The sequence below is a fragment of the Heterodontus francisci genome, chromosome 5 (genome assembly GCF_036365525.1).
Source record: "Heterodontus francisci isolate sHetFra1 chromosome 5, sHetFra1.hap1, whole genome shotgun sequence".
In the NCBI taxonomy this organism is placed as follows: Eukaryota; Metazoa; Chordata; class Chondrichthyes; order Heterodontiformes; family Heterodontidae; genus Heterodontus; species Heterodontus francisci.
Genome location: NC_090375.1, coordinates 196,234,999 through 196,307,087, shown reverse-complemented (window position 1 = coordinate 196,307,087; position 72,089 = coordinate 196,234,999). Strand labels below are relative to the sequence as shown.

Sequence of the window (72,089 nt, the reverse complement as noted above, 5' to 3'; positions counted from 1 at the left end):
TTTCTCTTTATTTACTGTATGAAAACCATCCATAATTTTGAACACCTCGATTAAATCATCTCTTAGCCTTTTCTGCTCAAAGAAGAACAGTTTCTCCAGTCGATCCATGTAACTGCAATCCCTCATCCCTGCTACCATTCTAATTCAACTTTAGATTTGATGAAATGCATGAAAATAACAAGAAGAGACTGGGCTTAAGTTTGAAAAACTTCTAAGGTGAGCAATAACATTTGCAATGGGAATGTCAACCCAAAACAGTAGCTCTTTCATCTGTGAGTAATGGAGGTGGCTGTTCAGCTTCACAAAACATTTTTTTGCATATTGTGAAGTATAGTGTTGTCACCTGCACAAAAGGAAGAGGCTGCCTGGGTTTTGTACAGTGGGCCATAAATATGACACCGGTGTTATAAACAGCCTCAGAGTACAGCTATCCTACAGCTGCAGCTCGAAGGCAGAAGTTATATGATCATAAATTTTGAATGCCATGCTATTGTTTTGTCTTATAGCAAAAAGACAAACAGCCACTGATAAAAGGTCGAAGGTCAAGAGTGAATTTGACCTATTATTGTAAACATGTAATCTTCTGAAAAGTTCACTCATGGAACAGTGGTCCATCAACTCCTCTAAAAGACAGACTTACATTTCTATAGTGCCTTTCATGACCACAGGGCATCTCAAAGCACTTTACAGCCAATGAAGTACTTTTGAAGTGTTGTAGTGTAGGAAACATGGCAGCCAATTTGTGAATAGCAAGCTCCCACAAACAGCAAAGTGATAATGATCAGATAATCAGTTTGGGTGATGTTGACTGAAGGATAAATATTGGCCAGGACACTGCAGAGAACTCCCCCCTGCTCTTCTTTGAAATAATGCTATGGGATCTTTAATTTCACCTGAGAGAGTAGACGGGACCTGAGTTTAGCATCTCATCTGAAAGACAGCACCTCCGACAGTGCAACACTCCCTCAGTACCGCACTGGAACCTGGATTATGGGCTCATTTCTCTGGAGTTGGGCTTAAACCTGGACCCTTATGACTCAGAGATTAGAGTGATACCCACTAAGCCACGGCTAAAGAGGAATGCAGTCCTGATCAAAGCAATGTACATCCAAGGAATCGAGTCCTACCTCAGCACAGTGTCTCAAGATGCATAGAATTACAATCAACAATTCTATATTTGCCCTGACTTGATCTCCATCCCTCCCCACCTTCTAATCAGCTCAACTCTTCCTGCACCTTGACATACTTTGATGTCTGGGATTGTGTAAGAAGAACATTAGAGGGAACGGAATGAGGAAAGGCTCTTCATCCCATCCAGCTTGTTCTTTCTATAGACTAGATACATTCTCCCCCGTCATGGACTCTGCCCCTCTAATTTAATTTCTTTCAGACAGCAGTTCAGAGGCAACCACTTTACTGTGGGTCTGGAGTCACCGATAGGCCAGACTGGATAAGGACAGCAGATTTCCTTCCCTAAAGGTAATTAATAAACAATCTGTTAGTCTCACAGTCGTCATTACTAATCCTAGCTCATTTGTGCCAGATTCAAATTCTCAACCTACCACAGTGGGATTTGATCTCACGTTTCCTGGATTATTAATCCGGCAACATATCCACTATGCTACCATACCCTCACTATAGCACCATTAATGCTGGTCAGGGAAAGCACACCATTACAGTCACTAGTTGCAAATGTTTTATTGTAAAATGGCCCAAAATTTTAAATAGACATATTTGTCTAAGTCAGTTATCTGAGCTATCACTTAGATCTTTAAAATCAGTGCAAACCCCTGTCAGTATTCAACTGGAGGCTCAGTAAAAATGCAGCTGGATGTGAACGTTATCTAGCTTGCTGAGAGAACGTTTGAAGTTGAAATAAGATAAGCTCAAACAGCCATTTGAAACCAGGGACAAACCAAGAGCATGGCAACTGTGTTACCTAATGCTTCCTTAACCCAGTGTGTACTGACTAACACTTTGCTACTTTCCAGATATGCAGCCTTTCTATTGAGTAATAGGCACATGTATGGCCATATTTCAGTCAATATGGAATGCAGCCAACATCTGCACTATAAAGGTACAGGGTAAGTACTACCTAGAGCGAGAAAGCTCACCTTCTCCTCCAATCTTCAACTGTGCTACCATCAACCTTTTGGGAGTCACCCTTGACCAGAATATTAACTGGACCAGTCAGAGCAACTCCATGACTACAAGAACAGGGCAGCAATTAGGTACACTGCAACGAGCGTCTCATTTCCTGACCTCTTAAATCCCCTCCAATAGCAGCAGCACTCAGGCTAGAAGTGGGATGGAATATTTTCCACTCACTTGGATGGGTACAGCTGTAACTACACTCAAGAAGCTCAACACCGTCTGCTTGGTTGGTAATCCTGCCATGGGATTCAAAACTCATCCTCTCTGACCCATCGTGGCTACAGTGTGTACCATCTACAAGGTGCACTGCAGCAACTCACTAAGGCTTCTTCAATAGCATCTCCCTCCCTCAAGAGCATGAGCTGAATTGTAAGGGGCCATTTCGGATTTTACTGTCGGTGGCCGACATGGAGGGAAGACTTCATACATTCACGAGGCGAGAAGCTAATTAAAGTACTTAATGTCCAAATACTTTTTTTTTTAGAATTAGAACATTACAGCGCAGTACAGGCCCTTCGGCCCTCGATGTTGCGCCGACCTGTGAAACCATCTGACCTACACTATTCCATTTTCATCCATATGTCTATCCAATGACCACTTAAATGCCCTTAAAGTTGGCGAGTCTACTACTGCTGCAGGCAGGGCGTTCCACGCCCCTACTACTCTCTGAGTAAAGAAACTACCTCTGACATCTGTCCTATATCTATCACCCCTCAACTTAAAGCTATGTCCCCTCGTGTTTGCCATCACCATCCGAGGAAAAAGACTCTCACTATCCACCCTATCAAACCCACTGATTATCTTATATGTCTCTGTTAAGTCATCTCTCCTCCTCCTTCTGTCCAACGAAAACAACCTCAAGTCCCTCAGCCTTTCCTCGTAAGACCTTCCCTCCATACCAGGCAACATCCTAGTAAATCTCCTCTGACCCTTTCCATAGCTTCCACATCCTTCCTATAATGTGGTGACCAGAACTGCACGCAATACTCCAGGTGCAGTCTGACCAGAGTTTTGTACAGCTGCAGCATGACCTCGTGGCTCCGAAACTCGATCCCCCTACTAATAAAAGCTAACACACCATATGCCTTCTTAACAGCCCTATTAACCTGGGTAGCAACCTTCAGGAATTTATGCACCTGGACACCAAGATCTCTCTGTTCATCTACACTACCAAGAATCTTCCCATTAGCCCAGTACTCTGCATTCCTGTTACTCCTTCCAAAGTGAATCACCTCGCACTTTTCCGCATTAAACTCCATTTGCCATCTCTCAGCCCAGCTCTGCAGCCTATCTATGTCCCTCTGTACCCTACAACATCCTTCGGCACTATCCACAACTCCACCGACCTTAGTGTCATCCGCAAATTTACTAACCTACCCTTCTACACCCTCTTCCAGGTCATTTATAAAAATGACAAACAGCAGTGGCCCCAAAACAGATCCTTGCGGTACACCACTAGTAACTAAGCTCCAGGATGAACATTTGCCATCAACCACCACCCTCTGTCTTCTTTCAGCTAGCCAATTTCTGATCCAAAGCTCTAAATCACCTTCAACCCCATACTTCCGTATTTTCTGCAATAGCCTACCGTGGGGAACCTTATCAAACGCCTTACTGAAATCCATATACACCACATCCACTGCTTTACCCTCATCCACCTGTTTGGTCACCTTCTCGAAAAACTCAATAAGATTCGTGAGGCACGACCTACCCGTCACAAAACCGTGCTGACTATCTCTAATGAACTTATTCTTTTCAAGATGATTATAAATCCTGTCTCTTATAACCTTTTCCAACATTTTACCCACAACCGAAGTAAGGCTCACAGGTCTATAATTACCAGGGCTGTCTCTACTCCCCTTCTTGAACAAGGGGACAACATTTGCTATCCTCCAGTCTTCCGGCACTACTCCTGTCGACAATGACGACATAAAGATCAAGGACAAAGGCTCTGCAATCTCCCCCCTAGCTTCCCAGAGAATCCTAGGGTAAATCCCATCTGGCCCAGGCGACTTATCTATTTTCACACTTTCCAAAATTGATAACACCTCCTCCTTGTGAACCTCAATCCCATCTAGCCGAGTAGCCTGAATCTCAGTATTCTCCTCGACAACATTTTCCTTCTCTGCTGTAAATATTGACGCAAAATAGTCATTTAACACTTCCCCTATCTCCTCTGATTCCACACACAACTTCCCACTACTATCCTTGATTGGCCCTAATCTAACTCTAGTCATTCTTTTATTCCTGATATATCTATAGAAAGCCTTAGGGTTTTCCCTGATCCTATCCGCCAATGACTTCTCGTGTCCTCTCCTTGCTCTTCTTAGCTCTCCCTTTAGATCCTTCCTGGCTAGCTTGTAGCTCTCAAGCGCCCTAACTGAGCCTTCACGTCTCATCCTAACATAAGTCTTCTTCTTCCTCTTGACAAGCGCTTCAACTTCTTTAGTAAACCATGGCTCCCTCGCTCAACAACTTCCTCCCTGCCTCACAGGTACATACTTATCAAGGACACGCAGTAGCTGCTCCTTGAATAAGCTCCACATTTTGATTGTTCCCATCCCCTGCAGTTTCCTTCCCCATCCTACGCATCCTAAATCTTGCCTAATCGCATCATAATTTCCTTTCCCCCAGCTATAATTTTTGCCCTGCGGTATATACCTGTCCCTGCCCATCGCTAAGGTAAACCTAACCGAATTGTGATCACTATCACCAAAGTGCTCACCTACATCTAAATCTAACACCTGGCCGGGTTCATTACCCAGTACCAAATCCAATGTGGCATCGCCCCTGGTTGGCCTGTCTACATACTGTGTCAGAAAACCCTCCTGCACACACTGGACAAAAACTGACCCATCTAAAGTACTCGAACTATAGTATTTCCAGTCGATATTTGGAAAGTTAAAGTCCCCCATAACAACTACCCTGTTACTCTTGCCCCAGTCGAGAATCATCTTCGCTATCCTTTCCTCTACATCTCTGGAACTATTTGGAGGTCTATAAAAGACTCCCAACAGGGTGACCTCACCTCTCCTGTTTCTAACCTCGGCCCATACTACCTCAGTAGACGAGTCCTCAAACGTCCTTTCTGTCGCTGTAATACTCTCCTTGATTAACAATGCCACACCTCCCCCTCTTTTACCATCTTCTCTGTTCTTACTGAAACATCTAAATCCCGGAACCTGCAACATCCATTCCTGTCCCTGCTCTACCCATGTCTCCGAAATGGCCACTACGTCGAGATCCCAGGTACCAACCCATGCTGCAAGCTCACCCACCTTATTCCGGACGCTCCTGGCGTTGAAGTAGACACACTTTAAACCAGGTTCTTGCTTGCCAGTGCCCTCTTGCGTCCTTGTAACCTTATCCCTGACCTCACTACTCTCAACATCCTGTACACTGGCACTACAATTTAGGTTCCCATTCCCCTGCTGAATTAGTTTAAACCCCCCCTGAAGAGCACTAGCAAATCTCCCCCCCAGGATATTGGTACCCCTCTGGTTCAGGTGAAGACCATCCTGTTTGTAGAGGTCCCACCTACCCCAGAAAGAGCCCCAATTATCCAGGAAACCAAAACCCTCCCTCCTGCACCATCCTCTGCAATTTTATTCAGTGTTTTGAATTTTTCTGATGGTGCAAGGGAACCACAGGGCTTCAGGGCTTCGCCTGGTAAAAGGAGGCAACAAGGAGGCGGGAGCTCATTGTTGGCTTCACTGGAAGCCATCAGGTGAGGCAGCACACTTGGCAGGCAGGGTGGAAGAGGGGGCATTGGGAAACCCTGTCAGGAGAGAGGCCAAGGTGTAAGCTCTGCAGGGGTACAAATACCTGACTACCTTCAGGGCAGTGCCACCTCATCAAAGGTCACAGTTAAGGGGAGGGGGGAGGGTCTGTTTGGCCTGAAGGCATTGCACTCAGGGAGAGGCAACCTCTCATTGGCTTCAATCACCCTGGCTTTGAGGTCCCCGTCATGGAGGAGGAGGAGCATAGAGGGAGGGAGGGGCATGAACCGGCAAGAGCACCTCCGCCATCTGGGGGCACACAGGAGACCCAGCCTCGGGCATGGGAGGCTAGAGAAGGATGCAAAGGGGCACGCCAGATGGCTCCAGTGCGCATAATAAGCTACCATCCAGAGAGGGTCGGCCTGCTGAGGATCAACTACCTGCAGATGTCCAAGAGGCAGGGTCTCCGAAGACTGCACCTCTCCAGGAAGGCCGTCAATGATCTATATGTTATGATGCAGGATGAGCTGAGGCCCATGGGACTTGATGGGCACCCGATGCCAGTAGTGCTGAAGGTCACCATGGCGCTGAATTCTGTGCCATCAAATCATTCCAGGGATCCACTAGAGATATGTGTGGAATCTCCCAGTCTGTGGCAAATCATTGCATCAAGGAGATCACCAATGTCATATTCAGAAGGGCCGGTGACTATGTGTGCTATTACACTAATCCAAACAATCAAGCTGAGAGGGCTTCCCCCAGGTACGGGGGTAATCAACTGTACGCATGTAACCATCAAGCTTCCCACACACCAGCCTGCTGCCTTCATTGACTAGAAGGGTTTTCACTCCCTCAATGGTCTGCCACCACTGCAAACAGATCCTACAGGTATGTGCACAATTCCCGGGAACCAGCCATAGCACTTACATACTTTGCGAGTGCCAGGTGCCAGAGCTTTTCCGTGCCCTGTATGCCTTCAGAGATGGATCCCTGGAGACAAGGGCTACCAACTGAGGACATGGCTACTGAAGCCTTTGAGGAACCCATGCACGGATGCAGAGGAGATGTACAACACCTGCCATGGGTCAACCCAAGCAACCATCAAGAAGGCCATTACTCTCCTGAAGATGAGCTTCAGGTGCCTAGATCAATCTGGTGGAGCCATTCAGTATCCATCAGTGAGGGTGTCACGTTTCATGGTGGTTTGCTGTGCACTGCACAGCCTGGCGCTGCAGAGAGGGGAGGTCAGTGAAGATATTGTTACTCCAATGTGCTTTGTTGAATGATAATTTTCTTTATTCAACTGACTAAAGATCTGATATTTTTTTCAAGACATTTTTAAGAAGATGAGCTAAAAGGATGAGTTTGCTGGCAGCTTGAGATGGCTATCTAATTTGCAACACTGTATCCTACACTGCAAAGCTTGCGAGGAGCGAGTCGAAATGTCTGCTCATGCCCCAGCAAGAACCAAGACCCAGGAAGTTTAAAGGAACTACCTGTTCTTTTTAGCAAGAGAAAAATACTGCTCTTTGCTATATTTGAATGACTGTCATGTGACGAGTCCCACCCCCAGTTATGGTTTCAAGCTTGTGTCTTTCCGCTGCAGAGAAATGAGAAGCAACTCCTGAGAGGGGAGGTGGTGGTGTAGTGGTAATGTCACTAGACTAATAACCCAGAGCCCCAGGCTAATGCTCTGGAGACTTGGGTTTGAATCCCACCACAGCAGATGGTGAAATTTGAATTCAATTAATAAATCTGTTATTAAAAGCTGGTCTAATGGTGACCATGAAACCATTGGCGATTGTTGTAAAACCCATCTGGTTCACTAATGTCCTTTAGTGAAGGAAATGTGCTGTCATAGAATAGAATATAAAGCTGTTCATAGAAAGTTTAAGGCACAGAAAGAGGCCACTTGACCAATCATGTCTGTGCCGGCCAAAAACGATCCACCTATTCTCATCCTACCTTCCAGCATTTGGTCTGTAGCCCTACAGATTAGGGCACTTGAGGTGCATATCCAGATTCCTTTTGAATGCGTTCAGGGTTTCTGCTTCAACTACCCCTTCAGGCAGTGAGTTCCAGACCCCCCACTACACTCTGGGTGAAAATTTTTTTCCTCATCTTTCCTCCAATCTTTCTACCAATCACTTTAAATCTATGCCCCCTCGTCACTGACCTCTCTGCTAAGGTGAGTAGACCTTCCACCTCCACTCTGTCCAGGCTCCTCAAACTTTTGCACATTTCAATCAGATCTCCCCTCAGCCTCTTCTGTTCCAAGGAGAACAACCCCAGTCTAGCCAATCTTTCCTCACAGCTGTATTTTTCCAGTCCTGGCAACATCCTCGTAAATCTTCTCTGTACCCTCTCTTGTTCAATTATGTCCTTACCTGGTCTGGCCTACCCCACACCCACAGAAATGTTGTTGACTCTTAAAATGCCCTCTGAAATGGTCGAGCAAGCCATTTAGTTGTATCAAACCACAACATTTGTCCATGACAGTATTGGCAGGAGTGACCATCACACAATCCTTGTCGAGATGAAGTCCCATCTTCACACTGAGGGTACCCACCATCATGTTGTGTGGCACAACACTGTGCTTAATGGGATAAACTTCAAACAGAACTAGCAACTCAAAACTGGGCATCCATGAGGCGCTGTGGGCCATCAGCAGTAGCAGAACTGTATTCAACCACAACCTCTAACCTCCTGGTCTGGCATATCCTCCACTCTACCATTACCATCAAGCCAACACTGGTTCAATGAAGATTGCAGGAGGGCATGCCAGGAACAGCACCAGGCGTGCCTAAAAATGAGGTGTCAACCTGGTGAAGCTACAACACAGGACTACTTGCATGCTAAACAGTGAAAGCAGCATGCAATAGATAGGGTTAAGCAATCCTACAATCAACGGATCAGATCTTAGTTCTGCAGTCCTGCCACATCCAGTTGTGAATGGTGGTGGACAATTAAGCAACTGACAGGAAGAGGAGGCTCCTCAAATATTCCCATCCTCTATGATGGGGGAGCCCAGCACATCAGTGCAAAAGACAAGGCTGAAGCATTTGCAACAATCTTCAGCCAGAAGTGCTGAGTTGATGATCCATCTCAGCCTCCTCCTGAAGTCCCCAGCATCACAGATGCCAGTCTTCAGCCAATTCGATTCACTACACGTGATATCAAGAAATGGCTGAAGGCACTGGATACTGCGAAGGCTATGGGCCCTGACAACATTCCAGCAATAGTACTAAAGACTTGTACTGCAGAACTAGCCATGCCCCTAGCCAAGCTGTTCCAGTACAGCTACAACCCTGGCATCTACCCAACAATGTGGAACATTGCCCAGGTATGTTGTGCGCACAAAAAGCAGAACATATCCAACCCAGCCAACTACCGGCCTATCAGTCTACTCCCAATCATCAGTAAGTTGATGGAAGGGGTTGTCGGCACTTACGCAGCAGTAACCTGCTCACTGGCTCTCAGTTTGGGTTCCACCAGGGCCACTCAGCTCCTGACCTCATTACAGCCTTGGTCCAAACACAGACAAACGAGCTGAACTCCAGAGGTGAGGTAAGAGTGACTGCCCTTGACATCAAGGCAGCATTTGACCGATTATGGCATCAGGGAGCCCTAGCAAAACTGGAGTCAATGGGAATCAGGAGGAAAACTCTCCACTGATTGGAGTCATACCTAGCACAAAGGAAGATGGTTGTAGTTGTTGGAAGTCAATCATCTCAGCTCCAGGACATCACTGCAGGAGTTCCTCAGGGTAGTGTCCTAGGCCCAACCATCTTCAGCTGCTTCATTAATGACTTTCCCTCCATCGTAAGGTCAGAAGTGGGGATATTCGCTGATAATTGCACAATATTAAGCACCATTCGTGACTCCTCAGTTACTGAAGCAGCCCATGTCCAGATGCAGCAAGACCTGGACGATATCCAGGCTTGGGCTGATAAGTGGCAATACATTCGCAACACACAAGTGCCAGGCAATGACCATCTCAAATAAGACAGAATCTAACCATCTCCCTATGACGTTCAATGGCATTACCATCGCTGAATCCCTCACTATCAACTTGCTGGGAGTCACCAATGACCAGAAACTGAACTGTACCAGCTACATAAATACTGTGGCTACAAGAGCAGGTCAGAGACTGGGAATTCTGCAGCGAGTAAACTCACTAATGCCTGTCCACCATCAACAAGGCACAAGTCAGGAGTGTGATGGAATACTCTCCACTTGCCTGGATGGGTGCAGCTCCAACAACACTCAAGAAGCTCAACACCATCCAGGACAAAGCAGCCCGTTTGATTGGCACCCCATCCACAAACATTTACTCCCTCCACCACCGACGCACAGTGGTAGCAGTATGTACCATCTACAAGATGCACTGCAGCAATTCACCAAGACTCCTTCGACAGTACCTTCCAAACCTGCGACTTCTACCACCTGGATGGGCAAGGGCAGCAGATGCATGGGAACACCACCACCTGCAAATTCCCCTCCAAGTCATTCACCATCCTGACTTGGAACTATATTGCTGTTCCTTTACTCTCACAGGGTCAAAATCCTAGAACTCCCTTCCTAACAGCACTGTGGGTGTACCTACACCCCAAGGACTGCAGTGGTTCAAATGACCCCATAGCCCTCGAGTGAGGCGAGTAAACCTGTAGTCATACTTAGGGATACAGGGGCCACCCAATTCCTCTGCTGGGAAAAGGCATAACCTTGCCCTCAGAGAGTGCATTGATTGACAAAGTATTAGTGAATGGTATCGGAGGAAAGTATATGCTCATACCTTTATACCAGGTGCACCTGGAGTGCGACGTTGTTTCAGGACAGCTAACCGTGGGGTGTGTCCTTAATTTACCTGTGGATGGGGTCGACCTGCTCCTGGGCAATGATCTGGGGCGGGGGGGTGGGGGTGATGGTGGTAGCTTCCCCAGTGATTTTAGAGAGACTGAAAGAGGTCAGGGAGACAGAGCAGTTACAGGACAAGGTCCCTGGCATTTTTCCTGACTGTGTGGTGACCCAGTCCATGGCCAAACAAGCTCCGTCAGAGGAGGCTGAACTGGCACTGCAGACAGATGACCCTACTGTCTAGTTGTATGAAACCTTCTTTGGGAAGTTAGAGGACCCAGAGGACGGGTTAAACAGGTTTTCCTTGGTCGAGGCTCAGTAAGCCAACCCAGGGTTAAAAAAATTAGCACAGGCTGCCCAACTAAAACTGAAGCAGAGGGTGTCCCAGAGTGCTACTATTTAAAGAATGAGGTGCTGATGAGGAAGTGGAGACCTCATCGTAGACCTGCAGATGAAGAGTGGGCAGTGGTAGTGGTGCCACTGAGATTCCAATGGATGGGCATGTCGGTATCAGAAAAACCCAAGCCCACATCAGACAGCATTTTCTCTGGTCACCACTCAACAAGGATGTGGTGGAGTTCTGTAAGACTTGCCACATGTGCCAGATTGTGGGGTAGCCTCAACCTGCAATAAAACCTGCATTCCTAATTCTCATACTGGCTTTTGGGGAACTACTCAGCAGAATGCTGGTAGATTGTGTGGGATCCCTGCCAAAAACAAAAGGGGGCTACCAGTATCTTCTCACCATTATGGATGTTGTGATCCAATTTCCAGAGGCTATCCCCCTAATAAATATTTCTGTCAATGTAGTGGTGGAGGGGCTAACCCAATTCTTCAGCCGATATGGGCTGCCTGCTAAGATCCAGTCGGATCAGGGCACAGATTTTATGCCCATTATTTTTCAAAAAGTCATGGGTAATCTGGGCATAACCCAGTTAAAATCCTCAGCCTACCACCCACAGTCACAAGAGGCTTTGGAGCAGTACCACCAGACCCTAAAGACAATGATCAGGGAAGACTACTATGAGTACCCCACGACTGGAACAAACGACTGGGATTTCTTCTGCTGGTAACGGAGACTCACCCAATGAGTCCATTGGCTTTAGTCCTTTTGAATTAGTTTATGGACATGAACATAGGAACATCGGAGTAGGAGTAGGCCATTCAGCCCATCGAGCTTGCTCCGCCATTCAATACAATCATGGATGATCATCCACTTCAGTACCTTTTTCTCACGCTATCCTCATATCCTTTAATGTCATTGGTATTTCGAAATCTTTCAACCCCTACTATAAACATACCCAATGACTGAGCTTCCACAGCCCTCTGGGGTAGAGAATTCCAAAGATTCACAACCCTCTGAGTAAAGAAATTTCTCCTCATCTCTGTCCTAATTGGCTTCCCCCTTGTTTTGAAATTGTGTCCCCTGGTTTTAGATTCCCCAACCAGGGGAAACATCTTACCTACATTTACCCTGCCTATCCCTTTAAGTATTTTGTAGGTTTCAATGAGATTACCTCTCATTCTTCAAAACTCTAGAGAATACAGGCCCAGTTTCCCCAATCTCTCTTCATAGGACAATCCCGCCATCCCGGGAACAAGTCTGGTGAACCTTCATTGCACTCCCTCTATGGCAATAATATCCTTCCTAAGGTAAGGGGACCAAAACTGCACACAATACTCCACGTGCAGTCTAACCAAGGTTCTATACAATTGAAGCAAGACTTCACTACTCCTGTACTCAAATACTCTTGCGATAAAGGCTAACATACCATTAGCCTTCCTAATTGCTTGCTGCACCTGCATGTTAGCTTTCAGTGACTTATTGACAAGGACACTGAAGTCCCTTTGTACATCTACACTTTCTAATCTCTTACCATTTGAGAAATATCCTGCACATCTGTTCCACCTACCAAAATGGATAATCTCACATTTTTCCATCTGCCATGTTCTTGCCCATTTACTAAGTCTGTCCAAATCCCCTTGAAGCCTCTTTGCATCTTCCCCACAACACATGAAGTGAGAGGTCCTCTAAAACTAATCAAGAACTTTTTGGGACTCAAGGACGAATCTTCCTTGTTAGATTACACCTCCACGTTCTGAGAACGGCTCACGAGAGCCTGCGCGGTGGCTCTGGAACGCCTAAAATGCTCCCAGACAACTATGAAAAGGCAGGCAGATAAACATGCCAAGGCCCGAACATTTCAGGCCGGAGACCATCTGTTAGTTCTATGACCAATACAGGGAGAACTGTTGAAAGCCCGGTTCAGTGGCCCATACAGTGTAATAAAGAGAAATAGCCAGGTGAATTATATAATTGCCACCCCAGATCATAGGAAAAAGCAAAGGCTGTGCCACATCAATATGTTAAGATGGCATCACAGTCAGGAAGGAGACAAACAAGCACAAGCCTGTCAGGCAGTTAGGAAAGAGGAGGGCGAAAGGGACAGTGAGGACGAGTTAGAGGGAGGGCTGGAGGATTCCCAAATCGAACCCCCTACTGTCTGGTTAGCTAACACTGAAATGTTAGGGAAATTAGATACCATATTCTCCTATTTAAACACAGAACAGAGAGGAGATTTAACAAGGTATGTGTGTGTGAGTGAAAGTTGAAGTGCTGTTTATTATTTTTATTAGTTTGGTTTAAGTACAATAAAGTTAACCTCTTTCTTTGTTAAACTGAAGAAAATCTGTCCGATTGGTTCTTGTAATGATCATAGAAAATAAGTAATCAAACACCTACTGAATTGGCCAGTACATGCACTTTAAGGAAGAATTAAACCTGTTGTGGTCAAACAAGGAGAGGGAAAAGAGGGAAGCCCTTTGACCTCTCCTCACTTGAGATTCTTCCTCTAATAATGAGGATGTGGAGGAGGATGCTGCCCAGGCAGTCCCAGATGAAGGGCTGCAGGCACAGCAGGAAAGGTGACATGAGATACACGCAAGGGCAGCATGAGACATCCATATACATTCACGGTTCATTTGAGCATTACCACCTTCTGGATCTGCACCAATAAGGTCTTACCTTTAAGCAGCCCTGTTGTCACCTCCTTCCTTCTGCACTGCAGCACCCAGGTGCACATCGCACAGTAGCAAGGCTGAAGCATTGAGCACTCGGGGGTTGGTCCCTCACTTCCAGCCACTTGGGAGGAAGGGTTTAATGAAGTCCCAAAAAGCATCAATAATAGAAAGGAGATGTAGTGACTTAACACATTATTTTATTCTGTCTCACAACCAATGCATGAATACCCATTTCTACTGCATCTTCACCTGTGATTCTCTTAGTGGATCTTGGTGCTCTTCTTAAATCATTTTCGGGATCTTCTATATGGTGTTCCCCCTGCGCTGTCAGTTGATGTGGAGGTAGGCTGCTGACCTAGCTGCGTTCTGGCTTGGGAAAATGTTGGCGTCGTCCTCTGGAGGGTCCCCGGCACGCTGAGAGCATCCTGCAAAGGTGCAGGAAACCCCTCTGCCATTGGAGGTGCTGGTGTCACTGGTAGAGGCACTTTAGAGCTACTATCCACACCAGGAGCACACTGGGAGGAGCCTCCACATGCACAAGCTACTTCTCCCCACTTATAAGGCACACGGACCTCCCTGCTGACCTGAGAGGAACATGGACCTGGTGGAGAGTTCAGATGCCTTGTCCTCCTCTCTCTTTGTCAACACTGTATGGAGCTCATGGACAATGTGATCGTGTGTGGGTCTGCGCGCATTTCCAGCAGCCACTGATTGACCTGCTGGGTCTGGCTATTCATGAAAGTCACAAATTTCTCAATGGAGGAAGAAGATGTGCACCCGTTAGAGACAGTGCAGCACCCAAGGCCTGGATGGACCCCTCCATTGTCTGTGCTTGGGTAGACATAGCCTCTGGCATCTCTGCCAGATGCCGTGTCATGAAGGTGCTTCCATTTTTAAATATTTTTTGAGGACTTGTGTTTTCGAATTGTGGAGATGGATTCATTTGAGACTGAAGGGACTGCATGGATGTTTTTTATTAAAGGGTCACTGGAAGGACTGTGTTTAAAAACAACATTTACTGGATGACACATGGCTTCTGCTAAGTAAACAGCAGGTGCCTTCTGACTATGGGAGTTGTTTAAAAGAGAAGTGACATGTCAAGATTTATGGTGCTCCAGAGTGGGTTTCATTTTTGAATACTGTTTTGAGTCAGTTTAGAGGTCAGCCTGCTAAAAGAGAAGACCAGTTCATCTTTTTTTCACCTCTTTGAGAATCAAGTTTACAAAATAGAGAAACTGAAGCAGCACTTCTCCTGAGAAACTTCTGGAGGACTTCCTCTCAACATCCCCTGCTTTTGAAAAGATCCCAGTGATCTGTCCACGTGTACTCGGATGCCAGACTGCATGCCATCCGGAACATAACATATCTTATCCTTTTTCTTCAAAATTAACAAGTACTTTGGCCAAAGCATCTTTATTTTTCCGGTGTGTGTATGTTTGTGCTGAGTATTTAGAAGGGAATATATACTTACGGTCATATTTCAAACTGTGTATTAAAGCTTTGCATCTTTATTGACGATGTCTTGTTTTATAATAAATTAATACTTTTGTTGTTTATTAAGGAAGCCTGGTGGGTGGATTTTATTCTGAAACTAAAATAGATAGAGTATATAATTGGCCGCATTGGTAACTGGGTACACATTTAAATATATGTTGAGACCTGTGGAGAAGTGGAACTAGAGAAAGACAGTGCACTCCTCCCACTTTGGTCATAACATATAATTGGGGGCTCTGTGCAGGATAACCCAAAGCAGACGACATGCAAGTGTAAGTGGGGTAATAATAACTGAAAAGGGGAAAAGGAAAACACCAGGTTTCTTGTCCATTAAAGTTTCCACTACCGGAATGGCTTTGTCAGTTGCTACGACCTTTCTGGGGAGGGAGGACTTATCCCTGAGTGATTTGCAAATCTTAACCAAGGCTAGGCTAAAGGAACTGGCAGCAAAGTTGCGGTTAGAGTTAAAACCAGGAGCTAAGAAAGCAGACATAATTGAAGTAATAGCGCAGTATTTCATATTGGAAGAAGGAAAAAGCAATCCAGATAATAATTCAGTTGAATTAGCTAGGATTCAGTTACAGATGAAGCAGCTTGAACAGGAACGAGAATTGGAAACGAAAAAACTTGAGCTTGAGCAGGAAAAAGAAATGAGAAAACTTGAACTACAATTTCAAAAGGAAAGAAAAGAGAGACAGGAGAGAGGAAAAGAGAGAGAGAAAGATAAAAGGAAAAAGAAAGAGTATATGAATTTAAAAAGCTAGAACTGAAAAAAGCACGGTGGCCTTGACCTCGATGAAAATTCTGGTGAGGAAAGAAATGAATCCAGCCCAGGACCCAGTGGAGAGCTGTTTAAATTTGTACAAGCTGTCCTGAAGTTTGAGGAAAGGGACTTAGAGGCATTTTTCATTTCTTTTGAAAAGATAGCTAGTCAAATGAAGTGGCCGAAGGAAAGCTGGACACTGCCTATGCAAAACAGATTGATTGGCAGGGCTCATGAAGTTTATGCCATGCTTTTTGAGGAGTTTTCTGCAGATAATGAGATGGCAAAAAAGGCTATTCTCACTGCTGATGAGTTAGTCCTTGAAGCGTGCAGGCAGAAATTTCGGAACCTCCGGAAATAGCTTGGACAGACTTATGTAGAATTTGAGAGGGTAAAGCAAATTAATTTTGATGTTGGATGTGGGCACTAAAGGTAGAAGCCACATATGAGACCCTTAGGGAAATAATTCTCCTGGAAGAATTTAAAAATTCTCTCCCTCCGTTAGTAAGAACCCTTGTAGAGAACCCAGAAGGTTTCAACAGCCAGACGGGTAGCTGAGATCACTGATGATTACGGAATTGTTTACAAGTCCAACCCTTTGTCCATCACCCCCACAAACCAGAGAAGGATAGAAGGTGGGAGGGTGAAAGGAAGGCAAGTAGCCGGGGACAAGAAGGGATAGCTGGGAATGCCCCGGGATCTCCTCCTCAGATCAGAAAGGAAGATGCTGAGGGTAGAAGTGAGGTCCAAAAGCCTAAGTGTTCTAAGTGTCTTCATTGCCACAAGGTGGGGGCACCTTTGAGCAGAATGCTGGAAGTTACAGGGTAAACCCATGGGACTTATTGGGGTAGACAAAGCCAATGCAGAGAAAGGGGCCCTGACCAAGAGTATGACAGATCAGGCTGTAGCTCTAACTGCAGCTGTAAGGCCAAGTACAAAAACCTCTGAGTGCGGGGGACGTGAACAAGATACCTGAGAGTTATAGGGAATTCCTGTCAAAAGAAAAAGTAACTCCTTATCCCTCAAGTGAGGCAGGTAAACCTATAGTTATACTTAGGGATACAGGAGCCACCCAAACTCTTTTGCTGGGGAAAGGCATAACATTTCCACCAGAGAGTGCACTGAATGCCAAGGTTTTAGTGAATGGTATCGGCGGGGAGTATATACCTGTACTTTTTATCAGGTGCACCTGGAGTGTGACCTAATGTCTGGTAACTGTAGGAGTTATCCATAGCTTGCCTGTAGACAGAGTTGACCTACTCCTGGGGTATGATTTGGCCAGAGTGAAGGTAGTAGCTTCTCTAGTAGTCACAGAAAGACCAAATGAAGTCAAGGAGACAGAGCAGTTGTAGGAAAAGGTTCCAGGAATTTTTCCTTCATGTGTAGTGACCCGAGTAATGGCTAAACAAGTTCCATTGTCGGAGGTCAGATTGGCACCACAGACAGATAGTCAAATATCTGAAACTTTCATTGGGGATTTGGATAATCCAAAGGAAATATTCAGTAAGTCTTCTCTGATCAAGGCTCAGCAAGCCGATCCAGAGTTAAATAAAGTAGCACAATCGGCTCTAACAGAAGGGGAGTTCCAGAAGGCTACTATATTAAAAATGGGATTCTGATGAGGTAATGGAGACTTCCTCACAGATCTGCAGACGGAAAATGGATGGTAGTTCACCAGATAGTCGTACCGCCCAAGTAGCATCGGGAAATATTAAGGATAGCCTATGAAATTCCTACAGCGGGACATGTGGGGATCCGGAGGACCCAATCGCGTGTAGTTCGACATTTTTACTGGCCAGGTCTTTACAAGGACGTGGGACAATTTTGTGAAGCATGCCATACATGCCAATTTGTGGGAAAACTGCAACCTGACATAAAACTGGCACCTCTAATTCACATTCCAATTTTGGGAAACCACTTAGTAGAGTGTTGGTAGACTGTGTGGGACCTCTACCAAAAACAAAAGTGGGACATCAATATATACTCAGTATAATGGATATGGCTACTCGGTTCCCAGAGGCCATTCCCTTGAGAACAATTTCTGCTAAGCTAGTGGTAGAGAAGGTAACCCAGTTCTTCACTAGATATGGATTACCAATTGAGATTCAGTCGGATCAAGGTTCCAATTTTATGTCTAAACTTTCAGGAAGTTATGGGTAATTTGGGTATAACACAGTTAAAGTCTTCAGCATACCACCCACTGACACAGAGGCTTTAGAATGGTAACCATCAGACCCTCAAAACAATGATCAGGGCATACTGTCATGAATATCCCCATGATTGGGATAAATGGTTGGAATTTCTTTTGTTTGCCACGAGGGATTCACCTAATGAGTCTACCAGTTTTAGTCCTTTTGAATTAGTTTATGGACGTGAGATAAGAGGTCCTCTAAATCCAATTAAAGAAAGGTTTTTAGAACAGAGGGACAAATCTTCTGTGTTAGGTTATGTATCCATCTTCCAGGAGTGGCTCTCGAGAGCCTGCAAAGTGGCACAGGAACACATAAAAGCTTCCCAAACAACCATGAAGATATGGGCGGGAAAGCATACCAAAACCCAAACATTTCAAACTGGGGATGAGGTGTTAGTATTACTGCCTTTACAGGGTGAAATGTTGGAAGCACAGTTCAGTGGACCATATAGACTAGTCAAAAGGATTGGTAAAGTAAATTATTTGATTGACACCCCAGATTGCCAGAAAAAGAATCATATCAATATGTTGAAACAATATCACCGCCGGAAGATGGATAAGCAAGAACAGGTATGTCAGGTAGTAGGGATGGCACCTGGGCAGTCAGCTCCCTAGGGAGCTCCTCACTGTCTACATCTATCCGTGGCCATTTGCTGCCACCCATTGCTCTTTCTCCCCACTAAATCCTTTCTTCTGTTGTTTAACTTCCCCTGATTCTAACAGTGGGTGCATTTTTAGCCCAAACTTCAAGTTAACTGTGAGATTAAACAACCTTTGTCTGCTGGTACAAACCCCATCCCCCGACCTTACTTTGTGAGCTCTGTTAAACATCTGGATAAGACCTGGATGTGGTTTTTCTTGCAATTCTGTCTTCAAATTCCTGGCTTCATTGGACATCGAGATCCTGCTTCTCTGCTGGACTATATTGGAAAAATATAAGACTCTGCTTCTGTCTATAAGCTGCTGCCTTTTTCTGTTTTTCTGATCTGTGAGCTGTGGAAAATACCCTGAAAAATCTACATCCAGATTTTCTTTGAAACTTAGCTTCAAATTTCTGGACTGATCTCAACATCAAGAAGACACTTTTGCTCTGAACTACACTGGTTATAACGTAAAACCCAACTTTGTCTCTGAATTGTTGCTCTGTTGTGATACTTAAAATAACACTGATCAATTTACTGCCCTTCCCCCAGCACTGCTGTGATCGAGAAACTTCAGTCTCCTGCTGAGCCTGTGACTAGCCACTGGTTATACTGGTTTTTCTGCTTCAGCTTTTTTCTCCCCAAAAATATAATTTATTTACAAAAATCTGTAAAACAAAATTACAAAACAGTTAAAAACAGCACCAAGTTGACATCCCAGAAAGTGCAAAGGAACCCAGTTTTCTTCAATACAGGAATGAGTTGCCTCACAACCCTTCCATTCCATTTTACATGAACATTTTACAGCAAACCCATATTTGGTGTATACAGCCCAAGGGGTTTCCCATGGGTCCAGCCCCTCGGTTCACTATGGTGGGAGGACCTTACACAGTGGTCTTTCCCCATTGAGCCTTTGCAGCGGCTGCCCCAAGCTTTAGTGCGTCCCTCAGCACGTAGTCCTAGACCTTGGAATGTGCCAGTCTGCAACACTAGGTCATGGACAACTCTTTGTGCTGGAAGACCAGTAAGTTTCGGGCAGACTAAAGAGCGTCTTTCACCAAATTGATGGTCCTCCAGCAGCAGTTGATGTTTATCTCGGTGTGCGTCCCTGGGAACAGCCCACAGAGCACAGACTCCTGTGTTACAGAGCTGCTTGGGATGAACCTCAACAAAAACCACTGCATCTCTTTCCACACCTGCTTTGCAAAGGCACATTCCAGAAGGAGGTGGGCAACAGTCTCTTCCTCACCACAGCCACCTAGAGGGCAGCCTGCAGAGACTGTGAGATTCCGGGCGTGCAGGAAGGATCTGATGGGAGGGCCCGTCTCGCCATCAGCCAAGCTACGTCTTGGTGCTTGTTTGAAAGTTCTGGTGATGAGGCATTCTGCCAAATGACTTTGGCAGTCTGCTCGGGGAACCGTCCAACAGGATCCACCATCTCCTTTTCCCGTAGGGCCTTCAGGACATTCCGTGCAGACCACTGCCTGATGGATTGGTGGTCAAAGGTGTTTTTCTGCACAAACATTTCCACGAAGGTTAGGTGGTACGGCACGGTCCAACTATATGGAGCGTTCAGCAGCAGTGTGCCCAGACCCATCCTTCGCAACACCGGGGACAGATAGAACCTCAGCATGTAGTGACATTTGGTGTTTGCGTACTGGGGCTCTACACACAGCTTGATACAGCCGCACACGAAGGTGGTCAGCAGGATGAGGGTGACGTTGAGTAAGTTTTTTCTGCCCTTATCCAGAGGTTTGAACATTGTGTCCCTTGTGTGCTTCAGCCTATTCCTGCCAGCTGCATGAGGGGTCCTGGGGAGGCCTTGTCACAGGATCCCTTGGAACAGTCTTTCAGCTACCCTTCAAGAACATCCTGATGCAGGTTCACACAGCCTGCATCCGGGCTCGACGGTTGGACATACTGGCCATGTGCATGTATTAGTCCTGGTCTGGATTGTGGAGCCTGCTCTACAATTGTCTTGGCCATCCCTGCCATTAGACAAAAATCTTGCTTCGCTCGGACCATGTGATAGTCAGTGTGCAACGGCCACCCCACGTTTTAAGAACCCACACACAGACATCTTCCACCTCCTCAAAATGAACCTCAGGACCTGGAATATCTGGATTGGGCTATTCGATCACCTAAGGACTCACACCCTGGAGTGGAAGAAAGTAATCCTTGTTCTCGAGGGACTGCCTAAGAAGAAGAAGACAGTGAAGGATGAAAAGGATAGTGAAGATGAGGCAGAAGGAGGCCTAGACAATTCTCATATTGAACCCCCTAATACTATGCTTTCATATTTAGATGCAGAACAACGAGAAGACCTAACAAGGCTACTGTCATGCTAGGCCCCCACCTGCCAAGAATGAGGCACATTAATTTTGTCATGAACATTGATTTTAAAACTGTTACTGGAATGAAGAAAGGACTTGTTAAACAGATCAGCCATGGCTGGAAAAGACATTTGCATATCAACAGATGGTGATTGGATGGACAAAGCAGCCGTTCCCTGACACATTCAACCTACAATGGACTTTTGATCACTAGACGTTGAAGGTGGGGGAGCTCGCATTCCAGGTCCCTTCCCCTGTCAGCATTCCGAAGGGATCATTCCCTTCGTGACACCTTGGTCCACTCCTCCATTACCCCCACCACCTCGTCCCCTTCCCATGGCACCTTCCCTGCAATCGCAGGACGTGTAATACCTGCCCATTTACCTCCTCTCTCCTCACTATCCCAGGCTCCAAACACTCCTTTCAGGTGAAGCAGCGATTTACTTGTACTTCTTTCAATTTAGTATACTGTATTCGCTGTGCACAATGTGGTCTCCTCTACATTGGGGAGACCAAGCACAGACTGGGTGAGCGCATTGCGGAACACCTCCGCTCAGTCCGCAAGCATGACCCCGAGCTTCCGGTTGCTTGCCATTTCAACATTCCCCACTGCTCTCATGCTCACATGTCTGTCCTGGGATTGCTGCAGTGTTCCAGTGAACATCAACGCAAGCTCGAGGAACAGCATCTCATTTACCGATTAGACACACTACAACCTGCCGGACTGAACATTGAGTTCAATAATTTCAGAGCATGACGGGCTCCCCATTTTACTTTTATTTTTAGTTTTTTTTCTTTTTCCTTTTTTATTTTTTGTGTTGATTTTATTTTGTTTCATCTTAGTTTGTTCAGTTTGCTTACCCACTGTTTTTTTTCATGTTTGTACTTGTGGCTGTTCAATTTTCAGTCCGTTAACACCCTATCTGTGCTAATGCTTTGGCTTTCAACACACCATTAACATATTGTTTGCCTTTGCTCCATGACCTTCTGGTCAGCTATTCTGTGACCTCGTTTATCTACAACTTTTCCTTTGTTATCTCTTGCCCCACCCCCGCTTTACTTGCTTATAACCTTTTACATCTCTAATATTTGCCAGTTCTGAAGAAGGGTCACTGACCTGAAATGTTAAGCCTGCTTCTCTCTCCACAGATGCTGCCAGACCTGCTGAGTATTTCCAGAATTTCTTGTTTTTATTTCGCATTCCAGGTTGACTGCTAAGATGGCCGAATACACAAACAGACATAGTCAAACCAGCTAGTCACATGACTAACCTGCTGGGCAACCTGAGTCTTTTGAATTTGTACAAACAGTTTGGGCAGAAAGCAGAATGCTCCTGGACTGAGAAGATCTCTCCTGGCTGGCTCGCCACAGCCTCTCCTATCTGCCTGCTCCCATCTCTTTCTCACAAGCCTCTGAATCCACTGAAGACATATGAACCCCAAGAGAGAAAAGTCTCCTACAGCGAACAAGGTTTAAGAAGAATACAGGGCCCTAACGAAAAGCAAGATCTACCTACAATCAAGCTCTCTACAGTGAGCTTGAAGAACCGTAACAAAGACTCTTCAGATATTGCCTCACACTTTTCCACTTTACTTTTCTTCTACTCTTTTCTGTCACTATTTGCATGTGTATATCGCGTATGCATGCTAGCGTGGGTGTGTTGTGTATCCATAGGCGTCTTTCTTCTTTAAACGTAAGAAAGCCTGTTTGTGTTGGTTTCTTTGCCTTATAATTGGAAAGCGGCGAACAAGGATTCACCAAGGGGAGCGAGAAAACATGTTGTGTTTAAAATTAAACCCTGTTACAGTAAGGCCAGGTGAGAGGGACTCCTAGACACCTTTATCACCTGGTTGTAACACTACTCACAACATTTAAAGGAGTCTGTAGGGATAAACCAGGATGTACTACTTTAGCCACATATGATGTGGATGTAGGGGAATCCTCTCCAATAAAACAGCATCCTTATCACTTAAGTCCAGAGAAACAGGCCCAGGTGAAAGCAGAAATCCAATACATGCTGGAAAGTCACCTAATTGAACCCAGTCAAAGCAGCTGGAGTTCCTTAGTGGTGTATGAGCCTAAACCTGATGGATCAACTAGATTTTGTATGGACTACAAAAAGGTTAATGCTGTAACAAAGGCAGACTCCTACCCAATTCCTCGCTTGGAAGACTGTATTAACAGAGTGGGCAGTGCCACATTTCTTACCAAAATAGATTTGTTAAAGGAATACTGGCAAGTTCCTTTAACACCCCGAGCTAAAGAAATATCAGCCTTTGTCACACCAGACAGTCTTTTCCAATGTTGAGTGATGCCATTCAGTCTAAAAAATGTCCAAGCAACTTTTCAGAGACAAATGAACCAAGTGGTAGCCAATGCTCCTAACTGTGTGGTTTACCTTGATGATGTGCTGGTATACAGTGACACTTTGAAGGACCACTTGGAACAACTGGAAGCTCTATTTAGAAAAAAACAGTCGGCTGATTTGGTAATAAACTTTGCCAAGAGTGAATTTGCAAAAGTGCGGGTAACCTACCTAGGGCATATAGTAGGGCAAGGACAAGTGTTGCCAAGAACAGCAAATGTAGAAGCATTGATGGAGCTCCCCGCTTCTAAGACTAAATAAGAAATCATGAGGTTTTTGGGGATGTGTGGTTTCTACCGCAAGTTTGTACCAAATTTTAGCACTGTAGCAGCTCTACTGACGGATTTGCTACAAAAAATGAAAGGCAAGGTGGTGTGTTCAGGAGAGTGCCAAGCATCTTTTGAAAGTCTGAAAGCCATTTTGATCAATGAGCCGGTGTTCGCTGCCCCAAATTTCACTAAGCTCTTCAAGGTAGCAATTGATGCTAGTGACCTGGGTGTCAGTGCAGTCCTGTTACAAGATGATGAATTGGGCATAGAAAGGCCAATAGGATACTTTTCCAAAAAGCTAAATCAACACCAAAAGAGATACTCAACAGTGGAAAAAGAAACTCTGGGGTTACTACTAGCTCTTAAACATTTTGATGTATATGTCCGCCACGACGACTGAGAGATACTGGTATATACTGATCATAACCCCTTAGCCTTTGTGGAAAAATTCAAAAACTAGAATGTCAGACTATTTCGATGGAGTTTACTATTGCTGCCCTATCACTTAAAGATTATCCACATTAAGAACATAAGAAATAGGAGCAGGAGTAGACCATTCAGCCCCTCAAGCTTGCCCCACCATTCAATAAGATCATGGCTGATCTGTCCCAGGCCTCAACTCCTCTTTCGGGCCTGCTCTGCATACCCCTCAACTCCCTGAGATTTCAAACATCTATGTACCTCCTCCTTATATACATTTAGCGACGTAGCCTCCACAACTCTCTGAGGTAGAAAATTCCAGAGATTCACCACCAACTGAGAGAAGAAATTCCTTCGCATCTCAGTTTTAAATGTGTGACCCCTTATTCTATAACTATGTCCCCTAGTTCGAGATTTCCCCACCAGTGGAAACATATTCTCAACATCTACCCTGTCAAGCCCCCTTAAAATCTTATATGTTTCTATAAAATCACCTCTCATTCTTCTAAACTCCAATGAATAAAGGCCTAACCTGTTTACTCTAGTGAACCTTTTCTGAACTGCCTCCAATGTGAGTATATCCTTCCTTAAATATGGGGACCAAAACTGTACGCAGTACTCCAGGTGTGGCCTCACCAACACCCTGTACAGTTGTAACAAGACTTCCCTATTTTTAAACTCTAGTCCCCGAGCAATAAAGACCAAAATTGCATTTGCCTTCCTCATTACTTGCTGCACCTGCATGCTAACCTTTTGTGTTTCATGCACAAGAACACCCAGATCCCTCTGTACTGCAGTATTTTGTAGTCTTTCTCCAACTAAATAATAATTTGCCTTTTTATTCTTCCTACCAAAGTGGATGACCTCACACTTTCCCACAGAGAACTCCATCTGCCAAATTTTTGCCCACTCACTTAACCTATCTATATCCCTTTGCAGATTCTTTGTGTCCTCATCACAACATGCCTTCCCACCTATTTTTGTATCATCAGTAAATTTGGTTTCACTACACTCTGTCCCTTCCTCCAAGTCATTGATATAGATGGTAAATAGTTGAGGCCCTAGGACCGATCCCTGTGGCACCCCAATAGTTACGGCTTTCCAACCTGAAAAAGACCCATTAATCCTGACTCTCTGCCTTCTGTGTGTTAGCCAATCTTCAATCCATGCCAACACATTATATCCAATAACCTGAGTTCTTATTTTGTGCAATAACCTTTTATGTGGCACCTTATCATACGCCTTCTGAAAATCCAAATACACTACATCTACCGGTTCCCCTTTATCCACTCTGCTTGTTATATCTTCAAAGAACTCTAACAAATTTGTCAAACATGATTTCCCTTTCATAAAACCATGTTGACTCTGTTTGATTGAAAAATAATGTAATTGCTGATGCTTTGTCTAGAATTTAACTTTGCTTTGAGTTATCTGAGTGCAAAGATGGCACAAAGCAGAACTGTATGAGTAACAGGTAAAGAGTGAATGAGAATGAGTGTGTAAATGTGTTTTAATAATTTTCATTTGTTTTTCCCACACTTTGCAAAGAAGCACATGCAAAAATGGTGTTTCATTCCTCTAACAATGGAAGGGTTATGAAAGTGCTACCATTTTAAAATATTTTTTGAGGACTTGTGTTTTTGAATTCTGGAGATGGATTCATTTGAGACTGAAGGGATTCCAAGGATGTTTTTTTGAAAGGAACACTGGAAGGACTCTACTTAAAAACAACATTTGCTGGATGTCACATGTCTTCGGCTAAGTAAACAATGGGCACCTTCTGACTATGTGAGTTATTTACAGGAGAAGTGACATCAAGATTTGAATACTGTTTTGACCCAGTTTGGAGGTCAGCCTGCTAAAAGAGAAGACCAGTTCATCTTTTCTCCAACTCTTTGAGAAACCCTGAGACTCAAGTGTACGAAATAGAGAAACTGAAGCAGCACTTCTCCTGAGAAGCTTCTGGGAGACTTCCTCTCAACATCCCCTGAACGAACTGCCTCTGAAAAGATCTCAGTGACCTGTCCACGTGTACTCGGATGCTAGACTGTATGCCATCTGGAACATAACATATCTTATCCTTTTTCTTCAAGAATTAACAAGTACTTTGGCCAAAGCATCGTTATTTTTCCTTTAACTGGTGTGTGTGTGTGTGTGTGTGTGCTGGGTATTTAGAAGGGAGTATATATATTTACGCTCATATTTCAAATTGTGGATTAAAGCTTTGCATCTTTATTGACTAAGTCTTCTTTCATAATAAATTAATACTTTTGTTGTTTATTAAAGAAACCTGGTGGGTGGATTTTATTCTGAAACTAAAATAGATAGAGTATATAATTGACCGTATCGGTAACTGGGTAAACATTTAAATATATGTTGTGACCTGTGGAGAAGTGGAGCTAGAGAAAGACAGTGCACTCCTCCCACCTTGGTCGGAACAGTTGCTTGACGTCTCACATCAGCTGCAGCATTTCCCTTGTTAACGCCAACAGCAGAGGCACGTCATCATCCTGGGGCTCAGAACGGGCCTGGTCTCCCACAGTCCTCTGACTGCCAGTGGCCTGGGCTCTCACAGCCTCCGTCGGGTACCCACGCGCATCAGCGATATGCTCACCAGGTTGTGTGCCCGAATCTAAACGCGTGCGACTACTCATTGATGAAAGAGTATCTGTGGTGTGGAGGGTGTGGGGGAATGATGTGACGGTGGACCCTCTGAGGCTCCCACCTCCTCCTCAGTGATGGTTGCCTGTCCCCCAGTCTCTCCAGCTGTTCTCTCTTGTCGTTCCTCTTGACCTGCATATGAAAACAGAGACATTGAAGGGTTAGGGTCTGCCCATTGCAACATTCTAACCACCCCTCCTGTGCTTCTTCATTGATGCAATGGTGATCAGAGTGCAGCATGGCTTTTAGTACCAGATACATTCTTTTGCCCCAGGAGACACTCACTCACTCTCTTGGGTAGAAGCCCCTGTTTCTCCATTAGCAATGGAGTGGCCGCCTTGTGCCCTGCCAGTTCCATGGCCTCCTCCTCCATGCGGATGAGGACATGGAGGTATGGCACTCCACCGCTGGTCTTTTCATGCTCCTTTCTATTGTGGCTGTCTTCTCCTGCAGACACAATGATGAACAAAGTTAGTCGTCCAGTGGGAAAAAGCCCCAGACCTCTGATGGTGATAGTCCAGCGTATCATGATGGGGGCAGGCAAATGCCTCCTGCATGCGGCCACTCTCGAGGGACTATGCAGGGGAATGCATTGACAGACCGGCACCTCTCACTGAGGTGCAGCCAGGCAGCATTTCCTACTCCCTAACCCCATTGCCATGGCTGTGTGGTCATTCCCTCTGCTCCAAATGCAGTCTCTTGTTCTGACACAAGCTAGGCCCAAAGGTTTGTAAATGCATGGAGTACACACACCTTGACAGACCAGATCAGGCCATTGACCCTTTTCCGGCACTGGATCCAGGTCCTGGGGGTGATCCCATGGCTGCTGGCCTCCTCCACTACCTTGGTCAGGTGGGCTGCTGGCCTCCTCCTATCCATGGGGAACAGGAACCCTTTCCCTTGCAGGTTGGAGCAGAATCTGGAGGGAGGCATTGCTGACCCAGGGGCCACCTGGGGTCTCCCGTCAGCTATATTGCCTGCAGATCCTTGGCAGTCCTGAATGGAAGGGCTGTGAAACAGCAAGCAACAGTCAGGCAGGGGGCTGGGGAAGAGCAGGGAACAGTCAGGTAGGGGGCTGGGGAACAGCAGGGAACAGCCAGGCAGGGGGCTGGGGAACAGTAGGGAACAGTCAGGCAGGGGGCTGTGGAACAGCAGGGGTCAGGCAGGGGGCTGCGGAACAGCAGGCAACAGCCAGGCAGGGGGCTGGGGAACAGCAGGGAACAGCCAGGCAGGGGGCTGAGGAACAGCAGTCAACAGCCAGGTAGGGGGCTCTGGAACAGCAGGGAACAGTCATGCAGGGGGCTGGGGAACAGCAGGGAACAGCCAGGTCAGGGGCTCGGGAACAGCAGGGAACAGCCAGGCACGGGGCTGGGGAACAGCAGGGAACAGCCAGGTAGGGGGCTGGGGAACAGCAGGGAACAGTCAGGCAGGGGGCTGGGGAACAGCAGGGAACAGTCAGGCAGGGGGCTGGGGAACAGCAGGGAACAGCCAGGTAGGGGGCTGGGGAACAGCAGGGAACAGTCAGGCAGGGGGCTGGGGAACAGCAGGGAACAGCCAGGCAGGGGGCTGGAGAACAGCAGGCAACAGTCAGGCAGGGGGCTGGGGAACAGCAAGGAACAGCCAGGTAGGGGGCTGGGGAACAGCAGGGAACAGCCAGGTAGGGGGCTGGGGAACAGCAGGGAACAGCCAGGCAGGGGGCTCTGGGACAGCAGGGAACTGCTAGGCAGGGGGCTGGGGAACAGCAGGGAACAGCCAGGCAGGGGGCTGGGGAACAGCAGGGAACAGCCAGGCAGGGGGCTGTGGAACAGCAGGGAACAGCCAGGCAGGGGGCTGGGGAACAGCAGGGAACAGTCAGGCAGGGGGCTGGGGAACAGCAGGGAACAGTCAGGCAGGGGGCTGGGGAACAGATGGGAACAGCCAGGTAGGGGGCTGGGGAACAGCAGGGAACAGCCAGGCACGGGTCTGGGGAACAGCAGGGAACAGCCAGGTAGGGGGTTGGGAACAGGGGGGAACAGTCAGGCAGGGGGCTGGGGAACAGCAGGCAACAGACAGGCAGGGAGCTGGGGAACAGCAGGCAACAGCCGTTAGGGGGCTGGGGAACAGCAGGGAACAGTCAGGCAGGGGGCTGGGGAACAGCAGGCAACAGTCAGGCAGGGGGCTGGGGAACAGCATGCAACAGCCAATAGGGGGCTCTGGAACAGCAGGGAACAGTCAGGCAGGGGGCTGGGGAACAGCAGGCAACAGCCAGGTAGGGGGCTGGGGAACAGCAGGGAACAGCCAGGCACTGGGCTGGGGAACAGCAGGGAACAGCCAGGTAGGGGGCTGGGGAACAGCAGGCAACAGCCAGGTAGGGGGCTGGGGAACAGCAGGGAACAGCCAGGCAGGGGGCTGGGGAACAGCAGGGAACAGCCAGGTAGGGGGCTGGGGAACAGCAGGGAACAGCCAGGCAGGGGGCTCTGGAACAGCAGGGAACAGCCAGGCATGGGGCTGGGGAACAGCAGGGAACAGCCAGGTAGGGGGCTGGGGAACAGCAGGGAACAGCCAGGCAGTGGGCTGGGGAACAGCAGGGAACAGTCAGGCAGGGGGCTGGGGAACAGCAGGCAACAGACTGGCTGGGGGCTGGGGAACAGCAGTCAACAGCCAGGTAGGGGGCTCTGGAACAGCAGGGAACAGTCAGGCAGGGGGCTGGGGAACAGCAGGGAACAGCCAGGTAGGGGGCTGGGGAACAGCAGGGAACAGCCAGGCAGGGGGCTGGGGAACAGCAGGCAACAGACTGGCAGGGGGCTGGGGAGCTGCAGGGAACAGTCAAGCAGGGGGCTGGGGAACAGCAGGGAACATCCAGGCAGGGGGCTGGGGAACAGCAGGGAACAGCCAGGCAGGGGGCTGGGGAACAGCAGCGAACAGCCAGGCAGGGGGCTCTGGAACAGCAGGGAACAGTCAGGCAGGGGGCTGGGGAACAGCAGGGAACAGCCAGGTAGGGGGTTGGGGAACAGCAGGGAACAGCCAGGTAGGGGGCTCTGGAACAGCAGGGAACAGCCAGGCAGGGGTCCGGGGAACAGCAGGGAACAGCCAGGTGGGGGGCTGGGGAACAGCAGGGAACAGTCAGGCAGGGGGCTCTGGAACAGCAGGGAACAGTCAGGCAGGGGGCTGTGGAACAGCAGGGGTCAGGTAGTGGGCTCTGGAACAGCAGGGAACAGTCAGGCAGGGGGCTGGGGAACAGCAGGGAACAGCCAGGCGGGGGGCTGGGGAACAGCAGGGAACAGTCAGGCAGGGGGCTCTGGAACAGCAGGGAACAGTCAGGCAGGGGGCTGGGGAACAGCAGGGAAAAGCCAGGTAGGGGGCTGGGGAACAGCAGGGAACAGCCCGGCAGGGGGCTGGGTAACAGCAGGGAACAGTCAGGCAGGGGGCTGGGGAATAGCAGGGAACAGCCAGGTAGGGGGCTGTGGAATAGCATGGAACAGCCAGGTAGGGGGCTGGGGAACAGCAGGGAACAGCCAGGTAGGGGGCTGGGGAACAGCAGGGAACAGCCCGGCAGGGGGCTGGGTAACAGCAGGGAACAGTCAGGCAGGGGGCTGGGGAATAGCAGGGAACAGCCAGGTAGGGGGCTGTGGAATAGCATGGAACAGCCAGGTAGGGGGCTGGGGAACAGCAGGGAACAGCCAGGCAGGGGGCTGGGGAACAGCAGGGAACAGCCAGGCAGGGGGCTGGGGAACAGCAGGGAACAGCCAGGCAGGGGGCTGGGGAACAGCAGGGAACAGCCAGGCAGGTGGCTGGGGAACAGCAGGGGTCAGGCAGGGGGCTGGGGAACAGCAGGGAACAGCCAGGTAGGGGGCTGGGGAACAGCAGGGAACAGCCAGGCAGGGGGCTCTGGAACAACAGGGAACAGCCAGGCAGGGGGCTGGGGAACAGCAGGGAACAGCCAGGCAGGGGGTTGGGGAACAGCAGGGAACAGCCAGGCAGGGGGCTGGGGAACTGCAGGCAATAGTTAGGCAGGGGGCTGGGGAACAGTAGGCAGTACTGCGTGCAATCTGTTAGCCCTATAATTATGGCGTCTTGGGCTTCCACAGCGTCACCTGACACTACCTTCGCCTCCTCCGCTGCCACCTCTATCCTCTCACTCAACGGCCCTCCACGCCTCCCGACTCTTAATTGGGCAGCTGGCGCTTAATCACATTCGCCCGGCCGCTCATTGCCCCAATGGATGCCTCACTCACTTCCAGTCCCGACATCAGTACCTGCGGCTGTAGTGTTTTAGTGTTTTGAAATTGTATTGTGCAATCTGTACTCTGGAGGCTGCTATAGAACACACATACTAGAAAAGGGAACCTGAAACTAGAACAGAATAAAAGATGACACCACTATGTTCAGCAGTTTGCAGTCTCTGTTGTACATATCTCATATCAATCTCAGCTAAACCTCACTCCAGTCCCGAGGACATCACAATGACAATGAGGTAAACAAAGAAAACGGACAGTGAAAAATCGGAAATATTGCTTTCAGGTATGAAAATATCGGAACGTTGTTGTCTCCTTTTACAGATAGCAGTTTAAGTTGCAGACTGTGTTCCAGTGGCACACAGGAAGCTTGTAAAGTGTATACTCCCAAACTGATCTCTCCAAAATAACCATCCAATCCAAAAAATATATAGTCTCAGATCACTACAGAGAAGTTTTTTTCTGAAAGGAATGCGATCCTGCATCCTTTATCACTGTGTCGCTGGTCAGAATGGCATTGTCTATTCCCAACCTACCACCTTTTGATATGCATTCCGAGCCATCATACATATCCAATGTTGGCAAAAGTGACTGTGACACTTTGAAGGCGCAATGGCAGGTTTCACATACACAGACGATACAAGGGAAATGGCCTTTCTTCTACACTATGGAGGTGAAGAATTAGAAGATATCTTTGAGACACTTACGCCTGAGCAAAATGACTACGACTCAGCAAAAAGTGCACTGACGACCTGCTTCATGCCCAAGATAAACACCATATATGAAACCATTGTCTTCCGATACACTAAGCAAGAAGGAAACGAGACATTTCACCAACATTGCACGTGATTGGGGGAACTAGCAACTAAATGTGACATTGATGATGTTGAACGGGAAATAAAAACTAATAATTAAAGGCCGTTTCTCTAGTCGACTAAGCCAAAAAGCTTTGAGAAGGAAAGTTGTCAGAGCTGCTGGAGTTAGTAAGATCACTATCGCTCTCAGAGTCCAGAGCTACTGAAGTTGAGGCTGCTAACTCAAAGTTCAAATCCTGTGAATGCTATTCATCGCTCATGTGCCAGGAAACCACCTGCAAAGCAACAACAGCTGTCCCACAAACAGAGCTGCGACTTATCCAAAAAATGTTTCCACTGTGGTAGTGCTTACCCACTGGACAATGTGTCCTGCTACTGGTAAACAGCGTAAAGCCTGTGGAAAACCCAACAACATTGCTCATGTTTGTCGCTCATCAGCAAAATAATCTACTAAGACCAATACCAACAGAAAGGTGTCACGTATGCATAGCACAGCAAAAAGGCGAGAGAATGTAGCTAATGTAGAGGTGGATGACCCTGAACATACTTTTAGAATCATAGAACCATAGAAAAGTTATGGCACAGAAAGAGGCCATTCAGCCCATCGTGTCTGCACTGGCTGAAAAAATTAGCCACCCATTCTAATACCACCTTCCAGCACTAATCCATAGCCTTGCAAGTTACAGCACTTCAGGTGCAGGTCCAGATACCTTTTAACTGAATTGAGGGTTTCGGCCTCCACCATCGATCCAGGCAGCAAATTCCAGACACCCACCATCCTCTGGGTGAAAAAGTGTTTCCTCATGTCCCCTGTAATCCAATCACCTCAAATCTGTGCCCCCGGTAATTGACCTCTCCGCTAGGGGAAACAGGTCCTTCCTGTCTACTCGATCTAGGCCCCTCATAATTTTGTGCACCTCAATTAAGTCACCTCTCAGCCTCCACTGTTCTAAAGAAAACAACCCTAGCTTATCTAATCTGTCTTCATAGCTGCAATTTTGAAGCCCTGGCAACATTCTTGTAAATCTCCTCTGTACTCTCTCCAGAGCAATTATGTCCCTCCTGTAACGTGGTGACCAGAACTGTACGCAATACTCCAGCTGTGGCCTAACCAGCGTTTTATACAGTTCCAACATTACATTCCTGCTTTTGTATTCTATACCTCGGCCAATAGCATTCCATATGCCTTTTTCACCATTTTATCTACGAAACCTGCCACCTTCAGGGACCTGTGGACATGCACTCCAAGGTCTCTCACTTTTTCTACCCCTCTCAATATCCTTCCATTTACTGCGTATTCGCTTGCGTTGATTGCCCTCCCCAAATGCATTACCCACACTTCTCCAGATTGAATTCCATTTGCCACTTATCCACCCACTCAACCAAACCATTGATATCTTTCTGGAGTCTACGGCTATCCTCTTCACTATCAACTACATGGCCAATTTTTGTGTCATCAGCAAATTTCCCAATCATGCCTCCCACTTTTAAGTCTCTTCTTCTTTGGCCTCCTTATCTTGAGAGACGATGGGTAAGCGCCTGGAGATGGTCAGTGGTGTGTGGAGCAGCGCCTGGAGTGGCTATAAAGGCCAATCTAGAGTGACAGGCTCTTCCACAGGTGCTGCAGAGAAATTTGTTTGTCGGGGCTGTTACACAGTTGGCTCTCCCCTTGCGCCTCTGTCTTTCTTCCTGCCAACTGCTAAGTCTCTTCGACTCACCACACTTTAGCCCCGTCTTTATGGCTGCCCGCCAGCTCTGGCAAACGCTGGCAACTGACTCCCACGACTTGTGATCAATGTCGCAGGACTTCATGTCGTGTTTGCAGATGTCTTTAAAGCGGAGACATGGACGGCCAGTGGGTCTGATACCAGTGGCGGCCTCGCTGTACAATGTGTCTTTGGGGATCCTGCCATCTTCCATGCGGCTCACATGACCAAGCCATCTCAAGCGCCGCTGACTCAGTAGTGTGTATAAGCTGGGGATGTTGGCCGCCTCGAGGACTTCTGTGTTGGAGATACGGTCCTGCCACCTGATGCCAAGTATTCTCCGGAGGCAGCGAAGATGGAATGAATTGAGACGTCGCTCTTGGCTGACATACGTTGTCCAGGCCTCGTTGCCATAGAGCAAGGTACTGAGGACACAGCTTGATACACTCGGACTTTTGTGTTCCGTGTCAGTGCGCCATTTTCCCACACTCTCTTGGCCAGTCTGGACATAGCAGTGGAAGCCTTTCCCATGCGCTTGTTGATTTCTGCATCTAGAGACAGGTTACTGGTGATAGTCGAGCCTAGGTAGGTGAACTCTTGAACCACTTCCAGAGCGTGGTCGCCAATATTGATGGATGGAGCATTTCTGACGTCCTGCCCCATGATGTTCGTTTTCTTGAGGCTGATGGTTAGGCCAAATTCATTGCAGGCAACCGCAAACCTGTCGATGAGACTCTGCAGGCACTCTTCAGTGTGAGATGTTAAAGCAGCATCGTCAGCAAAGAGGAGTTCCCTGATGAGGACTTCCCGTACTTTGGACTTCACTCTTAGACGGGCAAGGTTGAACAACCTGCCGCCTGATCTTGTGTGGAGGAAAATTCCTTCTTCAGAGGACTTGAACGCTTGTGAAAGCAGCAGGGAGAAGAAAATCCCAAAAAGTGTGGGTGCGAGAACACAGCCCTGTTTCACGCCACTCAGGATAGGAAAAGGGTCTGATGAGGAGCCACCATGTTGAATTGAGTCTTTCATATTGTCATGGAATGAGGTGATGATACTTAGTAGCTTTGGTGGACATCCAATCTTTTCTAGTAGTTTGGAGACCACGTCTGCTGACGAGGTCAAAGGCTTTGGTGAGATCAATGAAAGCAATGTAGAGGGGCATCTGTTGTTCGCGGCATTTCTCCTGTATCTGACGAAGGGAGAACAGCATGTCAACGGTCGATCTCTCTGCACGAAAGCCACACTGTGCCTCAGGGTAGACGCGCTCGGCCAGCTTCTGGAGGCTGTTTAGAGCGACTCGAGCAAAGACTTTCCCCATTATGCTGAGCAGGGAGATTCCACGGTAGTTGTTGCAGTCACCGTGGTCACCTTTGTTTTTATAGAGGGTGATGATATTGGCATCGCGCATGTCCTGTGGTACTGCTCCCTCGTCCCAGCACAGGCATAGCAGTTCATGTAGTGCTGAGAGTATAGCAGGCTTGGCACTCTTGATTATTTCAGGGGTAATGCTGTCCTTCCCAGGGGCTTTTCCGCAGGCTAGAAAATCAATGGCATCACTGAGTTCCGATTTTGTTGGCTGTATGTCCAGCTCATCCATGACTGGTAGAGGCTGGGCTGTATTGAGGGCAGTCTCAGTGACAACATTCTCCCTGGAGAACAGTTCTAGGTAGTGCTCAATTCAGCGGTCCATTTGTTTGCGTTGGTCAGTGATTATGTCCCCTGATTTAGATTTTAGGGGGGGCGATCTTCTTGATGGTTGGCCCAAGAGCTCTCTTAATGCCATCATACATTCCTCTGATATTCCCGGTGTCAGAGGCCAGCTGAATATGACTGCATAGGTGTTGCCAGTAGTCGTTTGCGCAGCGCCTGGCTGTTCTTTGTGCAGTGCTTCTGGCTGCTTTAAGTGCTACGGATGTTAACTCGCTGGGGGCTTTCTTGTAGTTCAACAGTGCAATGCGCTTAGCGGCTATGACAGGTTCCAGCTCTTCATTATGAGATTGAAACCAGTCTGCATTTCTCTTCGTACTTTTGCCGTAGGTGGTCAAAGCTGACTCATAGATGGCGTCTCTGATGTGGGCCCACTTGGTCTCAGCATCCCCTGTGGGAGTGTTTTGAAGGGCTGTTACAAGTGAATTTAGAAATTTTTGTAACAGCTGTGGGTGAGAAATTCTGCTCGTGTTGATGCGCGGGTGGCACTTCTGCTTGGAATGATGCAACTTCTTTGGTCTGAGTCTAACCTTGCTGCACACCAGGGAGTGGTCGGTGTCGCAGTCCGCACTGTGGAAGCTGCGTGTGATTTGAACACTGTTTAAGGCGGCTCGCCTTGTGACGATGAGGACCAGCTGGTGCCAACGACATGATCTTGGGTGCCTCCATGAAACCTGGTGACAGGGTTTAGTGTGAAAGAACGAGTTGGTGATGCGGAGGTTATGATAGGTACACAACTCAAGCAGTCTCTGCCCGTTCTCATTCATCCTTCCAACGCCATAGCGCCCAAGGCAGGAGGGCCATGAGTCATGGTCGGCCCCAACCCTGGCATTAAAGTCCCCCAGTAGGAATAGTTGTTAGGTGTTGGGGATGCTGCTGATGATGTTATGGAGTTCCTCGTAGAACTGGTCTTTAGCTTCAGGTGGGGAGCAGAGTGTTGGAGCATAGATGCTGAGTAGGTGTACTGGACCAGAGGTGGTGAGCAGTCGGATGGACAGTATGCGTTCCGAGCCATTTGAGGGAGGCTCTATCATGCTGAGCAAGGAGTTTCTGATGGCGAAGCCCACTCCATGCTGTCTAGGTTCTTCAGGATCCCTGCCCTGCCAGAAGAAGGTGTAGTCTTGCTCTGCTAGAGATCCACTCGCGCGGAGGCGAGTCTCCTGAAGTCCTGCAATGTCTACATTGAGTCTACTGAGCTCATTGTTAATGATGGCGGTCTTCTGAGAATCGTTGATTTGTGTAAGGTCTTCCGACAGGCCAGGGCACATAGTTCTGACTTTCCAGCTTGCAAAGCGAAGGACTGGTACCTTCTTTCCTTTTTCGTGTTGTTTGGTGCAGTGTTGCAGTCCACCTTTCGGGCAATGACCCTGAGCTCCAAGCACCCATTGAAGGAGGTCGACTATGGCGGGACAGAACCTTATTGACCGGGGGCTGCCCGGTTTGAGGCGGGCGGTAGCTGACCAGTGAGGTGCGATGACCTCTCCCACCAACAAAGGCAACCCATGGCGCCCATCATTAATATATCATTAATATATACCACAAACAGCAAGGGACCCAACACTGAGCCCTGTGGAACACCACTAGAAACTGCCTTCCATTCATAAAAACATGCATCATTCATTAGCCATTGTTTCCTATCAATGAGCCAATTCTGGATCCAACCTACAACATTCCCCTGTTTCCCATGGGCTTTTACTTTACTGACCAATCTGCCAAGTGGGACCTTGTCAAATGCTTTACTAAAATCCATGTGACCCCATCCACTGCACTACCCTCATCAATCCTCCTTGTCACTTGCTCAAAATATTCAATTAAGTTAGTAAGACACGACCTTCCCTTAACAAATCTATGCTGATTATCCCTGATTAATCCGTGCCTTTCTAAGTGACAGTTTATCCGATCTCTCAGAATTGATTCTAATAATTTGTCCACCACTGACGTCAGACTGACCAGCCTATAATTATTTGGTCTATCTCAAGCATCCTTTTTAAACAATGGTACAAAGTTTGCAGATCTCCAATCCTCTAGAACGTCGCCTGTATCTAGTGAGGATTTGAAGATGATCCTCAGAGCAACTGCTGTTTCCTCCCTGGCTTCCTTTATTAGCCTGAAATACAATCCAACTGACCCTAGTTATTTATCCACTTTCAAGGATGTCAGACCCTCTAGTACTTCCTCTCTCATTATGCTTATCGTATCTAATATTTCACACTACTCCTCTTTAAATGTCTGCATCATCCCTCTCCTTTGTGAAGACAGAGACAAAGTACTCATTAAGAACCCTGCCCACATCTTCTGCATCCAAGCATAAGTTCCCTTGTACATCTCTGATAGGCCCTACCCTTTCCTTAGTTATCCTCTTGCTCTTAATGTACTGATGAAACATCTTTGGGTTTTCCTTGATTTTACCTGCCAATAATTTTTCACGTCTTGGCTTTGCTTTCCCAATTTCCTTTTTTACTTCACCCCTGCACTTTCTATACTCCTCTAGGCTTTCTAAAGTATTTAGTTTTTTGTGACTGTCATAAGCTTTCTTTTTCTGCTTTATCTTACCCAGTATGCTTTTAGATAACCAGGGGGCTCCAGATTTGGCCGTACCAACCTTTTTCTTTGTGAGGACATGTCTACACCGTGTCTGTCGAATCTCGCTTTTGAATGCCTCCCACTGATTTGCCACTGATTTTCCTTCAAGTAGCTGTATCCAGTCCACTTTTGCCAGATCACCTCTCAGCTTCATAAAATTTGCTTTCCCCCAATTTAGAACTTTTACACCTGTTCTATCCTTGTCCTTTTCCATAATAATGCCAGAACTATCAGTATTATGGTCACTATCTCCAAAACAGCCACCCACTGCTACTTCATCTACTTACTCAGCTTCATTTCCGAAGACTAAATCTAGAATTGCGCCCCCTCTTTTTGGGCTTGTTACGTGCTAAAAAAGTTCTCTTGAATGCAGTTCAAGAATTTTGTGCCCTCTGTGCCCTTCACACTTTTTGTATCCCAGTTGATATCAGCGTTGTTGAAATCCCCAACTATTATTGCCCTATTGTTTTTGCACTCAGAAATTTGCCTACATATTTGTTCTTCTATCTCCCTCTCACTATTTGGGGGTCTATAGTACACTCATAGTAGTGTGGCTGTCCCTTTTTTATTTCTGAGCTCAACCCATATGGCCTCGTTTGCTGATTCATTTAGCATATCATCCCTCCTCACAGCTGTAATTGATTCTTTAACCAATAATGCTACACTCCCTCCTTTTTTTATCCTCCTCTCTATCCTGCCTTAAAACTCTATATCCAGGGATGTTGAGCTGCCATTTTTGCCCCTCTTTAAGCTAAGCTTCTGTTATAGCAATGATATCGTGTTGCCATGTGTCTGTCTGCGCCCTCAGCTCATCAGCTTTATTTGCTATACTCCTTCTATTTAAATAAATACCTTTTAACACTGCCGAATTCCTGTTTTTGTTCTCTCTCTCTAAGACACAGCAAACAGCCACACGTGACTGTGACCATTGGCTGCTCGGATGTAGATGCACTCATCAGGCTGGATTTTGAGCAGGAGGTGGGACTCCCGGTGCCAGACCGAAAAGATGGGGTTTCAGCCTTTACAGATGGATCCTCCGGTTTTTTGGGGTCAAAGTTTAAGGAAACGGGATTCCCGTCCCTTTCAAGACTTTTGGCGACGGCGGACCTGCCCCATGAGCCACCGGCCAATCACAGGGCCAGCAGCTCAGCAGTATCAACAGCGCCACCGGGAGTGGTGGGCACTGTCAGTATTACAGAGGCCTCGGACCCAGGCCCAGTGGTAGATCTCCGGAGAAGAAGTAGGTGAGGCAGAGTCGCCGGGGCCACTGCAGAAGGCCCTGGTGAGGGGTGGGTGGGGGTGTGCATGTTCGGTCCAATGGTGGGGGCGGGGGGGGGGGGTGGGTGGCGGAGCTATGTAGGCCACAAATTGCCCAAGAGAGAGGGGACCGCCCCCGCCAGCCCGTAGGGAGAGCACTTCATTTCTTCATTTTACAAGGTGTCCTCCCCGCAGAGGCCACACCCACCACTGATAACATCCTAGCAGTGGCGGGAAAAGGCCCTTAATCGGCTGTCAATAGGCCACTTAAGGGCCTCAATTGACGTCTGGGCGGGAAGGTCGGTGGCAGCCTACACATCCTCGGCAGAATCAGAATGGGGAATCTCAGCTTCGGGTTCCATAGCTGACGATTCTGCCCCAGTTCTCCGGCACCCCCCGCCACGAAACCCACCGTCGGGATGAGAACACGATCCAGCCCGTAGACACAGGAGCATCAGTGAATGTCCTGGGAGAAAAACATTCAACAAACTTCAGGATTGCCCCAGTCTCTGCAAACCAGGGAATACGTAAGTTTTCTTTTATACCAATGACAAACCGCTGAAAGCTTCGGGGCTTTTGAAATACCAGTCTCATGCAAAGACACTAGAATGAATGCTGTATTGTATGTCGTATCTAGAGAATGTGACACACTTATCAGTTTCCATACAGAAACAGATCTGCACATGATTGCAGTCACACACGATTCCTATGCATAACAAAAACATTCTCAAACTGTCTGCTGATCGTTTCACTGGTATCGGCAAACTGAAAGGTGTTACGTGCAAGTTGCAGGTAGATCCTAATGTGCCCCAGTTGTGCATCAACAAATATCATTTCATGTCAGGAAACAGACAGAGAAGGAACTTCAATGCCTACTTGACATGGACATTATTGAGAAAGTTGGGGATGAGCCTACCCCTTGGGTGTCGCCCATACAAGTCTTTACGAAACCCAAGAGTGAGAACCAGATTAGAATCTGTGTTGATATGCGATCACCAAACCAAGCCATACAACGAGAAAGACACTTGACACCGACAATCAATAATATCATAGAGAAAGTGAATGGTGCTATACAGTTTGCTAAACTTGACCTCAATTCAGGCTACCATCAAATCGAGCTTGCAGAAGAAGTGACATATCTTAACTGTATTCTCGACTCACATTGGACTTTTCTAAGACAAGAGACTCAACTTTGGAGTGAGATCAGCAGCTGAGGTATTTTAGCACTTGCTTTAATCTGCGCTTCAAGGACTTGAAAGCACATGGAACATCAGTGATGACATTCTCATATATGGCTGCACTGAAAGGGAACTGGAGACACGTCTACATGCATGTCTACAAGATTTCAGAGACTGTAACCTCACCTTGAACAAAGACAAGTGCTTGTTCAATGAAAGCAGAATTGAATTCTTCGGTCCTGTGCTCAGCGGTGAAGGAGTATTACCAGATCCACGGAAAGCTGAAGCCATTTCAAACACTGCAGATCCTATAAACGTACAAGAAGTCCGGAGTCTGCTAGGACTCATCACGTTCTGCAGTCGTTTCATTCCTGACCTCGCTACGCCATCTGCCCCCCCACGCGATGTGACAAAAGAGACCATCAATTTAGAATGGAATAAGTAACACAAACAGGTGGTACACCAAATCAAATGATGTTTGTCAGCAACAAATGCTTATTTCGACCCCGAGAAAACCACCAGCTAGTTGTGGATGCAAACCCAGTTGGCTGAGTGTAGAAAGACAAGACAGATCGTTAACATCTTACACTTTCGTCTCTACTTATATGGAAGCGAGTTTAAAGTAATAACTGATCACAGATCACTAGTGAGTTTGTTCAACAATCCACATAAAAACCACCCACTTGAATAGAACATTGGATACTCAAACTATAAGAATACGAGTTCCATGTTGAGTATCAGCCAGGCAAGTTCGACCCAGCGGACTATCTTTTGCAACATCCGCTGCCGACAGTCGCTCCAACTAGTAGTGAGGAAAAGGTTTCTGAACAACATCTTAACTACGTAAGCATAAATGTGGTGCCAAAGTCATTAAAACTAGTCGATATCAAAGCAGCAGCAAAACAAGATGAGGGTTTGCAATTAAGTATGGAGACTAAGGAATCATGAAACTGGAAGACATGATCGATAAAGCATCTACCAGTGAAATCGCTCACACACTACAAGGTCTTCACAATGTTCGAAATGAGCTCACCATTACAACAACATCTGATCTTATATTACACAACAACCGTATTGTCATTCCACACTTACTGAGGGAATGGGCAGTCGATATAGCACATAAAGAACACCAGGGAATTGTCAAAACCAAACAACTCCTTCGGGAAAAGGCTCCCTGGAATTGACCGTATGGTAGAGCATAAAATCAGTCAGTGTTTGCCATGCCAAGCAACCACAATGTTAAATCTTCATGATCCTCTCAAGATGTCTGAACTACCTCCAGGACCATGGATTGAAGTCAGTGTTGACTTTGCAGATTTGCCCACAGGTGAACACCTACTTGTTGTCACTGACGACTAAAGCTGATTCCCAATTGTAGAATTAGTTACGTCAACTTCAATGAAAGCAGTCGTCTCAAAGCTTGACCAGATCTTCGCCTTGTTTGGAATCCCTCAAATGGTAAGAAGTGACAATGCACCCCATTCAACAGCGATGAGTTCAGTAAATTCACAAACTACCTAAGGTTCATTCAATGGAAAATCACACCCCATTGGCCAAGAGCTAATGGAGAAGCCGAGAGATTGATGCGAACCTTGGAAAAAGTGATATGTACAGCTACAGCTGAAAACAAGTCATGGAGGCAAGAGCTATATCACTTTCTTCATAATTACAGAGTGACTCCTCATTCAAATACTGGAAAACCTCCAACTACACTCATCTTTGCACATTCTATGCACACACATCTACCTGAGCTACCCTGCAGAGTTAATGATCAACAGGTACACGAATACGATCGAGAACAGAAGGATCAAACCAAGGTACATGCAGAGTGAAACATGAAATTTAGAGCTCCACTGCTAAAACCAGGAGATAAAGTACTTGGGAAATGTGATGTTCACATTGGAAAACAAACAACTCCTTATGACATCCAACCATTTGACCAACACAAAAGGATCAATGATCACTGCTCAGCGTGATTCACAAATCATCACAAGAAACACATAATTCTTCAAAGTACTGAAAACATCTCTCGTAAGCATTGAATCCGATTCCAACATCGACAACTCAGATGAAGAACGAGTCAAATGAGACTACATCTGATGTCAAATGATATCCTATTCATGAGAGAAAACACCCACAATACTTAAGTACTTAATACAAAGTGAACTATTTATGTTTAAGATTATTGTTTACACTTTTAGAAACAAACCATTGAAACATGCTATGTCACTCATTTACTAAGAAGGGGAGGGATGTGGTGTTGCAGTGTTTTGAAATTGCAATTGCCTTGTGCATTGTGTACTCTAGAGGTTGCTGTAGAACACGCATGCTAACAAAGGGAAAATGAAACTAAAACAGAATAAAAGACGCCGTTATGTTCAGAAATCTGCGGTCTCTGTCTCACATATCATACCAAACTCAGCTAAACCTCACTCCAGTCCCAAGGACATCTCAGTGGTCTACAAATAAAATTCAGCCCCATCGATGTCATGGGAACAGCACCACCTGCAAGATCCCTCCAAGTCACACACCATCCTGACTTGGAAATATATTACTGTTCCTTCACTGTCACTGGGTCTAAATCCTGGACCTCCCTCCCTAACAGCACTAAGGGTGTACCTACCCCACATGGACTACAGTGATTCAAGAAGATGGTTCACCACCACCTTCTCGAGGGCATTTAGGGATGGGCAATAACACCGGCCTTGCCAGCAACATCCATATGCTGAGAGCAAATTAAAGATTTGCAGAGTTGTAATTTAGGTGACAGCAGTCCTTCTATGGATATGAATTCTAACCTTGCAGCAGTGCGTTAGCTTGATATAGAAATCCTGCCACAATTCTCAACCTATTTTCTTGGCTTTGCTGTTTGCTCTGATCTGTTTGCAGCGTTCACTCTATGAAGCATCTTTCAAAGAGACAAGCTCTTGGACGAGAATTCTTTGGCTTCTTAGAAGCAAGAATGAAACCGTTCTGATTGAAATGGCCTGACCTCCTTGTAACTGCATCAATGCTTTCATTTTTGCAAATCAACAATAATATTCCTCTGGCTGCCTGTATGAATCTCACAATCCATGAGACCTCAACCTATTTTGGTGGTATTTTACTGCAACTGGACGGCTCATCAATAATACAAAAGCAAAATACTGTGGATGCTGGAAATGTGAAATAGAAGCAGAAAATGCTAGAAAAACTCAGCAGGTCAGGCAGCATCTGTGCAGAAACAGAGTTAACGGCGAGGGTTTTACGGCCCCAGTAGCAGCGAATGCTAAGATGCTCGTAGCAACTTCTGGCAATCGCTCTTGCACTGAAAACCGGAAGTTGCGGTGTGCCTCAATGGACTCTGGAGGAGCCTCCATTGATGGTCCTGCCGGGCTGCTTTGTAAAGTGGCAGGGACCCACATTTCATCAATTTGGGTGGATTGCCTACAACCAGCATTGGATTTAACGTTGATGCATTTAGAGCTGCGATCAGCAGGCGCACAGAGCCTGCTTGGGAGTGCATCCACCATTAAATTATATGCGAGGAATGTGCTGCTTCATAGTGTTATGACAGTGCTTCCATATTTTTTGTTAAGTTTTTTTTTGAGGACTTATGTATTTTAGAATTACGGTCATTGTTTTATTTCAGTAAAACTGAAAAGGATTCCATGGATTTTTTTTTCACTGGGGTCATTGAAAGGACACTGAGGGGACTTGATTTGTAAATAACCCTTACTGGAAATCACCTGTCTTCAGATAAATACCCAGCATGGGCTTTTGGACTAAGGGGAGATGTTTATAAAGAAGTGACAGGTCAAGATTAATAGGGGTCAGGAGGCTTGGCTCTTGAGATTGTTTTTGGTTTCACTTTGGACAGTGAGTTGGGGTTTGGACAGTGTTCTGAAAGGAGTTTTAAAAAGATTTAACAATCCTGTCAGCTTTTCCATCTCTTTGAGAAGCTCTTTGAAGTGAGTGTAAGAAATAGAGAAATTGATGCTGCATTTCTCCTGAAAGGCCTGCCATAAACCCCTGATGCCACATTTCACCAGAAAACCTGCCAAACTGATCTTCAACCTTGCCTGAAAAGAACTGTTCCAGAAAGATCTCAGTGACAGCCATCTACATGTATTTGGGACACCAAACCAAAAAGGGATAGCTGACATCTTTCCATATCTTCTCTTTTTTTCTTCAAGAATTAGCAAGTAAATGGTCAAAGTATTCCTTTTTATCTTTTTTTTGTAACAGAGCTCTAAAAAGAAAATCTCTATTTTTTCCAGTTAACCAGTGTGTGTCTGTGTGGGTGTGTCTGTGTGTGTGAGGGGCTAAGGTAAAAAGGGAACTTTCATATTTCAATCTGTATGTTAATGCTTTACTTCATTACTGATTAAGTCTTGTTTTATAATAAACTGATAATTCTGTTGTTTATTAAAGAAACCTGGTTGGTGGATTTTATTCTGGGATAAAGAGTAAAATCTATGATTGACCGTATCGGTAACTGGGTAAACATGTAAATATACATTGTGACCTGTGGAGAAGTGGAACTAGAAAAGACAATGCACTCCTCCCACCTTGATCACAACAACAGCGATGGGGACCTATCATCTAAAGCAGCTAATGCACAGTTAACAAACTGGGATTAATATCTGATCAAGAGTAGGAATGAAGTTTATGAGGATAAATAAAAACATAGATAAATGAATATTTAACAATAAAAAAAATGAAGGCTCCTCTACTGTTGGGGCATCCACATGCATCTATACAACATATGTTCAGGGTTGACAATGTAGATGGTAATTCTAGTTTGATATAGCAGAGCATTACCAGGTTATTTAGGAAGAAATGTAACAGCAACTTACTTATAGATAATTTTAGTTAGACAAGCAGGAATTTAATTCTATTTATTTAATTCAAATTATGTAATAGTAAATGGTAATGCAAATTGATCTATGGAAGAAATAGGCTTGATAAGCCAAATAGCCCGTGTTCTTGATCTATATTTTCTTAGTTTGTTGTAAAATATGCTTAAGTTGCAGCGTATATGTGAACAGAGGAAAGAGGTGTAGAATTTCCATAGGGGTTCTTCTGATCTCTCACAATAACTTTGGCAGATTACCAGCAGGAATTTGGAAACAAGTGGTTGTATTTTATAAGCTTGCCGCTGATCTCGGCGGTGAACGGGGCATGCTGCAACCGCTATCTCAAGCACGGTGGTTCGTTTAAATAGCAGGGGTGCGCAGGCGCAGATGCCATTTTCAAAGTGCTGTCAGCCCTACCGGCTTGTTTAAATATTTAAAGATAGATTGAATTAAATAAAATAAATACATTTCTTTTGCCCCTCTCCCAGCCCCCAAAAACAATAAAATTAATTATTTGCCCTTTCCCCCCAAAAGACTTACCTTAACCATCTGACCTTCCTGCCCCAAACTGCACAAACTTTAAACTACAACCCTTTCCACCATCCCCTACACCCATGCCATTAATTTCACCCCACTCCCCAACCCCACCCGCACTGATCAACTTACCTTCTCTCCCCTCCCCACCAGTGTTGCGCCTTGTTTTCCCAGACGGGGATCCAAATGCAAGGGAGTGCCGGCCACTGGGCCGAAGATTGCGGTGGGCCATCAAGAGGAGGCGTAAGTATATTTAAATTAATTAAATTAATATTCAAATTTTGGTCCTGTTGCCGAGCACCGGGGAGGGCCGCCATGGAGCCTCACCGCCACCGGGAGGATCAGGCCGGGCCCTGCTGGTGTCGAGATCCGTGGCAGGCCTCATCCAGGACTACCTTCAGGTCCACCCGCCACAGATCCCGACATCGAGGGCTCCTTCAATTCCAGCCCAAGTTGTGAATGTTTAAGCCATTTCTCCGCAGTTTCCACCAATTTTCTGCCGAAGTTATGGTGGCAGATTGGGAGAAATCCCACAGAAATTCTATCCCCAAATGCTTTCTCCGATTCAGACCAGTTCAGTAAGTTTAGTTCCGCAAGCCAAAGCACTTAACTTCAGATGTGGAATCCCATTTGTCTTCTATATCATTCGTGTTTATCAAGTTCCCTAAATGTCTTTTCCTTTCTGGCCATATCTAGTCAAACATTCTTCCTCTGTACATTGATCTAAAGATCAATCCTATCATATTTATATATTATATAGCAAAGAATCTGCATCATATGGAATAAAGAATTTAATTTCTCATGTACAAAATACTTTCAGGCTGTTATTTCCGGAGCCCCACCACAGTCTGGGTGAAAAGATTTCTCCTCAACTCCCTTCTAATCCTTTGGCCAATTACTTTAAATCTATGCCCCCGTGTTATTGACCTCTCTGGTAAGGGAATGAGGTCCTTCCTATCCACTCTATCATAATTTTATATGCCTCAATTAAATCTCCCCTCAGCCTCCTCTGTTCCAAAGAAAACAACCCCAGCCTATCCAATCTTTCCTCATAGCTAAAATTCTCCATTCCTTGCAAATCTCTTCTGTATCTTGCTATTTGATTACTGTTTGACAAGTATATATAGTTGAGTTTCAGACTTTTACTTTGGTCTATATTTTCTGCCTTTTATACTCCTGTTCATTGACATGATAAATCTGAATAATTTAAAGTAACATATGAAAGGCATTGAGATATCTCTGTTATGCTGTGCGGCATTTTTCAATATCTCATGCATTTCTGTTCATAAGTAAAATATAACTAGTTGTGTGGAGCTCTCCCAGTGATGAAGGTGTGGAGGTGAAGGAGATTGGAACGATGGAAAAAGAATCCTGACCTAAGACATCATCGCTGGGGTTCATATTGGACTTCTTAAAAATAAAAGACAGCGTAACTGAACAAGGACCCCCACATACACACACACAGGCAAACAGACAAGTCAGAACATGCCACTGATGTGGTAGCCTGGGCTGATGAAACATCAAATATACAACCACACTCATGGACAATTCTTCTTTGGCCTCCTTATCTCGAGAGACAATGGATACGCGCCTGGAGGTGGTCAGTGGTTTGTGAAGCAGCGCCTGGAGTGGTTATAAAGGCCAATTCTAGAGTGACAGGCTCTTCCACAGGTGCTGCAGAGAAATTTGTTTGTCGGGGCTGTTGCACAGTTGGCTCTCCCCTTGCGCCTCTGTAATTTTTCCTGCCAACTACTAAGTCTCTTCGACTCGCCACATTTTAGCCCCGTCTTTATGGCTGCCCGCCAGCTCTGGCGAACGCTGGCAACTGACTCCCACTACTTGTGATCAATGTCACAGGATTTCATGTCGCGTTTGCAGATGTCTTTAAAGCGGAGACGTGGACGGCCGGTGGGTCTGATACCAGTGGCGAGCTCGCTGTACAATGTGTCTTTGGGGATCCTGCCATCTTCCATGCGGCTCACATGGCCAAGCCATCTCAAGTGCCGCTGACTCAGTAGGGTGTATAAGCTGGGGATGCTGGCCACCTCAAGGACTTCTGTGTTGGAGATACGGTCCTGCCACCTGATGCCAAGGATTCTCCGGAGGCAGCGAAGATGGAATGAATTGAGACGTCGCTCTTGGCTGACATACGTTGTCCAGGCCTTGCTGCCATAGAGCAAGGTACTGAGGACAATGGACAATGGCCTTTTGAAATATGCATGAATGATTTCCTTCTTGCCTTATCAAGATGCAGATATCACATCCATGGGTAGTACGCACCTAAGAACTCCCCTTGGTGAGAGCAGGATATGACCACATGCAGGTGGTCTTGCATAGCCAGGGTGGGATTGATAAGGCACTAAAACCCAATCAAATGACCCAATTCAAAACATTACCTTATATGTCAAGGAGCCAGGGTCATAAAGGGTTATAAAGCCACAGCTCACAAGGAAGCCGGGAAGTGTGACTTGGTCAGTCACAGGCAGTCATGCAGAAGAATTCATTCAGTGGACCTGACCACTCGGGAATGAGCCCTATACGCGGGTCTATTAAACAACTGGTGTTGTAAGTATATACTATTGCTTGGTGAGTTAATAAAGGTGTTCCACATAAAGTGGAAATTGTATCCAAAGTCTGTTTCATGCAATTGATACTCAGTACAGGGTCAGGACCTTCGAGGGAAGTGAGACACCCTTTTTAAGAGTTCTACAATATGATTGACTGTCTTAATTTAACACTGTCAGTGAGTTTTTTTTATTCATTCATGGGATGTGGGTGTCGCAGACCAGGCCAGCATTTATTGCCCATCCCTAATCGCCCTTGAACTGAGTGGCTTGCTAGACCATTTCGAGGGCATGTAAGAGTCAACCACATTGCTGTGGATCTGGAGTCACATGTAGGAGTCACATGTAGACCAGACCAGGTAAGGAGAGCAGATTTCCTTCCCTAAAGGACATTAGTGAACCAGATGGGTTTTTACAACAATCGACAATGGTTTCATGGCCATCATTAGACTAGCTTTAAATTCCAGATTTATTCATTGAATTCAAGTTCCACCTTCTGCTGTTGTGGGATTCAAACCCATGTCCCCAGAGCAATACCTGGGTCTCTGGGTTACTAGTCCAGTGACAATACCAGTACGCCACCGCCTCCCCAATAAATGTCTTGAGATGCTGTGTATCAAAACATGCAGTGCTGATGGTTGGGCATAAGTGTATGAATTTATGTGCTACGTAACTATCTAAAGTGCCTCAATGTCCAATAGTCCAAAAAATAGTCTGTCAGTAGTCAGAAGAGGACATTCCTAAGTGAGTCGGTGATGAGCAAGTGACTGAGAGTAATGGCCCTGATTTTGTGGTCACAATAGTGGTGAATGCTAAGATGTTCATCTCTATTGAGGGTCGGAAGGAAGCCGCAACCGCCTCCTGCGCTGAGTCTGGGTGTAGGGTTGAAGTCGTGTCCTTCCTTTGATCTCTCGGTCAGTTTTGGCTCTTGGTCTAACAGCAACAACATCTGGTTCTTCTGCTTATTTGTGGTGGACTTGGCCAGCTCTACCCGGGCCCTGGGGCTGATCCTCATGCTGTTGGTCCTCTCCAACCTCAGGGGGCGTTAGACCAGCTTACTGCTGCACGGCATCAGAGCCCCATCCAGCTGTTTGTTTGTTATCTCTCAGAACCCGCAGCTCAATCAGCTCTGCCATGGGGAAAAGGGCGAGAGATTGGGAGAAGGAGGGAGGGAGTTTTGGAGAGAGTTTAAACTCCCTGGGAAAACTGCAAGGGATGCATGGGCTGAAGTTCAGATAAAAGAAATAGAAGATGAAAGAGATTAAAATTAAATGATGCAAAAATCACACGTAAGAAAAACTATAAAATATCATAATTTTTAGATAAAGTCTGTTAAGCTCATGTGACGTGCAGTGATTGAAATACAGAACCCAAACTAAAGAGTTATAAAAATTGACTTTTCTTTTAAAAAGTGGACAACATGCTGGAAAAGAGTGGCTGCTGAAGGTCAAATGACCCAGCCCTGTATATTCAAACTGTCTTACTGGCTGGTGTAATTCCTAGGGATTTGAGTGAGGTTTAGCCAAGTTTGGTATAAGATATGAGGCAAAGATAGAGAGACAAAGACTGCAGCAGCTAAACATAAAGGCTGCTCCTTTTATTCTGTCTTGGCTTCACTTTCTCTTTGCTAGCATGTGTGTTCTACAGCAGCCTCCAGAATACACAATGCACAAGGCAAATGCAATTTCAGAACACTACAACACGACATCTAGTAAGAACAAAAGGATAGGAACATAGAAATACAGGAGCAGGAGTGGGCCATTCAGCCCATTGAGCCTGCTCCGCTATTCAATAAGATCATAGTTGATCATCCAATTCAATGCCTTTTTCTCCCATTATCCTCATATCCTTTTATGTCATTGGTATTTAGAAATCTGTCAATTTCTACCTTAAACATATTCAATGACTGAGCTTCCACAGCCCTCTGGGGTAGAGAATTCCAAAGATTCACAACCCTTTGAGTAAAGAAATTTCTCCTCATCTCTATCCTAAGTGGCTTTCCCCTTATTTTGAAATTGTGTCCCCTGGTTCTAGACTCCTCAACCAGGGGAAACATCTTACCTGCATCTACCCTGCCTATCCCTTTAAGTACAAAGTATTCTAGGTGCGGTCTAACCAAGGTTCTATACAATTAAAGCAAGACTTCACTACTCCTGTACTCAAATCGCCTTGTGATAAAGGCTAACATACAATTAGCCTTCTTAATTCCTTGTTGCACCTTCATGTTAGCTTTCAGTGACTTATTGACAAGGACACCCAGGTCCCTTTGTGCATCTGCACTTTCTAATCTCTTACCATTTGAGAAATAATCTGCACAGCTATTCCTCCTACCAAAGTGGATAACCTCACATTTTTCCACATTATATTCCATCTGCCACATTCTTGCCCACTCATGAAGTCTGTCCAAATCCCCTTGAAGACACTTTGCATCTTCCTCACAACACACATTCCCACCTAGTTTTGTGTTATCCGCGAACTTGGAAATATTACATTTGGTCCCCACACTCAAATCATTGATATGTATTGTGAACAGCAGGGGCCGAAGCACTGACCCCTGTGTTTCCTCACTAGTCACAGCCTGCCAACGCGAGAATGACCTGCTTATTCCTACTCTCTGCCTTCTACCTGTTAACCAATCCTTAATCCATGCTAGCATATTACCTCCTATTCCATGTGCTTTAATTTTGCTAACCAACCTCCTGTGTGCGACTTTATCAAAAGCCTTCTGAAAATCCAAGTATACCACGTCCACTGACTCCCCTTTATCAATGCTGTCAGTAACATCCTCAAGAAACTCCAACAAGTTCATCAAACATGATTTCCCCATTCATAAATCGATGTTGTCTATGCCCTATCACATCATTATTATCCAAGTCTCCATTTATCACATCCTTTAGAATAGATTCTAGCATTTTCCCAATGACTAATGTAAGGCTAACAGGTCTGTAATTCCCTGTTTTCTCTCTCCCTCCCCTCTTAAATAGCGGGGTGCCATTTGCTACCTTCCAATCTGCAGGAACCATTCCAGAATCTGTAGAATTTTGGAAGATGATCACCAATGCATCCACTATCTCCATAGCTACCTCTTTCAACACTCTGGGATGTAGAATATCAGGTCCCGGGGACTTATCAACCTTTAGCCCCATTAATTTCTCCAATACAATCTTCTTACTAATACTAATTTGTTTCAATTCCTTATTCTCCCTACTCCCTTGGATCTCTAATTCTAGTGGTTTTCTTGTATCTTCCTTAGTGAAGACAGACACAAAGTAATCATTTAGCTTCTCTGCCATTTCTCTATTCCCCATTATAAATTCTCCTGACTTTTTTTTATTCATGGCATTTTGGGCATCGCTGGCCAGGCCAGCATTTATTGCCCATCCCTAATTGCCCTTGAGGAGGTGGTAGTGAGCTGCCTTCTTGAACTGCTGCAGTCCATTTGGGGTATGTACACCCACAGTACTGTTAGGAAGGGAGTTCCAGGATTTTGACCCAGCGACAGTGAAGGAACAGCGATATAGTTCCAAGTCAGGATGGTGTGTGACTTGGAGGGGAACTTGCAGGTGGTGGCGTTCCCATGCATTTGCTGCCCTTGTCCGTCTAGTTGGTAGAGATCGCGGGTTTGGAAGGTGCTGTTGAAGGAGCCTTGGTGCATTGCTGCAGTGCATCTTGTAGATGGTACACACTGCTGCCACTGTGCGTCGGTTTTGGAGGGAGTGAATGTTTGTAGATGGGGTGCCAATCAAGCGGGCTGCTTTGTCCTGGATGGTGTCGAGCTTCTTGAGTGTTGTTGGAGCTGCACCCATCCAGGGCAAGTGGAGAGTATTCCATCACACTCCTGACTTGTGCCTTGTAGATGGTGGACAGGCTTTGGGGAGTCCAGGAGGTGAGTTACTCGCCTCAGGATTCCTAGCCTCTGACCTGCTTTTGTAGCCACGGTATTTATATGGCTACTCCAGATCAGTTTCTGGTCAATGGTAGCCCCTAGGATGTTGATAGTGGGGGATTCAGTGATGGTAATGCCATTGAATGTCAAGGGGAGATGGTTAGATTCTCTCTTGTTTGAGATGGTCATTGCCTGGCACTTGCGTGGCACAAATGTTACTTGCCACTTATCAGCCCAAGCCTGGATATTGTCCAGGTCTTGCTGTATTTCTACACGGACTGCTTCAGTATCTGAGGAGTCACGAATGGTGCTGAACATTGTGCAATTGCTGAACATTGAGCATTGTGCACTCTACCTGCCTGTGTGGAGTTTGCAAGTTCTCCCTGTGTCTGCATGGGTTTTCTCCGGGTGCTCCGGTTTCCTCCCACAAGCCAAAAGACTTGCAGGTTGGTAGGTAAATTGGCCATTATAAAATGTCACTAGTATAGGTAGGTGGTAGGGAAATATAGGGACAGGTGGGGATGTTTGGTAGGAATATGGGATTAGTGTAGGATTAGTATAAAATGGGTGGTTGATAGTCGGCACAGACTCGGTGGGCCGAAGGGCCTGTTTCAGTGCTGTATCTCTAATCTAATCTAATCTAATCTAATCTAATCTACCTGTAATGGACTCACATTTGTCTTAGCCAAACGTTTCCTTTTTACATACCTGAAGAAGCTTTTACAATCCGGTTTTATATTTTTTGCTGGTTTATATTCATATTTTATGCTTTCTCTCTTTATCAGTTTCTTGGTCCTCCTTTGCTATATTCTAAAATCCTCCCAATCCTCAGGTTTACTACTATTTCTGGCAACTTTATAGGCCTTTTCTTTTAATCTTTTACAATCCTTAACTTCCTTTGTTAGCCATGGTTGACTGCCTTCATTTTTGGGGTTTTTGTGCCTTGAAGGAATGTATTGTTGCTGTAAACAATGTAATATTTCTTAAAGACTATCCATTGCCTATGTACTGTGATACCTTTTAATGTATTTTCCCAATCCACCCCAGCCAATTGGCCCCTCGTACCTTCATAATTTCCTTTGTTCAAATCTAACACTCTGGCTTCAGATTGAACTACCTCACTTTCAAACATAATGTAAAATTCTATCCTATTATGATCACTCATCCCTAAAGGCTCTTTTGCAACAAGATTTATAATTAGCCCTTTCTCATTACATAATACAAGATCTAAAATAGCCTGTTCTTTAGTCGGTTCCTCAACATACTGCTCTAGCAAACAATCCCTAACACACTCCACAAACTCATCCTCCACAGCATTCGTGCTCATTAGGTTCATGCAGTCTACGTGCAAATTGAAGTCACCCATGATTACTGTATTACCCATGCTACATGCTTCTCTAATATCCTTATTAATACCATGCCCCACACGACCACTACTGTTTGGTGCCCTATAAACAATTCCTACCAATGTTTGCTGCCCCTTGCTGTTTCTTAGCTCCACCCAAACAGATTCCACATTTTGTTCTTTTGTTCTTCCAATCGGAGATCTTCCCTTACTAATGTACTGATCCCATCCCTTATTATCAGCGCAACACCACATCCTTTTCCTTTTTGCCTGTCCTTCCTAAATGTTGAAAATCCTTGAATATTCAGTTTCCAGTCTTGGCAACCATGTAGCTGCATTTCCGTAATGGTAATTAGATCATACCCATTTACCTCTATTTGGGCCTTTAAATCATCTACCATGTTGCAAATGCTGCATGCATTCAGGTAGAGTGCCCTTAAGCTTGTCTTCTTGACATTATTCTGCATTCTAAGCCTAGTTGATGCTCACCTTTGTTTCGCCTGCCTTCTAATGTCACTTCTCACTTTTCTACCTCCTGTTACCAGCTTTACTTCCTTCTAATTTGAGCTACCCCTCAGCTTTCCATTCCTCTGACAAGCTAGTTTAAACCTTCCCCAACAGCACTAGCAAATCTCCCTACGAGGATGTTAGTTCCGGTTCTATTAAGATGTAGCCCATCCATCTTGTACAAGTCCCATCTGCCCCAGAACCGGTCCCAATGCCTCAGAAATCTGATTCCCTCCTTCCTACACCAATTCTCCAGCCATGTGCAATCCAAGCTCAGAGGTGTCAATTACACCCATCCTGAACCCATCAAGAGACATTTTTAAATTGAATGGGTTCTTCTGAAACAAATAAGGTGTGAAGTAGCCACATCCTGGGCCATTGTGGGAAGGAGGGAGGATGGGAGGAGATCTATGTCTCCCAATAGAGGCAAAATGGGAGACCATTTTAACCTTAAAAGTAGCTCTCTGGAGAGAGAGAAAGAATCAGGACAAACATCATGTAAGCCGCTCCTGCTAAGAGCTGCAAATCTAGCAAAAAGTCAAAGAAGGTACCCTGCTGTGAATTCTATACATCAACTTGTACAGTCGAGAACGGAAAGTGATCACTGTCTCCAAACTGAAATCTCAACCAACAGAGAAATCTGTAAACAACCCAGGCCTGCAACTTTAAAAGAGAAATTGACTTCCGAGAAGATTCAACAGATTATCATGACCCCAGAAAACCTACTTCACCAAACAACTTATCCTTTTTCCTCCCTATCTGTCTCTTCTTGTGTGTAAGTGTGTGATTGAATGCGTGTGCGGGTGTCGTCGTGATCATTCTGCGAATAAATATTGCACAATAAATAATTCATCTTACATTTTAAACCTACAAGTAAACCTGTCGCTGTCTGTTTATTTGACAAATAAAACACCAGGGGGTTAAAACCCTAATCACAAAAACACTTACTGTGGTCAGGTAGGAGTGGGAACCACCCATACCCCTTACCACTTGGCTGTAACAAGACATATAGGCAAAAAAAAAAGTAATTAAACTGATCTGGTGAAACTTCAGAAACCAGAGAAGAAAATAAATTAGGAGTGAAATTGAAAAGTTCTAGTCAGTAAAAGTTCGTTAGTTTGTTTAAAAGTTTTTAAAACTTTATAAAAGTTTTTCAAAGTGCTTAATGTGTTTCAATGTATTCTAAAAAATTCAGCTGCCTTTGAGCTGAAAGCTGACCTCAAATGGCATGTCTTCAGCTTGTCAGAAGCCGTGGTTTCACTGGGAATGCACATCACTGCTGGGCCTCACAGATGCTTTCCTCGATAGGCCGTGCTACAGCAAGAAGTTAAATTTATCGCTGCAGCCAATCAACTAGTTAAGCTTGTATTTCTCAGTCCATTCAATGGTGAATGCCATCACTAAAATCTGAGCCAATGTTTCAGATCAATGATATTTCAAATGAAAGGTCACAAACCTGAAACGTTGGGCTGAATTTTACAGACCCCCCCCCCCCTTCCCCGTAACATTGGGAGTCGTGGCGGGGGTGAGGGGGGGAGGCTTGAAAATGCCTCCGGTAGAGGCCTGCCACAGACCTCGATGCCGGGAAGTCCCGGCCCCATATTGCGGGCAGTGGCGAGGCCTCGTTGCAACCCCCTCACTGCCGCTCGGCGATGGGACCATCATTTAAAATGTTAATTAATGTAAACAATTAATTAGACTTACACTCCCATCGTCTACCCCAGAGCAATATTAGCGTCGGAAGCAGGCATTCCCGCACCTTTGGATCCCCATCTGGGGATCTGAGGTGGTACACTGGTGGAGAGGGGGGAGCAGGTAAGTTTTTCAGTGTGGGTGGGTGAGTGGTGTCAGAGTCATTTCACTGATGTAGGAGATGTTGGGAAGGGGTAAAGTTTAAAGTTTAGGAACATTGGAGGGGGAAGGTCAGGTAAACAAGAGAAGTATTTTGGTGGGGGAGAGGGCAAGGAATTAAAACAATGTTTGTTGGGTGGGATGGAAGAAGGGCAGCATCAATTAATATAATTTAAAAAAAATCCATTCTCCTTTAAATATTTAAATTGAATGGTAAAGCTCGAAGCCCTTTAAAAATGGCGTCAGCACCTGCGCAAAGGCAGCTGATGCCATTGCTGGGGATGGACCGCCTGCCCCCTCCACGTCATCGGCTGGGGGAGGGGCGGTTTGCCCCGGCCTTTTAAATGCGCCGCCGCAGTTAATATCGCAGCGGCTCTGCGAAATGTGGCTCGCGGGCAGACCGCTATTGTTTATGGTGGCGGAAGTATAAATTTCAGCCCCTTAACTCTATTTCTCTCTCCACAGCTGCTACCAGCCCTGCTGAGCATTGCCAGAATTTTTTGTTTTGATTGTTCATTAATAATGGCTGGCATGCAAATGAGAAATTCCTGCAGGTTCACAAGAGACAGCTTAGAGAAGGGAAGGGATGTCGGGAAGAGAACAAAAGAGGGGCAGCCATTCAAATCTTTCATTCATTTTCACAGTGGCAATTTCGGAACATAAAGTGTCAACAAGAACCAAACTGATCAGCTCAACCATCTTGCCTTGTCGTTCGAGACACGAGTGGAACATTCTATCCTTCCTTGTCTCAGAGGAGGACCTATAACCCCTTATTCCTTACTGGATCAAAAACCAATAAGGTTTCACTCTCCCAATGCTGAACGTTAACTGCACTCAGCTGCAGCTTATCTCTGAAGTGAAAATAAATTGTTTGTTTGCAGTCTTCCAAACTTTTAATGATGTCCCCAGTTCCTCTTTCCAGTGTTAGCTCTTTAAATCACCTGATGTTGTTGTAATATGGTGCTGTTTTTATGCTGGTAGTAACATAAACCCTGGCATTTGAATTGGTAGCTTAACCAGGGACATACCATTTCTCTGTGGAATCATTCCTCTCATTTCATTGTGCCAAGCCCATAGTAACAACTGACTCTGACGCAACATCAATGACAGAATTGGAGCTTTGGGGGAGGAAGACGATACAGTTCAGAAGAACAAGTCGTTCGCAAAATCCAATACACTGAATCACATCAGATATCCAGAAAGGATCATTTTAATCAAGCGCATCAGGCGGGAATCCCACAGGATTGAGTGACATGCCAGTTTTACACCCCTGTCCAGTATTGCTTTCCATTACAACAACACAAAAGCAAAATACTATGAATGCTGGAAATCTGAAACAAAAAGAGAAAATGGTGGAAATACTCGGTAGGTCTGGCAGCTTCTGTGGAGAAAGAAACAGTTAATGTTTCAGGTCAGTGACCTTTCGCCAGAACTGGCAAAAGTTAGAAATGTGATAGGTTTTGAGCAAGTGGAAGGGGTGGGGGAAGGGTAAAGAAGAACAAAAGGGAAGGTCTATGATAGGGTGAAAGAGCAGGAGAGATTAAATGACAAAATGTTTCATGGTACAAAGCTAAAGGGAGTGGTTATGGGACACGTAAGGAAACAAAAGATGTGTCTGCATCAGGTGTGAATGACCGTCCAAACACAAAGTGAAGGAATAAAGAAAGAAACAAGGGGGAGGAAGGGGATAATGAACAAGCAAAAAAAAGTGAGAAAAGGAAAACATGGGCGCAGAAGTTATGATCTAAAATTATTGAACTTAATGTTGAGTCTGGAAGGTTGTAAAATGCCCAATCAAAAGGTGAGGTTCTGTTCCTCGAGCTTGCGTTGAGCTTCATTTGAACATTGCAGCAGGCCAAGGACAGAAAGGTCAGATTGCGAGCAAAGTGAAGAATTAAAATGACAGGTGACTGGGAGCTCAGGGTCACCCATTGTGGACTGACGGAGGTGTTTCGCAAAGCGGTCACCCAGTCTGCGTTTAGTTTCCCCAGTGTAGAGGAGACCATATTGTGAGCAGTGAATCCAGTATACTAAATTGCTTTCCATAGACAGAGAGTATAATCATACAGCAGGATGGGGTGCTGATGTAAAACCTGGGTTGTTCCTGATCCTGTGGGTTTTCCGATGGGTGTGTTAGGTTAAAACTGTTCAACCTCCCTCCACGTTTCGCCCTTTTTCTCAATTCTCCATACCATTTGGATAGATCTGGTGAGCCAAACCAATCTCAACACTCTAGACTACCTTGAGTCACCGTTCACTTGTTTAATCTGCAGGCTCTGGCAAGGGCGCAGTGTAGAATTCGTGGCACTGTTCCACCTGAATCAAATAATGAGAGACCACAACCACCCCTCCACCCCCCCACCCTCAGATTAGATCATGAGGAGAGATTACATAAACTGGGCTTGTACTTCCTGGAGTAGAGAAGGTTAACAAGTGATTGGATTGAGATTTTTTGGATTTTGAAAGGAATCTATAGGGTAGATAGAAAGAAACTTTATTCGCTGGTAGGGGAATCTAGGACAAGGGAACATAACCTTAAAATCAGAGCCAGACCATTCAGGAGAGAAGTTAAGAAATACTTCTTCACACAAAGGGTGGTAGAAATGTGGAACTCTCTCCCACAAAAAGCAGTGGATCCTGGGGCTCAATTAATCATTTTCAATCTGGGATCGATAGAGTTTTGCCAGGCAATGGTATTTGATATGGAGCCAAGGCCGTTGAATGGAGTTGAGATACAGATCAGCCATGATCTAATTGAATGGCGAAACATGCTCGAGGGGCTGAATGGCCTCCTCCTGTTCCTATGTTCCTAAATACTGCCTGCAAGACCTCACATGTGCTAGGGGCGGGAAGACAGAAAATAGCAAAGGTAGGAGTTAGCTATTCCTGAAACCCCACTGTCCTTCCATGTATTTCCCAGGCTTTGTCTCACCTACCCCTCCCACATCCCACAGATTGCAGTGATTCCTGCCTCAACTCAATTCAATCCACTCATGTAAGGCACAGTAGCCTGGCTGCTCTGTCTGAGGTCCCTGGTTCACCTCCTGACTCCCCAAAGCCTGTCCACCATCTACAAGGCACAAGTCAGGAGTGTGATGGAATACTCTCCACTTGCCTGGATGGGTGCAGCTCCAACAACACTCAAGAAGCTCGACACCATCCAGGACAAAGCAGCCGGCTTGATTGGCACCCCATCTACAAACATTCACTCCCACCATCACCGGCGCACAGTGGCAGCAGTGTGTACCATCTACAAGATGCACTGCAGCAACGCACCAAGGCTCCTTCAACAGCAGCTTCCAAACCCACAACCTCTAGTATCTGGAAGGATAAGGGCAGCAGATGCATGGGAACACCACCACCTGCAAGTTCCCCTCCAAGCCACACACCACCCTGACTTGGAACTATATTGCTGTTCCTTCACTGTCACTGGGTCAAAATCCTGGAACTCCCTTCCTAACAGCACTGTGGGTGTACCCACAACACATGGACTGCAGTGGTTCAAGAAGGTAGCTCACCACCACCTTCTCAAGGGCAATTAGGGATGGGCAATAAATGCTGGCCCTGAGGGTGGCAATAGGTAGTGGACATAGGGGCAAGTGATAGACGGACCCTTTAACTGGAGAGATTTGGGGTTTGAGGGGATACATGCACCAGGAACTTACTGATGAGGTGGTAGAATGGACAAAGAAGTGACAGATGGAATTCAATATCTGTGGGCATGAGGTTATGCATTTTGGTTAAAAAAATTTAAATATTAATGATATTTTGAATGGGGACAGCTGGGTGATGCAGAATGACAGAAGGATTTGGGAATTGATGTTCACAAGACCTTAAAAGCAGCATCTGATGAAGATAAGGCCATAAAAAAGTTAATGGAGTACTGGGTTTTGTGGCAAGAAATATAGAATATAAAAATCAAGAAGTAACAGTGAATCTATGTAAAGCCTCATTTAAACCACAGTTAAAGACTGTGTACAGTTTTAGGTTCCATGTTATCGGAAGGATGTTGAGGCAATAGAGTGTGCAGTACATATTCACTGGGATGCTGGCTGCTGTGAGGAAAAACTGGGCCTGGTTTTGTTAGAACAGAGAAAACAGGGCAATTTGATAGAGATGTATAGACAAAAGACAATCAAAAATCATGAGAACAGTAAGTTTGTGAATAGAAAGTGCTTGCCCTATGCAAAACCTGATTAAATGGACAGATAAACTGCCTGAACCCTCCTAAACACTGTTCAACTTGGTAATTAATCACTCCCTTATTGCAATGTTTTGTAATTTGTTTAACAAGTGAATGGCAATTTATCTTTTGCTTCTTTCTCACTAACAAGGCACTATTCATAGCAAAGTTGCTCAGTGTGAAACATGCTGTGACAGATGGGGAACAATTGAATATTGGGTGGATGAGGAACAAACTTTTTTAAAGGTTTGGCCGAACTGTTTGATAAGAACAATGTCCGCAAGCAGGCTTGTCTATTGAGAACTGTGTTGTCCATAATAACTGGACAAATCAGAAATTAGATTCAGCCCCCAGCTCCCATCCTTATATTCAGCAGCCACTGACTCTTTCCACAGATCTAATCACCTTGAGGGTCTCTCTCTGTAACTGCGCTACAGTAATTGACTCTCTGATCCAAGCTCTCTCTGGCCTTCACTAACTCCATGCTCATCACCAATCTTCCCTTCTCTACGCTGTCTGCCAGCCTACAAAATATTAAATTACTTGGAGGACTTCTCGCACTGTGGTTGCCCTGGTAGATAATGATCTGGCAGTATTCTCATTCAGCTGAAATCTCTTCTCTTCCTGGACTCTCTCTCCGTCTCTGGCAGTGTGCTTTCCACACATACCTATTACAAGCTCACTGACCCTTATAAGCACCACCACCACAACAACAACAACAACAACAACTTGCATTTATATAGTGCCTTCAATGCAGAAAAATGGCACAGGGCGCTTCACAGCAGTTTTATCAGACAGAATCGAACACTAAGCCACATGAGGAGATATTAGGACAGGCAACCAAAAGCTTGGTTAAAGAGGTAGGTTTTAAGGAGCATCTTAAAGGATGACAGAGAGGTAGAGAGGCGGAGAGGTTGAGGGAGGGAATTCCAGAGCTTAGGGCCCAGGCAGCTGGAGGCATGGACACCACTGGAGGGATAATAAACCTTAATTAAGCTTCTGCCTACCTTGTCTCCTGTAAAGCCTCCATTCCCTTTTTCCCAATTTCACCAACTCCTTCACATTTGCACTGATGACTCTAATTTCCACACCAGAGCTTCTGAAATATCTTCATCTCAGCTAAGGTTCCCTCTCAGCAGTGGTCAATAGAATCCTTAAGCATGTGTGATCCCTTTCCTGGGCTTCTGCCAACAACAGCAGTGATGATAGCCCCCTTGTCCTCACATTCCACTCTACCAGTCTCCACATTCGCCAAGTCATCTTCCTGTCTCCAAATCAGTACTGCAGGCTGCAACAGGGCGCAGCATGGCTGTCCAAACACACCATACTGTTACACTAACGGCAGTCATGTGACATCTTCCTCCTCTGCCACCACCTCACCTGTACACCCCACCTCACTTAGTTTTACCTCCTCAAGTTCACTAACTGTATCATCTTTTCAACCAAGCTTTTAGTTATCTCTCCTAACCTTCCCACCATATGCAGTACCAAGGTGAATGTTACACTAACAGAAGGGCCATCTTTCAGAGACATTAAACCGAGGCCCTGTCTGCCCTCTCAGGTGGACATAAATGATTCCATGGCACTAATACGAAGAAGAGCATGGGAGTTCTCCCCAGTGTCCTGGGCCAATATCTATCCCTTAATCAACATCAATAAAGTATTTGGTTATTATCACATTGCTGTTTGTGGGATCTTGCTGTTGTGACAGAAACCACACTTGCCAAAATGAGACATATTAATTTCATCATATGGAACATTATTTTTGAACTGTTACTGGTCTTGAACTAACTTGTTTAAAAAGACCACAACAGTAGCTGAAAACATGGCTGCACATTTGCATTCTAAAAGACAGTTGCATGAAGAAGACAATGGGAGTGCCTCCCTGATTCAATTAGCCAGATGGATTTTTCTCAATAGTGATGATCATTCAATGTGTAAGAGCCAGAATTTCACCAACCCACCACCCACTGCCCCCCACACACCCCCACTGAGAGTGTTTGGTGAGCTTGAAGGAATCCAAAAACCTCGCAGGAGAGGCTGTGCCAAATAAGGAGCTAGTCATATGACTAACCTGCTGGCCAACCTTGGGCTTTTTTGAATTGTGCCTGACACAGAACAGTTTGGGAAGAGACTGCAAGTGAACTTCAAGAAGAGAGCACCTCTCTCTCTCTCTGTGTCTCTCATGCAAAGTTCCAGGGACCCACGGAAGTAACAAGCCTCAAGACAGAAGACCAGCGAAACACGTTTTAAAGTGTGCACTGGGCCCCAACAAGAACTGCAAGGCTTAACTTCAATCAAGGACTTTACATCCAATCCAAAACCAGTAACTAAACTCCAGCTATTACTTCAAACCTTTCGCCTTCTTTCGCCTCCTCAGTCTCCATTTGTATGTGTGTTTATCACGTATGCATGCTAGTGTGGTCGTGTCGCGTATTTTTAGCAGTTTTAACTGAATTAGCGTTTTAAGGTTAATAAACTCACACTTTCTTGTTTAAATCTGTCTGGTTGATTTCTTTGCCATTACAATTGGAGAGCATTGAGCAAGGATGACTGAGGGGAAGCTGAAACCACGGTGGTTTAAAAATTAAACCCTGTTATGGCCAAACCCAGGGAAAGGCTGAGAGGGGTATCCTAGACCCCGGCCTCACCTGGCCGTAATACTGTGCATAACTTGGCTGTCGCATTCCCTACATTACAACTGTGACTACACTTCAAAAGGTACTTCATTGGCTGTAAAACACTTTGGGACATCCTGAGATTATAAAAGGCGCTATAGAAATGCAAGCTCTTTCTATATTTCCTTACCATAACTTATTGTCTAATCTGTTTTTCTTTTAATCTGCTATCTTTTCTCTTCCTCATTAAGTGTTTTTGTATGTTTTCTACATTAAAGTTGTTCCCCACACCTCCCCATCCCATCTGCCAAATATACAAAGGCATCCTTCAATCTCTTTAAAGACTCAAACAATATTTTCCCCATATACTTATCTCTAAGGAATGACATCCCACTAAAGCAGAGTATCGTCTAATCGTCCCGCTCCCCACGACCCCTGCATCCCACCTTGACCTCGCACAGGAGGTGCAGGTTGGTGAAGAATGGGCGTTAATGATTTACAGTACCCAACCTCACAAAATAGCTCCCAATCCGTCTATGCAGCTCTTCCCCCTCTGCGAGTTACCTCTTCCTCACAAAGAGCTGAGAGTCAAAGTCGACTTCCGTATTTCTAAAAACTTGAAGAGAGTAGATGATCATTGTAACCCTTGAAAGGAAGCAAGGATAGCAACATTTAATCATTCAAAACTGAACAAAGGTTGTGAGCTCTGAAGGGAGCTAAACGATTGTAGGGTTGCACAGTGGTTAGCACCGCAGCCTCACAGCTCCAGCGACCTGGGTTCAATTCTGGGTGTTGCCTGTGCGGAGTTTGCAAGTTCTCCCTCTGATTGTGTGGGTTTCCTCCCACAGCCAAAGACTTGCGGTTTGTTAGGTAAATTGGCCATTATAAATTGCCCCTAGTGCAGGTAGGTGGTAGGAATATGGGATTAATGTAGGATTAGTATAAGTGGGTGGTTGATGGTCAGCACAGACTTGGTGGGCTGAAGGGCCTGTTTCAGTGTTGTATCTCTAAATAAATGGAGTCATCAACAGAGAATAGACAAAAGTGTGGTGAAGAGTTGGTGGATATGGGGAAATCGAAAGCATCTTGTCTATCACCTGAGCTGACCAAAGAAGAGTCCAAGAATAAAGTGTCAACCACAACATGAATCGCACAAGTTCAGAGGGGTTAGAATTCCATGAACTAGACATTGGTCATCAGTTCAAGATACACGTAAATGGGGGTCGAAAGAACTTTACCCAGCACCTACACAATGCTCTCCAACATAGGAACAGCAGGTGGCCATTCAGCCCCTTGAGCCTGTTCTGCCATTTTATTAGATCGTGGTCAATCTACATCTTTACTCCATCTACCCACTTTGCTTCTGTATCCCTTAATCCCCTTGCCTAACAAAAATCTATTAATCTCAGTTGTAAAATTTGCAATTGGCACCCAGCTTCAACAGCCTATTGGAGGAGAGAGTTGCAGATTTACATTGCCCTTTGTGTGAAGAAGTGTTTCCTGACATCACCCCTGAACAGCCTGGCTCTAATTTTCAGGTTCTGCCCCCTCGTTCTGGACTCCCCCCCCCACCAGAGGGTACAGTTTCTCTCTAACTACCCTATCAAAACCTTTAACCATCTTAAACACCTCAATTTAGATCATCCCTTAACCTTCTATACCCAAGAGATCAATACTTTCTTTGCTGAAAGGAATACTTGATCAATGTGATGTGCTAAGTCGGCCAAGGCCCTGAGTTTGCTCAGAGTATCGACGATGCTATAACTTTTCTGGAAGTTCCCATCATACCTCTGGCAAAGTTATGGCAGCACAGCCATAGGAAGTCCAAGGAAGTTCAGGGCTCCGGTTTACATGAAATTATTCATGGGCTGCTATTCTACTGCACTTTAATGCAGAGAACATGAATTCATATCCCACCGAGCAGATTGACAATCTGAATTCACTCCAAAAATTCTGTAAATAAAATTCTGGTGTTAGCAAAAGTGACCATGAAGCAGACAGATTGTCGTAAAAAGTCATCTGCTTCACTAATGTCCATTAAGGGAAGGAAACCTGCTGTTCTTGCCTGGTCTGGGTACATCTGTGACTCCAGTCCACACACCAACTCCTAAATGCCCACCAAAGCAGCCCAGCAAGTCACTCAGTTGCATCAAACCCCTACAGGTTACTGAGTTTGGATGATCAGCCATGATCGCATTGAATGACGGAGCAGGCTCGAAGGGCCGAATGGCTGACTCCTGCCCCTATTTTTCTATGTTCCTATGTTCTAGAAGGCTCACCAGAACCTTCTTGGGGCAATGAGGGATGGGTAATGAATGGCAGAATTTCCAGATCCCCAGAATGACTGGAAGAAAATGATATGGTAGTTTTACTCCTACAGGTCAAAAGCTATAGACCCTATCTGTATTGAACTGCAAGTGTATATTCAATACTCTGAAAAAGTGAATATAGGAGACCGGATCACTTCGTCGCTCAGAAGTTTTTTTTATTCGTTTGGGGGGATGTGGGCGTCGCTGGCTATGCCAGCATTTATTGCCCATCCCTAATTGCCCTTGAGAAGGTGGTGGTGAGCTGCCTTCTTGAACCGTTGCAGTGGGTACAGGTACACCCACAGTGCTGTTAGGAAGGGAGTTCCAGGATTTTGACCCAGCTACAGTGATGGAACGGCGATATAGTTCCAAGTCAGGATGGTGTGTGGCTTGGAGGGGAACTTGCAGGTAGTGGGGTTCCCATGCATCTGCTGTCCTTGTCTTTCTAGGTGGTAGAGGTCACGGGTTTGGAAGGTGCTGTCGAAGGAGCCTTGGTGAGTTGCTGCAGTGCATCTTGTAGATGGTACACACTGCTGCCACTGTGCATTGGTGGTGGAGGGGGTGACTGTTGAAGCTAGTGCATGGGGTGTCAATCAAACAGGCTACTTTGTCCTGGATGGTGTCAAGCTTCTTGAGTGTTGCTGGAGCTGCACCTATCCAGGCAAGTGGAGAGTACATCACACTCCTGACTTGTGCCTTGTAGATTGTGGACAGGCTTTGGAGAGTCAAGAGGTGAGTTACTCGCCTCAGGATTCCTAGCCTCTGACCTGCTCTTGTAGCCACATCATTTATGTGCCTAGTCCAGCTCAGTTTCTGGTCAATGGTAACCCCCAGGATGTTGATAGTGGGGGATTCAATGATTGTAATGCCATTGAAAGTCAAGGGAGATGGTTAGATTCTGTCTTGTTTGAGACGGTCATTGCCTGGCACTTGTGTGTCACAAATGTTACTTGCCACTTATCAGCCCAAGCCTGGATATTGTCCAGTTCTTGCTGCATTTCTACACGGACTGCTTCAGTATCTGAGGAGTCGCGAATGGTGCTGAATATTGTGCAGTCATCAGTGAACATACCCACTTCTGATCTTATGATGGAAGGAAGGTCATTGATGAAACAGCTGAAGATGGTTGGGTCTAAGACACTACCCTGAGGAACTCCTGCAGTGATGTCCTGGGACTGAAATGATTGACCTCCAACAACACAACTATCTTCCTTTGCGCTAGGTATGACTCTAATCAGCAGAGATTTTCCTCCTGATTCCCATTAATTCCAATTTTGCTCGGGTTCCATGATGCCATACTCGGTCAAATGCTGCCTTGATGTCAAGGGCAGTCACTCTCACCTCATCTCTGGTTTGCCCATGTTTGGACCAAGGCTGTAATGAGGGCAGGAACTGTGTGGCCATGGCGGAAACCAACTGAGCATCAGTGAGCAGGTTATTGCTGAGCAAGTGCCGCTTGATAACACTGTCGACGCCCCCTTCCAACACTTTGCCGATAATACTGAGTAGATAGGGTGATAATTGGCCGGTTTGGATTTGTCCTGCTTTTTTTGAACAGGACATACCTGGCCAATCGTACACATTTCCAGGAAGATGACAGTGTTGTAGCTGTACTGGAACAGCTTGGCTAGGGAGTTCTGGAGCACAGGTCTTCAGTACTACTGCCAGAATGTTGTCAGGACCCATGGCCTTTGCAGTATCCAGTGCCTTCAGTCGTTTCTTGATATCACACGGAGTGAATCGAATTGGCTGAAGACTGGCATCTGTGATGCTGGGGAAGTCAGGACGAGGTCGAGATGAATCATCCACTCAGCACTTCTGGCTGAAGATGGATGCAAATGCTTCAACCTTATCTTTTGCACTGATGTGCTGGGCTCCCCCATCATAGAGGATGGGGATATTTGTGGAGCCACCTCCTCCGGTTAGTTGTTTTATTGTCCACCACCACTCATGACTGGATGTGGCAGGACTGCAGAGCTTAGATCTGATCCGTTGGTTGTGGGATTGCTTAGCTCTGTCTATCACATGCTGCTTCTGCTGTTTGGCATGCAAGTAGCCCTGTGTTGTAGCTTCACCAGGTTAACACCTCATTTTGAGGTATGCCTGGTGCTGCTCCTGGCGTTCCCTCCTGCACACTTCACTGAACCAGGGTTGAATACAATTCTGCTGCTGCTGATGGCCCACAGCGCCACATGGATGCCCAGTTTTGAGTTGCTAGATCTGTTTGAAATCTATCCCATTTAGCACAGTGGTAGTGCCACACAACACAATGGTGGGTCCCCTCAGTGTGAAGGTGGTGTGTAACTGCCACTTGGACTGTATGCTGCATTAGCTTGTCTCGCCCATGCTGGAACTTGGGGTGGTACATGTCCCTGTGCTGCTGAGGGGTAAATCATCTGATCACCATCCAACTACCCTTGTAGAATGAGGACAGAGAGTCATGGCCTCATCACCATGTGTGTATACCCTACACTCACACATGGGAAATGCTCACTTGGCATCTGTGAAACTAAACACAGCAAGAGTCAAGTAGATGGAAAAAAATGCATATGTGCTAGGAATATAGGAACAGGAGGAGGCCATTCAGCCACTCAAGTCTGTTCCATTATTCAATTATATCATGGCTATTATAGGAACATAGGACTTAGGAGCGGGAGTAGGCCATTCGGCCCTTCGAGCCTGCTCCGCCATTCAATAAGATCATGGCTGATCTGGTTGTGGTCTCAACTCCACTTTCCTGTCTGCCTCCCTTAACCCTTGACTCCCTTGTCTTTCAAAAATCTAATGACCCAGCCACCATTGCTTTCTGGAGAGAGAACTCCACAGACTAATAACACTTTGAGAAAAAAAATCTCCTCATCTCAGTCTTAAAAGGCAGACCTCTTATTCTTAAACTGTGTCCCCTCGTTCTAGTCTCACCTACAAGAGGAAACATCCTCCCAGTATCCACTCAATCAACTCCCCTCAGGATCTTACATGTTTCAATAAGATCACCTTTCATTCTTCTAAACTCCAACGGGTATAGCCCCAACCTGTTCGACCTTTCTTCGTAAGATAAGCCCTTCATCCTCGGAATGAGTCAAGTGAACTTTCTCTGAACTGCTTCTAACAGAATTTTTCAAATAAGGAGACCAAAACTGTTCACAGTACTCCAGATATGATCTCAACAAGGTCTTGTACAACTGCAGTAAAATGTCCCTACATTTATACTCGGTTCCCCTTGCAATAAACAGCAACTTTCCATTTGCCTTCCTAATCAGTTGCTGTACCAGCATACTAACCTTTTGTCATTCATATACCAGGACACCCAGATCCCTCTGTACCACTGAGTTCTGCAATCTCTCTCCATTTAAATAGAATACAGCTTTTCTGTTCTTCATGCCAAAGAGGACAAGTTCACATTTTCCCACATTGAACTCCATCTGCAAAATTTTTGCCACTCACTTAACCTATCTATATCCTTTTGTAGACACTTAACCTCCTCTTGACAACTTACTTTCCTTCCTATCTAGGTGTCATAGGCAAATTTAGCTACCATACATTTGGTCCTTTCATCTAAGTCCTTGATATAAATTGTAAATAGTTGAGGCCCCAGCACTGATCCCTGTGGCACTCCACTAGTTACAGCTTGCCAACCCAAAAAAGACCCATTTGTCCCTACTCTCTGCTCCCTGTTAGCTAATCAGTCCTTTATCCATGCTAATATGTTGCCCCCTACACCATGTGTTCTTATCTTGTGTAGTGACCTTTGATGTGCCACCTTATCAAATGCCTTTTGGAAATCTAAATACACTAGATCTACAGGTTCTCCTTTATCCACCGAGCTTGTTACTTCCTCAAAGAACTCTAATAAATTAGTTAAACACGATTTCCCTTTCGCAAAACCATGTTGACTCTGTCTGATCCCATTATGGGTTTCTAGGTATCCTGCTATAACCTCCTTAATAATGGATTCTAGCAATTTAGGAAAGGTTATGACAGATGCCAGGTAGAAAATACTATTGAGAAACAGGCTGAATATTGAAGGTCCAGAAGGGAAGTGAGAAAGCAAATAAGAGAAGCAAAGAGAGAACATGAAAAGAAATTGGCAGCTAGCATTAAAGGAAATATGATAACTAAGGAAAGGGTAGGGCCTATCAGAGATGTACAAGGTAACTTATGCATAAATGCAGAAGATGTGGGCAGGGTTCTTAATGAGTTTTTTGTCTCTGTCTTCACAAAGGACAAGGTTGATGTAAACATTGCAGTTAAAGAGGAGGAGTGTGAAATATTAGATACGATAAGCATAATGAGAGAGGAAGTACTAGAGAGTCTGACATTCTTGAAAGTGGATAAATCGCCAGGGCCAGATGGATTGCATCCCAGGCTGTTAAAGGAAGCCAGGGAGGAAATAGCGGATGCTTTGAGGATCATCTTCAAATCCTCACTAGCTACAGGAGAGGTACCAGACGATTGGAGGTCTGTGAATGTTGTACCATTGTTTAAAAAGGGTGCTTGAGATAGGCCAAATAATTATAGGCTGGTCAGTCTGACCTTGGTGGTGAGTAAATTGTTAGAATCTATTCTAAGGGACAGAATAAACTGCCACTTAGAAAGGCATGGATGAATCAGGGATAGTCAGCAAGGATTTGTTAAGGGAAGGTCATGTCTTAATTGAGTTTTTTGAGGAAGTAACAAGAAGGATTGATGAGGGTAGTACAGTGGATGTGGTCTACATGGACTTTAGTAAGGCATTTTACAAGGTCCCACATGGCAGACTGGTCAGTAAAATGAAAGCCCATGGGATACAGGGGAATGTGGCAGGTTCGATCCAAAATTGGCTCAGTGACAGGAAACAAAGGGTAGTAGTCGACGGATGTTTTCGTGAATGGAAAGTTGTTTCCAGTGGCGTTCCACAGGGCTCAGTGTAGGGTCCCTTGCTGTTTTTTGGTAGATATATATGTTTTGGACTTAAATGTGGGAGGCATGATTGGGAAATTTGCTGATGACACAAACATTGGCCGTGTAGTAGATTGTGAAGAGGATAGCTGTAAACTCCAGAAAGATATCAATGGTTTGGTTGAGTGGGCGGGAAAGTGGCAAATGGAATTCAATCCAGAGAAGTGTGATGTAATGCATTTGGGGAGGGCAAATAAAGCGAGAGAATACACAATAAACAGGAGGATATTGAGAGGGTAGAAGAAGTGAAAGATCTTGGAGTGCATGGCCACAGGTCCCTGAAGGTGGCAGGACAGGTGGATAGAGTGATGAAGAAGGCATATGGAATGCTTTCCTTATTTGGCCGAGGTATTATATACAAAAGCAGGGATGTCATGCTGGAACTGTATAAAACACTAGTTAGGCCACAGCTGGAGTATTAAGTACAATTCTGGTCACCACATTACAGAAAGGACATAATTGCTCTGGAGAGAGGACAGAGGAGATTTACAAGAATGTTGCCAGGGATTGAAAGTTGCACCTATGAGGAAAGATTGGATAGGCTAAGGTTGTTTTCGTTAGACCAGAGGAGGCTGAGGGGTGACTTGATAGAGGTGTACAAAATTATGAGGGGCCTAGATAGAGTAGACAGGCAGGACCTGTTTCACCCAGTGGAGAGGTCAGTTACCAGGGGGCACAGATTTAAGGTGATTGGTAGAAAGATTAGAAGGGACAAGAGGAAAAACATTTTCACCCAGAGGGTGGGAATTCACTGCCAGGAATGGTGGTGGAGGCAGAAACCCTCAATTCTTTTAAAAGGCACCTGGACATGCACCTGAAGTGCTGAAACCGGCAAGGCTACAGACCAGGTGCTGGAAGGTGGGATTAGATTGGGCGGCTAGTTTTTTCAGCTGGCATGGACATGATGGGCTGAATGGCCTCCTTCCGTGTTGCAATTTTTCAGTGGAAATCCCAAAGCTTTCTATAGACATATAATAGTGTTATGACCGCAGCGGGAGCAGCGCACTGTCAATTCAGTCTCGTCACTCCACGGGTCACAGCATATTATTAAAGTTTTCTCACCCAACTGGAAAACAGCCATATTAAACACTCAAGTCATCCGTAGAATAAAACAGAACAAACCAGGTATCTTTAGACAACAACAAATTAACTATTTATTAAAACTAAATCTTAAACACTATTAAGATAAACCTATGTTTAAGACCTTATAACTTCTTATCTAAATCTAACTCCCCCATTCGCACACATACACTCAAAAATAACAGTAGTTAACTGGTTTTAAAAGTGGTGTTTTTAAAAATTTGCTGCTTCTTAAGAAAATAAATAAATAAGTCTTTGTGAGTTACGTTCCTGATGGATGAAGTATTCTAATGTGGAAATAGTCAAATGCCATTCAAAGTCTTCACATGGATTTGATGCAGTAGTCTATTCTTAATAGACATTCAACTCTTCAGCTGCAGTAGGCATCAACAGTTCCTTCAGCAATACAAACGGTTTCTTGAAACAAGGCTTTTCTTCTTTAGGCAATTAACTCGACCCGTAGCTCCCTGTAGAATTTTTGCTGAGAGAAATGACAGCTTTCTTCTCTTCAGTAGCATGTCTCATTGGACTCTCACAAAATTGACTGGTTCAGATCAGGTTTTTTTGCCAGTTTTACACACAGTTAAGTGGAAACATGATACCATGTGACCTCTCTCTCTCTCCTGCTGTCGCCTAGGGTAACAAGTGCAGCTGCTGGCATACTGTGCCTTAGAAATTCCAGAACTTCCACTCCCTTAAAGGTGCACTGTTTTTAACAGAGTCTTAAAGGCACACACTGTTTTAATCCGAGGAGAAAAAAGATACAAGTCCGAGACAATAGTAAAAGGGTGGTAAAAGGAGGAGTGAAGCCTATCAGGGACCTTAAAGGGGATTTATGCATGGAGGCAGAGGGCATAGCTGAGGTATTGAATGAATACTTTGCATTTGTCTTTACCAAGGAAGAAGATACAACCCAGGCAATGGTAAAAGAGGAAGTAAGTCAGACACCAGAGGGGTTTAAAATTGATAAAGAGGTATGTATGAGATAGGCTGTCTGTACTAAAAGTAGATAAAGCACCAGGACCAGATGAGATGCTGAGGGAAGTGAAGGTGGAAATCATGGAGGCACTGGCCATAATTTTTCAGTC

General features: G+C 45.6%; 1 protein-coding gene across 1 annotated transcript; it reads right to left on the bottom strand.

The window, feature by feature from the left end:
- Positions 1-28,216: 28,216 nt before the first annotated feature.
- LOC137370311 (keratin-associated protein 10-1-like) lies at positions 28,217-31,665 on the bottom strand. Its single transcript, XM_068032690.1, has 4 exons — positions 31,639-31,665; positions 31,124-31,200; positions 29,498-30,262; positions 28,217-28,751 (listed from the first exon to the last, which is right to left on the bottom strand). The coding sequence occupies exons 1-4, from the start codon at positions 31,663-31,665 to the stop codon at positions 28,217-28,219; spliced, it is 1,404 nt and encodes a 467-aa protein (XP_067888791.1).
- Positions 31,666-72,089: the final 40,424 nt, after the last annotated feature.

Excerpts from the sequence above, each read along its gene's own strand:
- LOC137370311 (XM_068032690.1), bottom strand. The coding sequence starts at position 31,665 with ATGGCTCGGAATGCATATCAAAAGGTG. Across the intron at positions 31,201-31,638 it reads GGAATGCATATCAAAAGGTG|TATGTGTGTTCTATAGCAGC; the intron begins GTAGGTTGGGAA and ends TCCCTTTTCTAG. Across the intron at positions 28,752-29,497 it reads TGTTCCCCAGCCCCCAGCCA|CCCCCTGCCTGACTGTTCCC; the intron begins GTCTGTTGCCTG and ends GCTGTTCCCCAG.